The sequence below is a fragment of the Mobula hypostoma genome, chromosome X2, assembly GCF_963921235.1.
Source record: "Mobula hypostoma chromosome X2, sMobHyp1.1, whole genome shotgun sequence".
In the NCBI taxonomy this organism is placed as follows: Eukaryota; Metazoa; Chordata; class Chondrichthyes; order Myliobatiformes; family Myliobatidae; genus Mobula; species Mobula hypostoma.
This window is the reverse complement of record NC_086129.1, coordinates 31,908,794-31,980,882: the sequence shown is the minus strand read 5'-3', so window position 1 is coordinate 31,980,882 and position 72,089 is coordinate 31,908,794. Positions and strand designations below refer to the sequence as shown.

Here is a 72,089-nt window from a genome sequence, read left to right as displayed (position 1 = left end):
CTCGCTGATGTCCACGCGTTTCCGCAGTCATTCTTCGAGCAAATTGCTGAAGAAAAATCTGTCTTCTTTTAAACTCTTCATGTCAGTCTAACTTGCTGATGTCCACGCACTTGTACAGTTGTCCCTTAATCAGTTCAGTATCTTTAAGTGCCATTGAAGCTCATTTTGTGGAACGACTGAAACAGCTGAGCCAGCATACGATTCCACTTTAATTAATTTGCCATTCACTTCTGATGTAAGCCATATTGCTATCAGATTTATCATCAATGGCATGCAGACTAGTGCTCTTTGAAACTGCAACTTGACTTTTTATCTTTACCTCTTCCCTGTGCTGTCCATTTATTTTTTCTGCCCAACATGCTCTTTGTAGTGTCCTACTTTGTTGCATTTTCTGCAAGTTTCACCTTTAAACCTGCATTGGTCCGGTGTATGAGTGCCCTGTCACAACTGTAACATAATTTATTCAGCCAGGCAGGTTTCTGTTTAAACATTGTAATTTTGTTCACACTAACTTTCATTCCTGACAGCAACTCAACTGCATCTTCTGCCGTTGTTTCCATTGATACAGTGATTTAAATTGCTCTCTTAAATGTGAGTTGTGCTTCAGTTCAGAGTTGTTTTTGAATGCTTTCTTGAAATACCCCTCAAACTAAACAAACTTTCAATGCATTATCAAGCCCATCACTGAACTCACAATTCTCAGACAATTTCTTCAATTCTGCCACGTATGCTGAAACGGACTTCCTTTCCTTTTGATTCCATTTACGAAATCTAAAGCGTGAGATGTGGGACCTTCGAGAGACTTTGAACTTTTTCACCGTGCTCACGGCCTGTTCTTCATCAAGTTATGGTATCATTTGCACTGTTGTAATTATATGTTATAATTATGTGGTTTTTGTCAGTTTTTCAGTCTTGGTCTGTCCTGTGTTTCTGTGATATCACACCGAAGGAACATTGTATCATTTCTTAATGCATGCATTACTAAATGACAATAAAAGAGGACTGCGTGTCCTCATAATCTAATCTAATCTAATCTAAAGTGTTGTGCAACCTACAATGGCTTTGGTTCTAAATGTTCCTGAATTTCTTTCACATTGGCAACAAATCTCATTTCTGCTGGTTTGATTGCAACAGTCAAACTCCTAAGCTAACTGTATGCTCTTTCACCAACTAGCATTCACTTCTCATTGACTATTCCATTTGCTTTAATATATTGCTCAATTCATTCAGTATATATCACCCAAATAAGTGTTGTGCAGTAGAACATGCCTATTTTTCTAATATCACCAGCCATTTTCCCTATTTGTTTATTTATTATTGTTATCAACCAGCACTCACTGTTTATAAACCCGTGAATTTTGTCTGTTTCTGCCTTATTTTTAACTTGAACATCTCACTGCAATTCCAAAGAGCAAACAGTTGTGCTGCACTTTATTTTTAACTTGATAGTCTCTCTCTTCCCCATTGCGTAAGGAAATGTGTTGCACTTCAAAAGGCAGGTTCATTTTAAAACTGATATATTTTTTAACTCCAAAACTTAAAATTAATTGAAAGAAAAACACGGAGTCCAGGATAATATGTCTCTAAAACTTCATTTTACTTTAGTAAGGTGCACATGTATGACATGGTGGTATAATGACATATGCCATTCATGTACTTTTTACAGATAACCCATAGTGAGTTATGAAAACAACAAAGAATACTTAATCAAACAATATATTTACAATATTACTTAAATATTACTGATATATTAAATACACAGACATCCATTTTTTTACTTTTATGTTCTCTTTGACTTCCCTTGTCAGCCATGTTTGCCCCATCCTCCCTTTAGAATACTTCATATTTGGGATATATCTTTCTTGCGCCTTCCAGATTGCTCCCAGAAATTCCAGCCATTGCTGCTCTGTCATCATAGCTGCTAGTGTCCCCTTCCAATCAGTTTTGACCAGCTCCTCTCTCATGCCTCTCTAATTTTCTTTACTCCACAGTAATACAGATCCATCTGACTTTAGCTTCTCCTACTCAAACTCAGCGTGAATTCCACAATATTATGATCACTGCCTCCTAAATTTACCTTAAACTCCCTAATCCCAATCAGGGTCACTACATTACACCCAATCCAGAATTTCCAATCCCCTCGTGGGCCCAACCACAAGCTGCTCTAAAAAGCCATCTCATAGACATTCTACAGATTCCCACTCTTAGGATCCAGCACCAACCTGATTTTCCCAATCTACTTGGATATTGAAATTCCCTATGATTAATTGCAATATTGCTCTTTTGACATTGGTTTTCTATCTCCCATTGTAATCTGTGGCTCACATCCTGGTTACTGTTTGGAGGCCTGTATATACTCCCATCAAGGTCTTTTTACCCTTGCAGTTTTTTAACTCTACCCACAAAGATCCTGCATCTTCTGATCCTATGTCACTTCCTTCTTAGGATTTGATTTCATTTTTTACCAACAGAGCCACTCCACCCCTCTGCCTCCCTGCCTGTTCTTTCAATACAATGTGTATCCTTGGATGTTAAGCTCCCAACTATGATCTTCGTTCAACCACGACTCAGTGATACCTGTAATCATACCTGTCAATCTCTAACTGTGCTACAAGATTATCTACCTTATTTCGTATACTACAGTATGTGCATTCAAGTATAATACTTTCAGTCCTGTATTCATTACCCTTTTCAATTTTGTCCTCCTGTTCCACTTTAATTCTACTCATCCCACTGACTGCAATTTTGCCCTAACATCTGCTTATTGTTCCTCGCAGTCTCACTGCACACTGCATCTACTTGTATACCAACTGCCCCATCCTCAGCCCTATCACTCTGGGACCCATCCCCCTGCCAATCTAGATTAAGCCCCCCCCCAACAGCTCTAGCAAACCTGCTCACAAAGATATTGGTGCCACTCGGGTTCAGGTGTAACCCTCCTTTTTGTACAGGTCATACCTTCCCCAGAAAAGATCCCAATGATCCAGTAATCTGAAACCTGACCCCCTACACCAATCCTCAGCTATGCATTCATCTGCCAAATCATGCTATTCTTACCCTCACTGGCACGTGGCACAGGCAGCAGTCCTGAGATTACTACCCTGGAGGTCCTGCTTTTCAGTTTTCTACCTAGCTCTCTGAATTCTCTCTTCCGGACTTCCTCGCTTTTCCTACCTATGTCATTGGTGTCACTATGTATTAAGACTCCTGCCTGCTCACCACCCCCCAACCTCTAGAATGCTGCGGACCCGATCTGAGATATTCCTGACCTTGACACCTGGGAGACAACATACCATCTGGGTGTCTTTTTCATGTCCATAGAATTTGCTGTCTGCTCTTCTAATTATGGAATCCCCTAACGCTACACCGCTCCTCTACTCCCTTCTTCCCTTCTGAACCTCGGAGACAGACTTAGTGCCAGAGATCAGGTCGCTGTGGCTTCCGCCTTGCAGGTTGTCCCTCCCACCAGTTTCGAAAGTGGTATATTGATTATTGAGGGGAATGAGCGGTCACAGGGGTACTCTGCACTGGCTGCCTGCTTCCTTTCTCTCTCCTGACAGTCAACCAAGTACTTGTCTCCTGCAAATTAAGGGTGACTATCCCCCTGTAGCTGCTATCTATCAGCTCCTCATCTTCCCGTATGAGCTGAGAGTCATCTAGTCGCAGCTCCAGTTCCTTAACTTGGTCTCTAAGGAGCTGCAGCTTAGTGAACTTTGTGCAGATGTAGTTATCAGGGAGACTGTAGCTCCCAATATTCCCACATCTCATACAAGGAACATACCACCAGCTCTGGACCCATTCTCAGCCCACTAGCTATGTCCTAACAAGAAAAAAATACTTACTAGAAACTTACTTAGAACCTCTGCCTGTGCTTGCCCAAGCCGATTCTCGCCTAAATCCGTTGAGCTAAAGCCTGACTACTTGAACACTGTCCACTCCCACAATGACCGCTCCTCTTACACCTTGCTTCTTTTTGTTGTTCCCTGCCAAATGCCTAATAGATTGTTATGATTGCAGTCCGCTGAAAAGTCCCGAAAGCACCTGAACTCTTTTTAAACCTTGCACTGCCTCACCAACGAACAACCTCTCGCAGTGATTGCAGCCTTCCAAAACCCCGGATGACGATTTTTCCAGGCTGATAAAGAAAAGATCAAGAGAGCCTTTGACCATAATTTTCCAAATTTTCCTTGCTACAAGAAAGCAGGCAGAGGATTGGAACAATACTAATATTATGCCACTGCTTAAAAAGGTGAGGAAACAATTTTAGTTATTTATTTTGAGATACAGCACTGAACAGGTTATTCCAACCTAAATAGCTGTGCCACATAGCAACCCATCTATTTAACCCTAGTTTAACCACAGGACAAGGTAATGACCAGGTACTGTACAAACTGGTGCAATCTGTGAGAGCAATCCGGAGCACCCAGAGGAAACCCACATAGTCATGGGGAGAACGTACAAACCCCTTACAGATGGTGCCGGAATTGAACTCCACACTCCAATGCCCCGAGCTGCAATAGCGTTGTGCTAACTGCTATGCTACCACGGCACCCCAATGACCTGAGCAGTTATAGATTAACTTCAGTGTGTCATGTGTCCAGCAACAATGGATATTAAATTGAGTCAGGTTATACAAACAAACAACGATATTTATTAACCTCTACTCAAAACATAGGAAAGTAAACAAACTAGCTTAACCGGAAGTTAACCATTATGCGGCTATCTCGAACAAACAGTCAAACTTAGAAATAGTTCTTAACAAGTTCTCATTCACGCACAGTCTTAAAGTAGTAAGTTGAAAAGTCCAAGAGATTTCGTTACAGTCTTTACGGAGAGACTTTACTACAGCTACAATTCCTCCGAAATAAACGACGAATCTGCCAATCACATTCGAGCGATGCCTTGTTGAGCAGTCACGAAGAAATAAAGGAACTGACCTATCGGCTGGAGGGTGGACACTGCACAAAACCGTCCTGACCTTGCAGGGGTTTTAACTCAAACGTGCCTGCCACAATTTCCCGAACAAAGATTAATAAGGTTGTCACGCTTTGACGGCTTCCTTAAATACCGTAGGGAACATGCCCTCACGAGATGTAACATCACCCCACGGTCATGAGACAGTTACATCATCCCACTCACAAGACCACTCACTTGTTACGTGTCCACTGTCCCATGATCAAACTGTGGGCATGTAACAAGTGGCAAATTACTGGAATAAATTCTGAGAGGCAATGTAATCTTCATTTAGACAGGCAAAAATTAATCATGAAATGTCCTCATCTATTTGTTAAAAGAAGATCGTGTCTGAATGTACGTTTTGAGGAAGCAGATGAGAAGGTCAATGAGGACAATATATTTTATATATGCAAAGTGGATTTGAGCAGGGCCATTGACAAAGTCACACTTGGCAAGTTAGTCACAATACTAAGAACACATGGAATCTAAAAGATAATTGGATCCAGAACAGAAACAGGAAGATAGGGCAGCTTTAGCAGTTTTTTTTTAAAAACACGAAGTGGGGTCCTAGGTCTTGTTACTTTCTTTTTGTCATAAATATAGATTAGTGAATATGAAACTATGACAGAGCTTTTGTCCAGAATCCAGCAGATGTTGGCCTGGAAGTCCATGATTCCCAAAGCTGGTGTTGGCCTAGACTGGTGGTAACATCTTCTGGCCTACCACTACTGATTGTGCCTTCCTCAGCAGGAAGTAGATTAAACCAGGTTAAAGCTGGCACAATCACCGCTGTCTCCATTCAAAGAAGGGGTGAGGAGGCAGAGAGGAAATTAGCTATTGGGAGAAAGGAAGTAAATTTTCTTTTTAAGTTCATTTGTTCATTATCTTCAATAATTTTAGTGCTTATAGTATATTAAATGCTATTAATCAGTACTCTATTTTGCATACTCTTTTGTCTTCTGTTTCTGGATGTTTGTGACTATAAAGCAGGGGTTCTCAACCTCTTTATATGTCGTGGAGCCTTACCATTAACCGAGGGGTCCATGGACCCCAGGTTGGGCGCTCCTGATTTAAAAACATTCAGAGAATCAGTAAATTTGACTGCTCATTTTATGGTTGTTGGTTCAGGCTACAAGATAGATATGTGTCAAATACAAAGTCAAGTTTATTGTCATACGTACACATATGCACAGGTGCAATGAAAAACTTACTTGTGGCAGTATCAGTGGCACATAGTATCAGATAAGCATCATTCACAAGAAAAACATCAATTAAACAGCAGTTATAAATAACTTTTATAAGACAGATCACAGTTAGAAGCAAAAAGTAGTCCACTGCAGTGCAAAGTGTTGCTACACTGAAGTAGTGATTGGGATTGTGCAAGTTGTTCCAAAAACCAATTGGCTGAAGAGAAGTAGTTGTTCAAGGACCTGGTGAGTGTTGGACTTCAGACTTCTCTTCTTCCTACTAGATGTTAGCTGGGCGAAGATGACAATGCCTGGATGGGGAGTAGATGTACTGGAATGAGTACACTACTCTCTACAGGTTCTTATGTTCATGTACATTTGAATTGCTCTACCAATGATCCAGCCTCTCAGGACACTTTCAAAACTACATTTGTAGAGGTTTGTTAGAGTGCTTGGTGACAACCTGATCTTCCTTAACATTCTAAGGAAGTAAAGAGGCTGGCATACATTCCTTATGATTGCATTTACGTCATGTTTGCCCTCCTTCATAGAAACATAGAAAATAGGTGCAGGAGTAGGCCATTCAGCCCTTTGAGCCTGCACCGCCATTTATTATGATCATAGCTGATCATCCAACTCAGAACCCAGCCTTCCCTCCATACCCCCTGATCCCTGTAGCCACAAGGGCCATATCTAACTCCCTCTTAAATATAGCCAATGAACTGGCCTCAACTGTTTCCTGTGGCAGAGAATTCCACAGATTCACCACTCTCTGTGTGAAGAAGTTTTTCCTAATCTCGGTCCTAAAAGGCTTCCCCTTTATCCTCAAACTATGACCCCTCGTTCTGGACTTCCCCAACATCGGGAACAATCTTCCTGCATCTAGCCTGTCCAATCCCTTTAGAATTTTATACGTTTCAATCAGATCCCCCCTCAATCTTCTAAATTCCAACGAGTACAAGCCCAGTTCATCCAGTCTTTCTTCATATGAAAGTCCTGCCATCCCAGGAATCATGAAAAGAAAAATTGGCTCTTAAGTTTCGCTGACACTGAGCAAGAAGTGTTTGAAGTATCAGCGTTCAACCAGATGCCCTTTCTCGCTCCTGAACTTTGACCCGTCACTGTGATTCTGTGATTTGTCCAACAACTGTGGTGTCATTGGCAAATTTATATATTTCATTGGAGTTGTGCTTAACTACACAATCATGTATGTATGGGGAGTAGAGCAGGGGGCTAACCATGCAGCCTTCAGGAGCACCTGCGTTGATGGTCAGCGAGGGGGAGATGTTACCAGCTATTACTGTTACATACCCCGTGGGTATCTTGTGAATGTCTTATGAGCATGATGTAATGGTCTTGTGGAGGTCACATGATGTAATTTTCCCGCCAGTGTGAGGTCACATGATGACCTATTTTCAACAGGTATATAAAGGGAAACCCTGTTGTGACACAGTTGGTTTCAGTTTAGTTTGTGTTAGTTTGTCAGTTACTCCATTATGCTGCGTAATTGTCTCATGACACAGTTTCACTTTAAAACGGATTTTTCATTTCTATTTTAAGGTGCAAAGATTGGTGCTGGCAGTTTCGCCAATTGTGGCCAGGATTGTGTTTTGTATCTATAATTTTTCCTTTACAGTAGTATTGGAGAGTGAAGACCTTACTAAAGGACGGGAACCTGAAGGATCGGAATAAAGTTGGAGTCGTTCGGCGGTTTAATGAAGGATCGACCTTATTGAAGATTCATTCAGAATATAGTGGCCTGTATCTGAGATAACTCCTGCAAGAGCAGGGAAGTTTGTGCAGTGTTCACTCACCAGGAAAAGGTCAGTTGCTTTAAGCCGTTTTATTTCCTTCATCGTGAATCCTTTGGAGAATCAGCAGTAATGTCATATCTTCGAAGAAATCTGTTTCCAGAGAAGTCTCTCCTTATTCACTGTGTAAATCACTTGGACTTTCGAATTTACCACTTTAAGAACTGCTCCAGAGTTGGCGTATAGCGGTTAACTTCCGGTTAAGTTAGTCATTGGAATACTTTTTTCTATTGTTGAGCAGAGTTTAATAAATATTTGTTTTTTATAAAACCTGCCTCAATTGATAATTCATTGCTGCCGGTCACGTGACATCACTAACTGGGGTCTGCCAATGAGGGGGTCGAGGATCCAGTGGCAGAGGGAGGTACAGAGGCCCAGGTCTTGAACCTTGATGATGAATTTGGATGGACTGATTGTGTTGAATGCTGAGATGTATCCAACAAACAGTCAAATGGGAAAGGAAGAGTGGAGATGGCAACAGAGGGGAGCAGCAGAGACAAATAACTGCAGATTGCAGAATCTGATAAGAAAGGAATGTGAAAAAGAACTAAGTAAGTGTTCTTTAAGTGACTTACCACAAGTACAATGTATCAAGTGGCTTCCTTCTGCTCTGTACTTTCAGAGAGTTATAAGATATGGGACCTCTTTTAGGGATTACAAAAAAAAGGCGGATTAGGCATTAACAAGTCTTCAAAAAAAACAGTTCAAGTTCTAAGTTTAAAGCACATTTATTATTAAAGTACATATATGTCATCATATTCAAACTTGAGATTCATTTTCTTGCGGGCATACTCAATAAATCCAATAACCATAGTAGAAACCATAATGAAAGGCCGTACCAACAGAGCAGACAACCAATGTGCAAAAGTCAACAAACCGTGCAAATACAAGAAGAAAGAAAAAATGGAAGTAATAAGTAAAGAACTAGATAGATAGATAGATAAATAAATAAATAAATGAGCAATAAATATCGAGAACATGAGATGAAGAGTCCTAAAAAGTGAGTCCATAGGTTGTGGGAACAGTTCAGTGAGAGGGAAGTGAAGTTATCCCCTTTGGTTCAAGAGCCTGATGGTTGAGGGATAGTAACTGTTATCGAACTTGGTGGAGTAAGTCCTGAGTTTCCTGTCCATTCAAATCAGTTTGAAATTGAAACAACAGTTATATAAGCAAACTATTCTGTGTACAGAGCACAGGCTACCAACCCACAGGAGAAGGCAAGTTTCTCAAGAGCTGTGGCTTGTAAAGTGGCATGATCATGTATCAGGCACTGGGCCTATTGTTAATTGCACTACCTCAAAACAAACACCAGCTGAGTTACTTTGTCACTTATTTTGCTGGCTTCTCTTATTGCTGGTTGGGTTAAGACCTGCCCATACAAACACTAGCAATGGTGTAAAAGGGAATCAAAGAGGAAGGGAGATGACGTGGCAGTCATTTTGCGTCAAGTGTACTTGCAGGAGAAAACGAAGGATCAGGAGTCACATGGTGTATAAATCGTAGAGCTAGAGAAAGAAAGACATGAAGAGCAAGAGTGGAACAGTGCGCAAGTAGAGCTAGACAGACTGGAGGATCAGCTGGAAGAGAGAAAGAAAGAGAGAGAGAGAAACGCAGAATAATTAGAACAACTCAGACCCGGGCAGACCAAGAGGTAAATGAGACAAGGACCTGTGGTTAGGTCGATAGCAGCCATCCATGGGAATGGCTGAAGAGGAGGTTGGTGGGGAAAGCGCTGGACTGCAAAGCTGGCATGTGGGTAAATGCCGACAAAGAGGAGAGGTTGTATTCAGCACTGCCTGTCAGAATGGCACACATAGAGACCAAGCAAGGCAGGCTCAGAACCCTAACAACACCAGCCAACCGCTCACACTCATCACCACCATTCACAACACCATCACCCCGGGGGAGAAGCAGAGCACTCTATCCAAGCCGCCCTCACTTTGTGGCATTGCAGAATTCTGATGTATCTTGGAAGAAGTGATTAAAATCCACCAGATGCACCCTAAAGACATGCACAATTTCTCTAAAGCTAAGTGAAATATGTGAGACAGTATGACCCCAGTAGTGCAGGATGGCAAATGAGCAACCAATGGGAATGCCAGTAATGAGGAGAGTATAGCCACTTTAAGGGGGAAGTGTGGAGAGGTGTTAATCACGCCATGGAGCGGAGGTGTCAGGACCGTGAAGAATACTTGGAGGGCAGGCAGTCTAGAGTGGGATATCCTGTGTTCATGAAAATGTTTAAGGAGGGTCTGAGTTCAACCCATCAGGAGGTGTTAGACTTTGGTATAGGTGTATGGGGTGTCAAGGGAGGGGTAGCACCTCTGGTGGGGGGCCTTCCGTGCCCTTTTTCAGGGCAGCTCGTCCACCTTTGGTCCTCAACTGGCGCTCAGCTCTCACCTGTGGCTCCAAGTAGTTGTAGCATGCGCAGCGGCCACACCCCGGTAAACCGCCTCGGCAGACGGGCCAGAACAGGTGAAGGTAGCGTTCTTTTACTTTAAATTCTCTAATCAACTCTGGTTCATTGCACAACACCCAATCCAGAATAGCTTATCCCCTAGTGGGCTCAACTACGAGCTGCTCTAAAAAGACATCTCGTAGGCAATCAAGAAATCCCCCCTCTTGGAACCCAGCACCAACCCGATTTTCCCAATCTACCTGCATATTGAAATTCCCAATGACTATTGTAATATTGCCTGTTTGGCATGCATTTTCTATCTCCCATTGTAATTTGTAGGCCACATTCTTGCTACTGTTTGGGGGTCTGTATATAACTCCTATCAGGGATCTTTCACCCTTGCAGTTCCTTAGCTCTATCAACAATGATTCATTACTTCCCGACCCTATGTCACCTCCTTCTAAAGGTTTGATTTAATTTCTTACCAACAGAGCAACGCCACCCTCTCTGCCTTCCTGCCTGTCCTTTCAATACAAAGTGTATACTTGGACATAAAGCTCCCAGCTATAATCCTCTTTCAGGCCATGATTCAGTGATGCCTACAACATCATACATGCCAATCTGTAACTGTACTACAAGTTCATCTACCTAATTCTGTATACTGTACGTATTCAAATATAACACCTTCAATCCTGTATTCACCCTTTTCGATTTTGTCTACCTTTTATGATCCTGTTAACTGCAATTTTGCCCTATCAACAGCCTCTCCTCACTACACATTGCCTTTGTTTGTAAACCAGCTACCTCACCTTCAGCACTATCATCCGCCTTTCCTACGATACTTCTTGCATTGAAATATATGCAGCTCAGGACACTAGTCACACCGTGCTCAACCTTTTGATTCCTGACCTTGGCTGAGGGCTTATCAACATCTGCCTCCACAACCTCTCCACTAAGTGTTCTGGCATTCTGGTTCCCATCGCCCTGCAACTCTAGTTTAAATCCCACTGTGCAGCATTAACAAACCTTCCTGCCAGGATATTAGTCCCCCTCCAGTTCAGGTGCAAACCACCCCTTCTGTATAGCCCAATGATTGTAAAATCTTATGCCCTTTCTCCTACGCCAACTCCTTAGCCACGTATTAAACTGTATAATCTTCCTAGTTCTGGACTCACTAGCACGTGACACGTGTAGCAATCCTGAGATCACAACCTGGGATGTCCTGCCCTTTAACTTAGCACCTAACTCCCTGAACTCCCTTTGCAGAACTTCATCACTCGTTCTACCCATGTCATTGATACCTGCGTGGACCATAACCTCTGGTATTCACCCTTGCACTTAAGAATGCCGCGGACTCGATCTGAGATATCCTGAGCCCTGGTACCCAGGACGCGACATACCATCTGGGAATCTAGTTCTCGCCCTCAGAACCTGCTGTCCGTTCCCCTAACCAATGAATCCCCTATCACCGCAATGTGCCTCTTCGGCCACCCCCCCCCCCCACTCCCCGACTTCCCCTCTGAGTCAGTGCCAGAGACGTGACCACTGTGACTTTCCTCTGTTAGGTTAACCATCTCTCCACAAACAATACCCAAAGTGATATGCCTGTTGTTGAGGGGGATGGCCACAGGGGTAGGTGCACTGCACTGGCTCCTTCACCCTTTCCCCTTCCTGACTGTCACCCGGTGTCCTGTGTCCTGCACCTTGGGTATAACTACCTCTCTATATGTCCTATCTATCACCCCCCTCAGCCTCCCGAATGATCCAGAGTTCATCCAGTTCCAGCTACAATTCCTTAATGTGGACCGTTAGACACTGCAGCTGGATGCACTTCTCACAGTTGTAGTCACCAGAGAGACTGGACATCTCCCTGCCTTCCCACATTCCACAAGAGGAGCTTTCCACTATCATGCCTGGACTCTACTGTCCAGGCTGAGCAGATATGAAGAAGGGAAGGGAAAAAAAACCTAGAGCGTTTCTTTTCTTTTGATATCTCTGATAGAAGCCTCTCGTTGCTGAAACCTTGAAGAACTAAAGCCTCAAGAGCACCACTCAGACAACGCTCGCTGCTGCGAGGACGGCAGCTTATATTCTGTCTGGGTAGCCTCCAACCTGATGGCATCAATTGTTCCTTCTGGTAGACAAATTGACCCCCCCCACTTCTCTATTCCCCACCCTGACCTTTTATCTTTTCTCACTTCCCTATTACTTCCCCCTGGATCCCCTCCTCCTTCCTGCTCTCCTATGATCCACTCTCCTCTCCTATCAGATTCCTTCCTCTCCAGCCCTTGCCCTTTCCCACACACCTGGCTTCACCGATCACCTTCCAGCTAGTCTCTTTTCCCTCCCCCACCTTTTTATTTTGGCATCTCCCCCCCGCCCCCCACTTCCTTCTCAGTCCTGAAGAAGGGTCTCAACCCGGAACATTGACGATCTATTCATCTCCATAGATGCTGCCTGACCTGCTGGGTTCCTTCAGCTTTTTGCGTGTGTCGCTCTGTGTCTGCAGAACACAGGCTATTGATCCGCAGCAGGAGTCGGTCTGCTCAAGAGGTGTGGTTTGTAAACTGACATGATCATGTGGTGCTCTTGTATGTACAGTATCAGCTAAACTGGGGTTATACTAATTGCCCTACATCAGACCAGACATCAGCTAACTTACTTTGCAGCTTAGCACATCAACAAAGTCACAGGCAAACAGTACTGTGCAAAAGTCTTAGGCACATTTATATATATATATATATACAGCTAGGGTGCCTAAGACTTTTGCACAGTACTGTAGTATTTTTATGTATTGCATTGTACTGCTGTGACAAAAAAAACAACAAAATTAGTAACATATGTGAGTGAAGATAAACCTTATTCTATTGTGGACTGAGAGTGGGAAGGGGGTAGGGAGAGGGGAATCATGGTTGGGAAAAGGGGAAAGGGGGATGGGGAGAGAATGGGACGCACCAGACAGACATTCTGTAACCATCAATAAGGCAATTGTTTGGAGTCAAGTGACCTTGCCTGGTGTCTCAGGGCTGGGTGTGTCTGCACCCGCCACACTCCCCACCCCTGGCACACCTGTCCAACACTCCTCCCATGGCGCTCTACCCTCGCCATTCCTAACATCCTTTTTTTCCCACCAGAGTTACAAAATTGCTCTCCATCCAACGTTGAGAAATTCCGTACTGTGGAGACGTCTTCGGCACCCTAGTTTGAGTTTGGAGAGATTCCACTGAGAGTGTGTAAGAGAATGTCTGCTTGTCATGATGAATAAAGACCTTCTACTACTACCACTTTCTTCAGCGTCTCCAGTGACTTAGCCATAGTCACAACATGCACTATGATTCTATTGGATTAGTCAACAATGTTTAATTACCTGGATCTTTATTTATTTATTCCACATATCGTTGGCAGAATTTCAGTTGGTGACAAGAGGGCGCACAGGAGCAAGATATATCAGCTAGTTGAGTGATGTCACAGCAACAACCTTTCACTCAATGTCAGTAAGACCAAAGAACTGACTGTGGACTTCAGAAGTGTCTCTCTCCATTCTGTCAATAGTGATTGGTTCTGCATTGATACAGTCATTAAAAACTACAGCATAGAAACAGACCCTTCAGCCCATCTAGTCCATGCCAAACCATTTAAACTTCCTAGTCCCATCAACCAGGACCCAGACCATAGCCATTCATAGCCCTGCCATCCACATACCTATCCAAACTTCTCTTAAACATTGAACAAGCTCACATCCACCACTTGCACTGGCAGCTCATTCCACACTCTCACCACTCTCAGAGCAAAGTAGTTCCCCTCATATTCCCCTTAAACATTTCATCTTTCACCCTTATCCCATGACTTCTAGTTGTAATCTCACCCAACCTCAGTGGAAAAAGCCTGCTTGCATTTACCCTATCTCTACCCATAATAATTCTGTATACATCTATCAAATCTCCTCTCAATTTTCTAGCTTCTGAGGAATAAAGTCCTGAAGTTTAGGACCTAACCTATTCAATTTTTCCTTATAACTCAGGTCCTCCAGTCCCAGCAACATCTTTGTAAATTTTCTCTGTACTCTTTCAACCTTACTTATATTTTTCCTCTAGGTAGGTGGTCAAAACTGAAGGCAATACTCCAAATTAGGCTTCACCAACCCCTTATATAACTTCAACATAACATCCCATCTCCTCCACTCAATACTATGATTTATGAAGGCCAATATGCCCTTGGGATTCTCCTTCATCTTGTCTGCTAGAGCAACCTCTTGCCTTCTTTTAACCCTCCTGATTTCTTTCTTAAGTGTTCTCTTGTATTTCTTGTACCCCTCAAGTACCTCATTTACTCCTATAATTGGTATGCATCTCCTTTTTCCTTAACTAGGGCCTCAATATCTCTTGAAAACCAAGTTTTCTTAAAACTGGTATCCTTGTATTTTATTCATACTCTCAAAATTGCATTTCTGAAGGCTTTCCACTTATGAAGCACACCTTTGTCAAAAAACAGCCTGTTCCAATTTAGTTCCCAGATCCTTTATGATGCCATCAGTATTGGCTTTTCTCCAATTTAGAATCTCAACCTGCAGACCAGATCTTTATTTTCCATGCAACACACATAAAAGTTGCTGGTGAACGCAGCAGGCCAGGCAGCATCTCTAGGAAGAGGTGCAGTCGACGTTTCAGGCCGAGACCCTTCGTCAGGACTAACTGAAGGAAGAGTGAGTAAGGGATTTGAAAGTTGGAGGGGGAGGGGGAGATGCAAAATGATAGGAGAAGACAGGAGGGGGAGGGATGGAGCCAAAAGCTGGACAGGTGATAGGCAAAAGGGGATACGAGAGGATCATGGGACAGGAGGTCCAGGAAGAAAGACAAGGGCAGGGGGGTGGGGGAGAACCCAGAGGATGGGCAAGGGGTATATTCAGAGGGACAGAGGGAGAAAAAGCAGAGTGAGGGAAAGAATGTGTGTATAAAAATAAGTAGCAGATGGGGTACGAGGGGGAGGTGGGGCATTAGCGGAAGTTAGAGAAGTCGATGTTCATGCCATCAGGTTGGAGGCTATCCAGACGGAATATAAGGTGTTGTTCCTCCAACCTGAGTGTGGCTTCATCTTTACAGTAGAGGAGGTCGTGGATAGACATGTCAGAATGGGAATGGGATGAGGAATTAAAATGTGTGGCCACTGGGAGATCCTGCTTTCTCTGGCGGACAGAGCGTAGGTGTTCAGCGAAGCGGTCTCCCAGTCTGCGTCGGGTCTCGCCAATATATAAAAGGCCACATCGGGAGCACCGGACGCAGTATATCACCCCAGCCGACTCACAGGTGAAGTGTTGCCTTTATTTTCCATATCTCCTTTGAAACTAATGGCATTATGATCACTTGATTAAAATGTTTCCCTTCAGAAATTTCTGTCACCTGTCCTGTCTCATCCCCTCACAGGAGATCAATTATTGCACACTCTCTTGGGACTTCTATGTACTGATTAAGGAAACTTTCTTGAATACATTTGACAAACTCTATCCCATCTAGTTCTTTTACAGTATGGGGTGAATATGTGGAAAGTTAAAAACACTTACTATCACACCTTATGTTTCTTGGAACAGTCTGTGATCTCTCTACAAATTTGATCCTCTAAATCCCACTGACTGTTGGGAGGTCTGTCATATAGCTCCATTAACATGGCTATACCTTTCTTATTCCTCAGCTCCATCCAGACTGGACAAGTTCTCCGGTCTGTCCTAACTGAGCACTGCCGTGACACTTTCACTGACTAGAAACGCCACCTCTCCCCCTTTAATCCCCTCCTCTCTATCACATCTAAGACTTTTACAAAAGACTTCCAGATAAATCTGTAACTGTAATGTGCTGCTCAATATTTATATTAACTGATGATGGCTGATTCTTCACTTGCGAAGATCAGGAGGGAAGAAGAGTCCTCAAGAGCAACAGCACGATTGTTAGCGACTGTAGCGGGCAATTCTGGATCTGCAGACTCTGGAGCAGTAGGGAGACTGCGACTTCCAGTGCTATCTAACACGTGTTGTTTCGCCCCCTTCTCCATCACTGTAGGACTTTGCTTTCCAGCTGTGCTGCGCCGGTTTATAGCGAGGTTCGGTGCACGCAGACCGATTCCACTCTTGAGGCTGGGGGGACGTTCCAGAATGGCACAGCAAGCTGTGGCAACCACAAGGCTGTGGGTTGAGTATCGGGGTTTTTCTTCTTCTAGACAGACTGCCTGGCGAGGCTAACGAGTCCCATCTACCCGGGTTTGGAATCGGAGTTGTCCTCCTAGGCAGGCTACCAACCAAGGCTGATGAGCCCAGCCTGCCCGCCCAGTTATACTGCTGGATGCTCGGTCGTGCCTTGACATAGAAAACACGGTAAGAACAGGGATGCCTGTAAAGGCGTTACCATGGGCACAGCAGTGTAGAAGAAGTCATATTCAAGTGACCTCCTGCATGGCAAGCCAAACAGAGGTTCTGCAGCGATCACTATACCTGGAAAGGAGAGGCTATGTGAGACGCTTCACCTTCCTTAGGTGAGCAAGACTCACCCGTCTACAGTTACGTTAATCACAGGTTTAATTTGTTGATACCCTGTCATCTATTCTTGTTCTCCAGGCGAAAATAGAACATAGAATAGTACAGCACAGAAGCAGACGTTGTTGTGCCGAACCAATTAAATTATTAGTCGATGCTGGAAAGATTTCAGCTTGTTTCAATGTTGAGTTGGGTACACCTTCAGTAGCAGCTGAATTAAGCTTACACATCTTCAGTTTAATTTTAAAATTCCTCCCTTTTAAGAAAGATGTTGTTCACTTTCAGTATTTTTACTTGTACATTGAAAGGCAGGTCGTGAGTATATAAAGTTCAATTAAATGGTATGCGTAGAGACAGGTCTGCCTACAGCCCAAAACTCAACGTATTGATGCAATCACAAAGAAGGAACATCAGTGGCTATACTTTATTTGGAGATTGAGATTTATTATGTTACCAAAGACTAGCAAATTTCTGCAAATGTATGGCAGCGAATATGCTGGCTGGCCGCATCATTGCCTGGTATGCAGGCTCCAATGCACAGGATCAAAAGAGGCTGCAGAAGGTTGTTGACACAGCCAGCTCCATCATGGGCAAAAGCCTCCCCAGCATTGAGGACATCTTTAAAGGCAGTGCCTCATGAAGAACCTCCACTATCCAGGACATGCGCTCTTGTTATTACTACCATCAAGGAGGAGGTACAGGAGCATGAAGACTCACACTCAAAGTTTTAGGAACAGCTTCTTCCCCTTCGCCATCAGATTTCTGAATGGTCCATGAACTCATGAACACTACCTCACTAAGCCTCTTTTGCGCTGTTCATTTATTTTACGCTTGTAACTTACGGCAATTTTTATGTCTTGCCCTGTACTGTTGTACAAAACAACAAATTTCACAACATATGTCACTGATAATGAACCTGATTTGATGATAGATGGAATAGAAAAGCATCAAGCAACAAAAACAAAAGGATGCTAGTTGAAATAGTCCGAAATAAAAGCTCAAAGACAGCTGATTGTCAATCTCCCATTACTGCTGGACTCTAGCCTCACAGCTTTTCCTAGAGTTCCCTTTAACTCCAAGTTTTTTCCTTCTGATGTATCCTTTACTGGATTTTACAGCTTATCATTATTCCCTGAAAGCCCCTGCCTCTCTGTGATCATGGGCCATCACCACCTTTCTAGATCTCGGGATCTCACAAGTGCACTTTGGGAGCCGAACTGCCACTTCCACACCTTACGTCTTCCACTCCAATTGATCACAGCATGTGAATGGCTGTGGCAGAAACTGAGGGTTGGATTTATAGGTGGTTCTATAAGGGAGAACACAAACTTTCAAAAAGATGAACTTTTACAAGTTGCATCAAATAGTAATTATCCATTGTGAAATACCAGCTAAAATGGTGTTAATTCTTTCCCCATTCCTCTTTTTGGCTCTCCTCTTACCCCTTCTCTTCGCCTCCCCTCTGGTGGCCCTCCTCCTTCCCTTTCTTCTATGGTCCGCTCTCATCTCCTGTCAGATTCCTTCTTCTTCAGTCCCTTACCTTTTCCACCTATCACCTCTCAGCTTCTCACTTTATCCCCCATCCAACACCTTCCCCCCTTATCTGGTCTCACCTATCACCTGCCAGATGTACTCCTTCCCCTCCCCCCACCTTCTCATTCAAGTTGCTTCTCCATTCCTTTCCAGTCCTGATGAAGGGTCCTGGCCCAAAATGTCAACTGTTTATTCCTCTCCACAGATATTGCTGACCTGTTGTGTTTATGCAGCATTTTGTGTGTATTAATTCTTTTTACTGTATTTCTGACTTTATACAGCATTTTCAGTCTAATGTTTGTCTACTTATAATGTGAGAGTATTGGAAAAGGAATGGCTAATTTACCCATTCAGCCGTTTTTGCCATTCCATGGCTAATCTAAAATACTCTTCAATATATTTTTCCATACATCCTTATTGGGAAGGGTTTTCTGTTCTTATTTACCAAATGTTAATCATGGACTCAAATGACTTGATAACAAATTATTTATTTATCGAGGTGCAGCGCGGAATAGGCCCTTGGAGCCACCCCAATTTAACTCTAGCATAATCACGGGACAATTTACAATGACTAATTAACCTACCAACTGGCATGTCTTTAGACTGTGGGAGGAAACCCACACAGTCACAGGGAGAACACACAAACTCCTAACAGGCAGTGGCGGGAATCGAACACAGGTCATCTGTATTGTAAAGCATTTTGCTAACCAATATGCTACCGTGCCATCCTAATTAGGCCCTCCTTACTTCCAGCTTTCTGACATTTATAAAAGACTATCTTTTCAAGCATATTTTCTTACACTGAAATCCATTCATCACTGTTTTGACCATACTTAATCTATTAATATTGTTTAGCAGATTACTTTTCCTTCCAGAAAATAAGATGGGTGCATATAAATTTTCTAAGTTTCTGCGTCTTGCAAATTGGTAGAAGAATAATTTTAACACAGAAAGTATTTTCACACAAGGAACTTTAATTGCAACAGCATTAGAGAATCCAGTCTGATTTGGGCTAAGCATTGGAGCAAAATATAAATTTTCACAATGTACACTCCTCAGAGCTAAAGTTCCTCTTCACAATATTTATATACAGATAATCTGGCTGTAGTTTTATGCTTTATTTGTGAATCTCATTCACGTTCACATATTTTCACAAATGTTTAAGTTCTATACTTCCTAACAGTACACTCCATGCAAATAATTTTGCCACTGAATCAGCTGCTTGGCTGTGTTCAAGTCTCTCATTGGCCCGCTGCTGTTACACAGTCCAGCACGGTGCTGAACCGCATGGGTCAAAGTGTTCCGGTACTGACCCTCAATGGGAGGTCATTGACCACTCTTTTTGGATCCGGGACTGGATAGAGTGGAAAAGTCAGATGAGCACCAGATGCCTCATCACATAAACTCCATGGACAATGGGTAAGAACAGTTTGCTGTTGTCTTGCAGTTAATGGAAGATCTGAATTTAGGCTTCTGAGAGGCTGCATTTTAAGATTCTTGCAGAAAATAGTCAATTTGTTGAGTTACTCATGGAGTTGCCAGCACCGAAGGAAGTTCAGCCTGGAAATGATTTCGCCTTTTGCAAGAGAAAAACTGGGGCTAAAAACCACCTTATGAAATTTTTGACTCTTAACAGACTTCCAAGACCTGAAAAAAATGAACAATGGATGCTTAACGTAACACCAGTAACAACTATAAAGTGATCCAGTCTTTTGTTGAATCCTTTCCATCTGGTGTTTGCATTGATCGTAGTTTCTTGCTCCATTAATAAACCATTCTGCCTGTTGCTCTGTGTAACCGCTGGTGGTCACTTTATTCAAGATACTGCAAAATGGCTGAAAGATAATCTCAGGGTTCTGCGGTCATGCAGTTATCAGATCCTGGTGCGGAATTCGTACTGCTGAATATTCAGAGGTATGATCAACTTGATGGTGAGGAGATGAACCATAAAAATATTGGAGCTCCTGTTTGGTATTTTTCTCTGTTACATCAGCAGCTTGCTGGAATTAGCATAAAATTATAAATAATCAGTATCATATCCTTAGGACAAGTACTTTTTTTTTAAGTGGAATAACACTAAAATCACTGATTTTTTTTTTAGGCCAGGCAATAACCGTGAAAAGAGGGAGCTAAAAGAATAAAATATCTGAAAAGGATCATTTTTACTACAGCTTACCAATATGAAACACACAGTGTGGTTGGCACATTGGTGCAGAAATTTCCATTTTATCTGAGACTTTTCTAATGATTCACACTCTGGTGAATCATGCCTGTCTAGATTTTAGTAACGGCTACTGCACTAATGTTATAACATTATGTAGTATGTAATGTTATATAGTATAGTAATATTATAATCTGTAAATTTACTATCTTTCCTAGATTGAAAGAGGATAATAGTTGAGGAGTATATTGCTGACTGGAAGGGAATCGTGCTGGGACCATTGTCGCTTGCTATACATATAAATGAATAGACTGCAGATGCTGGAAACTGGAGGGAAAAATAAAATGCTCGAGGAACTCAGCAGGTTAGGCAGCATCAAGGTGGTGCCAGCGATCGACACAACTAATGGCGATGTCCTGCAGACAGTTCACAAAATTACTTCTTCTTCTCTTTCCTTTTTAAAAATATACTTCTCCTACTAATCTGTGTGCAATTGCAGCCTGTATTTTACATTTTGGTAATGTGTTTTTGGGCCGACTGAGTGACCTGGCGCTTTTGCTGTCTCCAAGGGAATTTGGCATGGTTGCGCGCGAGGTTGACAATGGAGTGTGCAGCCTAATGGCAGAGCATATACCCATGATTGCCTCCATTACTCGCCGATTAAAGGGCCAAGCAAGACTGAAATCAAAGAAGACAAGAGCAGAAGGCGAGCGGGTGTTCAGCGCAGTCTGCCCGCGTTTCACTGGTCTCCCTCTCACTCACTGCTGCCAGAGGGAGGTGCAGGAGACTTGAGTCTTGGGCAAGGATTGATTAGCTAAGTTTGTGGATTGGACTCATTTTTAAGAGGACTCTGCAGCTCATGCTTTATTTCTTTCTGGTTTCTGGTTACTCCCTTTTTTATTGATATTTTGCGCGATTTTGATCGGAGCACTTTTTTTGCCTTTGGCATGATTTGTTTTTTTTTTGCGCGTGGTGTTCTTTTTCATGGTGTTTCCTTAGTTTGTGGCTGCCTGTGGGAAGATTAATCTCATGATGGTATACAAGAACCACACTTGACAAAAAATGTACTTTGAATCTGTGGTAGGAAATAGACAACCAACATTTCAGGTCAAGAACTTTCATCTGCATGAAGGTTCTCAAACCAAAATGTCTACTGTCTAACTCTCTTTCTGCTTGACCTGCTAAGTTCCTCCAGCGTGTTATATCTAAATGACTTTGAAAAGGCATTTGGATAGGTGCTTAAAGGAGAAAGCTTTCCTCCTACATTCCAAACACATATGGATTAATAGACTAAAAGATAAAAATCTTTAAAGATTAGCTCTATTTCTCACATGTACATCAAAACATCGAAACATACAGTGAAATGCATCATTTGCGTCAAATAAAGTCAGTGCGGATTGTGCTGGAGGCAGCCTGCAACTGTTGCCACACTTCTGGTGCCAATGTAACATGCGCACAACTTATTATCCCTAACTGTATGCCTTTGGAACGTGCACCTGGAGGAAACCCATGTGGTCACGGGGAGAACATATAACACCTTACAGCAGTGGTGGGAATCAAATCCCAATCGGTGATCACTGGCGCTGTAAAGTGTTGGCGCTATCCACTACGCTACATTGGTCACATCAAGTAAATAGGCGGCGCAGACTTGTTGAGCTGGAAAGGCTTGTTACTGCCCTCTATCGTACTGCTAAGTAAATAAATAATAAAATGGGATTCATGTTGCCAGGTTTCTATGAAAGTGACTTTTACCTCTAAAGGTTAAGTAAGTCTAAAAACAGCCATTCTAGATAATAGAAATAGGTAATAAGTTGATTTCTAAATTTCAAATGTTAGGAATGTTATGATTATTTTGAGATCATTACACAAAAATCTATATACATCAGGGAAAATGTTATTGAAATATTGATACCAGATTCTGTAGGGAGTGACATCTGTTTCCAATGCTCAAAGCTAAATTTGGAGTAGCAAAGACAAAGTACTGATCAATTAAGAGGGCACAGTGCCACTGTAGTTAGTGCAGTGGTCTCACAGGCCCAGTGACCAGGCTCAATCTGACCTCTGATGCCTGACTGTGTGGAAGCTGCACACACTACCTGTGACCACATGGGCTCCCATGTATGCGCTGGCTTCCTCCTACACTACCAATACTGCTGGTTTTCAGATAAGTTGGCTCCTAAATGCTGCTTCTGGCATGGCTGGGTTGTCAAAGAATTGGGGCTTGGGAGTAGTGTTAGATGTTTATTTATTGGAGAATAGTTAATACATTCTCTATTATTTCTGTTCTTGGATCCTCACTTCCTTTGTCTTTGAGTAAGTTAACTGATAATCTGGTAGTTAAACACACTATGAGGATTTGGATACAAATCTGAAAATATTTTGGCTTATTGAAATTTTCTCTTTCGAGTCCCATTTTATCTAATTATTTTTTAAACCCTCTATGATTGATGTGGTTTTTAAAGACTGGGATAGATTAGGTATAAAATGCTTTCAGGACTTGTTTGTAGAGGGAAGTCTTTTTTCGTTTGAACAATTGTCAACTAAATATAGTTTACCCAAAACTTATTTTTTTCGATATCTACAAATAAGAGTTTTTTTTACGGTCTCAAATAAGTACATTTCCTAAAAGTTCTGATAAGAATCTACTAGATGTAATCTTTAATCTGAAACCATTTTATAATGGATCTATATCTAATATTTATAATATGCTGTTGGGAGTGAGAAGTGTTCCTTTAGATAAAATTAAAAATCTTTGGGAACAAGATCTACAGACTTCAATTTCTGAGGAAACTTGGAATCAAATTTTTTAATTGGTCAACACTTCATCGTTATGTGCCCGTCACTCTCTCCTTCAATTTAAAGTGGTCCATAGGGCCCATATGACTAAGAATAAGTTGTCTCATTTTTACTTAGATATATCTCCGTATTGTGATAAATGTAATAATGGAGAAGCCTCACTCATTCATATGTTTTGGACATGTCCGAGTCTTGGAAAATATTGGAAAGAAGTATTTCAAACCTTTTCGATACTTTTCAAAGTAAATTTCAAGCCTAATCCTTTGACTGCTTTATTTGGTATTGTTGGAGGAAAGGATATTATTTTGGAGCCATCTAATTTGCACATTTTGGCTTTTATGTCTCTTATGGCCAGAAGGATGCTTTTGCTTAAATGGAAAGATGTGGCCCCTCCTATTCATGCCCAATGGTTACGTGATGTGATATCGTGTTTAAATTTAGAGAAGATTCGATGTTCAATCTTTGAATCTAATCAAAACTTTCAAACATTGTGGGGACCCTTTCTGAATTATTTTCAAAACCTTTGACTTGCTGTTAAAGCACAGATGACGACTAACAATCTTTTATCTTTTTTTTCTATTAATCAGCTTCGGTCTTGGTAGTGGGTTAGATTTTTTTTTATATAAAAAAATTATTATTTTTCAATGTTATGAACTAATTGATTTGTACGAATATAGGGTACAGAGTCTTTATATGTGATTTAGTTTAATGTATTGACATATCTATTTTTTCCTGTACTCTGCATTCTTATATATAAATTAATAATAATATTGGAAAGAAATTTATTGGCGAATAGGTTACCGAGTGGGGGAATGGGAATAATGGGAGTGGTCTGACAGCTGGCGCAGACTTGATGGGCTGAGTGGTCCTAAGAAAATGAAAATAATTTTAAAACTTTAAAGGTTCAGCTCCTTTATGCCAAAGAATATGGCTAACGTATGTTAGTACAAACGCAACAGGGCCACATAGCAATCATTCTGGCTGTCTACTTCCACATCTGTTACTTAGAAACACAGGCACTGGAGCAGAGTTAGGCCAATTGGTCCATTGCCTGTCCTGAGACTCACCCACACCTTCACCACCTCTTGTTATAAGTAATTATGCACTCCTGTCTGTTTCCCATATTCTAATCACCATAAACCTGAGGTAACTCAAAACTGCTGTTCATATTTTAACTCACCCCAATTCTTGTTTAACGATCAAACCCATGCCCATGCTTGCAGAATACCAATAATTCTTGGTTATACAACAGCTAAATTTTAAAATCCTCATCTTCATTTTCAAACTATCCAATCACCTCAAGGCCTCTGCTTTTCCTATTGGTTCAAATCTCTGCCAGCCCTACAGCCCACAAAAATCAACAAAAAACCGCAGATGCTGAAAACCTGAAATGAAAACAGGAAACACTGGAAACCCTTAGGAGCAAAAATGTTCTACTTGATAACATTCTTAGGAGCTATCTTAGGACATTTTGCTACATTAAAGGAATTTATAGAAGTGTTATGTGGATTATAAGATAGGATAATGGTGTCTTTAAAACAATGCAATGTGATTCATGCAAGAGGTCTCAGAACTGAAACATTAACTGTTTTTCTTTCTTTGGATGCTGCCTGACCTGTTTGAACCTACAAAGGCTCAGCTCCAATATTAGCCTTGATTTTTTTAAATTATTCCAGCTGTGCTTTCAACTGGTAATGGCCTAAAATCAAACATCTATACTTCCTTATTTCTCTTCCTTCCTTAAAACCTACCACTTTGGGCAAGCTTGGTCATCTGCCCAAGATCTCTCTGATTTTTGGTGCAAGATTCTATTTACTAATATTCCTGTAAACAAACATAGATGTGAATAATACAACAATATCTACATCTACAATAAGAAGCAAAAGGATTATCTCTTTAATTATACCTGACTCACTTTAAGTATGCTAATCATTACACCCAATCAAGAGACACCCCACCCAAATCACAAAACTGGTGAAATTTACTTTAAAGGATACTTATTAGCTTGCTCCTAGTTCATTTTAAGAATTTACAGTCTGTCTGTTTCCTGATGCCAGTGATATGCAGAGCTTGCAGCTACTATGTCTTTCCCATATGGTCTTCGGAGTTATGCATCTGACCTTAAAGTACACACTCCATAGTAGTCCTGGTACAGCAGCATAAAAGCTGCCATTAAGATAAAGGAAAAGAGGCACGGGGGTGGAAAGAGGTGAACACATACACTCAGTGGCCACTTTGTTAGGCGCAGCAGTGGAACTCAGTGTGGTGAGAAAGTTCAAAGAGAGATGGAGTTCAAGGAAAACTTCAGTAACCAAATATAGATTTTTTTTTCTTTTCAAAGTTGTAGAAGTTTTTTTTGCGCATTTATTACTTATCAAAATGGTTGAAAATTTATGAATGCATTAGCCCTAATTTCCTCTAGCATGGTTTGTTACTAGTGGGAGAGCTGTTCCTTCAACCTGCTGTTATTTCTTTCAGAGGAAAGTGTATTTTTAAGTTCTTGTTGTAGCACAGCCTCTTTTGGTGGGGAGTAAATCAGACCACAAGTTCTGTACTTTCATGCTCAATTAGAAGATACTATGTTCCCTTCTCTATGAAGCCTGTCTAGCAACCGTACCCTTTTATTATATCAATATTTTCAAGGCATAACTGTACAAGTATGGAATACGCCACATGGCTTCTGTATGCGCTTCAAATCAAAGCAGCACAGCAAGTTAAAACTGATCAGCCTAGTGAAGGTACCAACATTACTATAATAATTTACACTCAACGGCTTCCTGTACCTAGTAAAGTGGTCACTGAGTGCATTTCATAGCCCATAGTCCATCCACTTCAAGGTTCAACATGTTGTACATTCAGAGATGCTCTCCTGCACACCACTATTGTAATGCATGGTTATTTGAGTTACTGTCACCTTCTAGTCAGCTTGAACCATTGTCCACTCTCCTCTGACCCCTCTCATTTTCACCCACAGAACTGCCGCTCACTAGATATTCCTTTTTGTTTCTCGCACCATTCTATGTAAATTCCAGAGACTGTTGTGTGTGAAAATCCCAAAAGATCAGCAGTTTCTGAGATACTCAGGCCACCCTGTCTGGCAACCGCAACTATGCCATGGTCAAAGTCATTTAGATCACATTTCTTCCCCATTCTGATGTTTGGTGTGAACAACAACTGAACCTCTAGACCATGCCTGCATACTTTATGTACTAAGTTGCTGCCACATGATTGGCTGATTAGGTATTTGCATTAGTGAGCAGGTGTACAGGTGTAACTAATAAAGGGGCCACCAAGTGTATTTCCAGCGTCTGTGGCCACATTTGATCCCAATGGTTTGATTCCCTTACTGTGAGTGGCCTGAGAAATACAGCATTGAACTTTGCAGCAGGAAGCTCCTACATGCTTTCTGTCAATCAGAAATGATCTCCAGAACATCTAATGCAGAGATCAGGCAGTAAGGTATATCAACAAATCAAACCATTGCTGCCTCATTGGGAATATTTAAATTCATGTCTAGTTGGTGACTTGTTGGAGGATTTGCTCTTTGTTGTATTGTGACTGGGAAATGAAGAACATAGGTTGCAATATATTGGCTCGTTGCACCAGTAAACGTGAAATGAGCACTATGCAAATTCATAAATGTCACGAGAAATGACCGGTCTAATTTCTCAGACATTGAGATTTCACTGATGTTAAAACGTTACCAAAACTACTTCATATGAATTTAAATATAAAGACAGTCTCAATTAGGTGAGCTCCCTTTCTATGTGATTGCACTATGACAGAATGTCATACTACAGGCTTTCTGCCTTTGCCTCTCCACCCACTATGAGCCCAAAATTTACAAACGTTTGCAAATGTCACATTTTCAATCTGAAGTCTCAGAGGATGACAAAGAGGCAGCAAATGGAAATGTGTCTGGAACATGTATCATCCACAGAATGAATTCTACCAACACACCTAGTCTCCTTTACCCAACATTGGAGAATAACCATCCTCTTTCAGGTCAGGGGCAGGAGATCGGTCCTCCCTCCCTGTCTCTCTGTGTTTCTATCTCTCTGTTTTGCCACCTTTCCCTCTCTGTAAGCCCAGTTGCATTCAGAGCTTTCCTGTCAAAGAAGCTGTATTCAAAAAATCAAGGGCAGAGTACTTCATTAGACACAATTGTTCAAACAAGAAATTGGCATGACTTATCTGATATATACAGATGCATTTAAGATGCACAAGGGATAGATAAACAGTTGTGTAATATTAGTACCTTGAGCTTTTGGTTATAGACACGTTTTGGACTATGAATAACAATGTCTGCATAGGAGACTTCTTCTTCACTATTACCTTCATCAACAAAGGTAGCTTCTGTAGAGGGAAAATGAAAATGTAAAACATTTATTGGAATATGTGGAAGAAGTTTAAGTCCTTGAACTTTATTTTACCTGTTGGATGCTGTCTGTTGGTTGGCTGGCTCTTCTTCCTGACTACTGCATATACTGTATCTGCCAAATGAATCAGAATGTACGGATATCAGAGATAATAATAAACTCATTTAACATTCTAACACATTGGATTGGAGAGGCCTTGTGTGGAGAATAAATTACACCAAAGATCAAAGACGCTCTGTCCGCCAGAGAAAGCAGGATCTCCCAGTGGCCACACATTTTAATTCCACATCCCATTCCCATTCTGACATGTCTATCCACGGCCTCCTCTACTGTAAAGATGAAGCCACACTCAGGTTGGAGAAACAATACCTTATATTCCATCTGGGTAGCCTCCAACCTGATGGCATGAACATTGACTTCTCTAACTTCCGCTAATGCCCCACCTCCCCCTCGTACCCCATCTGTTATTTATTTATATACACACATTCTTTCTCTCACTCTCCTTTTTCTCCCTCTGTCCCTCTGACTATACCCCTTGCCCATCCTCTGGTTCACACCCCCCCCCGGCTTGTCTTTCTCCCCGGATCTCCTGTCCCATGATCCTCTCATATCCCTTTTGCCAATCACCTGTCCAGCTCTTGGCTCCATCCCTCCCCCTCCTGTCTTCTCCTATCATTTTGGATCTCCCCCTCCCCCTCCCACTTTCAAATCTCTTACTAGCTTTTCTTTCAGTTAGTCCTGACGAAGGGTCTCGGCCTGAAACGTCAACTGTACCTCTTCCTAGAGATGCTACCTGGCCTGCTGCGTTCACCAGCAACTTTGATGCGTGTTGCTCAAAGACCAGTTGGGCTGTTTTAGTTCTGTAAACTCCACGCAATCCTTTGCATGACTTATGGGCTGTCTAGAAATTCATCTTTAGTCAGAAGCATGATTTGGCCCAGTTTTGTAGGAGTAACACTGTCAAATGTGCAATTGTTTCCATGTGCTATGTGTCATTGTATCTGATTTTCCCAAACTTATGTTAATTTTTGATCTTACTGCCAAAAATAACTGAGCAAATACTAGTACATGGGGACGAGTATAAATATATAAGTGGTAAGAACAGATATTGTAGGACGAAGAGACTGTTTCTGTGTGGTACGACTAAGTTAGGAGCAAAATCTCTGCGTATTAAACTTTGTCTGTCCTAGATCAACACTGTTATGAGCTGATCTGCACTTTGCCTCGCTCAGCTGTGAAAAGTCAGCATCAACCACGAAGCTTTCCTGTCATACCCCTCTTGCTCCTAAAGCTGCATGATTTAGTATGATTTCTTAGCAGGCGGTGGCATACGTTTTGTTAACAGCAAATGATATTGAAAATTGATTGTAGCTCCAGCGTAACTTATTTATAACCATCGTGCCTTAATCTTGCTTGTTATCGTGCCTGAGAGCTTAACTTCCTGATTTTCTGACTGAAGTCTCACCTGCCCTGTTTACATTACTTTAGGGCTGATATTTGAAAAAAACAGGTGGTTGCAAGTTTGGTGCCTTGTAAAGAAAGTATTTTTAGAAATGAAGGTAATTTATTTCATTATAAAGCACTCTAGTTTTCTTAGCAAAGAGACCCTGGCATTTACATGAATAAATTTTAATTACTTGTTCTAAGGGAGCTGTAAAAAATACAAGGGCTAGTAACTGCTCTGGGCATCAAAACAAACACATGTTTTGTGGATGTAAATATTCCATTGCTGATGAGACAATGTACAATCAGAATTTGTCTGAAAACATTTTGTTCACAAAAGCTTAACTCTGGAATTTCATGGTTAATTGAGAAAATTGGGTCAATTTGTATTGCAGGTCAGAGAGGTAAGTTGAGAAAGAGACACACCAAAGGTTGCTGGGGTTGTGAGGGAAGATGAGGGACAGAAGTGTGCCCATTAGCTTTTAAGTTTCAAGGATCTTCCCAAGCTGGAGTAGGAACAAACATTACTTTCTTGAATTATATTTGTTTAAGCTGGCCATAGACTGCGTAATTTGTCTCATTCTACCTAGGCAGAAAGTACTGGCCAGCAGGAGTTTTCATCCTTATAATGATTTGAGCTTCATATATAGTTGCCTTTGACTGCACTCAATGTGAATTCGAGGCAAGTTCATAATATAATGAATATTTCAGACCACATGACACATTGAACTGTTGCAAAATAAAAACAAGTATCCATTGACTATTCTTGTGCTTTAACTATTTTCGCTTTGACTGTCAGAACATGAAGAAAAATTTACAAACTCCCACAGCCCCTGACAGCCCTGTGATTTCAGCTTCTGAAGCCGACCTGACAGCATCCTTCAGAACTTGCTGGGCAAGTTAAGCATCTGGCCCAGACAGTGTACCTGGCTGAGAACTGAAGACCTGTGCTAATTAACTGGCTGGACTGTTCTCTGACATCTTTATCCTCTCTCTTCAGCAGTATGAAGTACCCACCTGCTTCAAGGAGGCTTTAATCATACTGTTGCCCAAGAAGAATGTAGTAACCTGCCTCAGTGATTATTCTCCAGTAGCACTTACATACATTGTGATGAAGTGCTTTGAGAGTTTGGTCATGAAACATATCAACTCCTGCCTGAGGAGTCACTTGGATCTGCTCCAATTTGCTTACCGTCACAACAGGTCACCAGCAGATGCCATTTCACTCAGCCCTGGAACATCAGGACAGTGAAGCTGCATACATCAGGATGCTCTTCATTGATATTCATACCTTTTACAAAACTACCTTTTACAGCGATCTTGACTATACTTCTTCCCACCCTGTCTCCTGTAAAAATCCCATTCCCTTTTCTCAGTTCCATCATCTCTGCCACATCTGTTCCTGGGATGAGGCTTTCCTTTCTAGAAGATCAGAGACGTCTTCTTTTTTCAAAAAAAAAACAGGGTTTCCCTTCCTCCACCATTGACGCTGCCCTCACCCCATCTTCCTTCCACCTGAACAGAGATAGAGTTGCTTTTGTCCTCACCTACCATCCCATGAGCCTCCCCATCTAACACATCATGCTCCACAATTTCTGCGATCTTCAACATGATCCTCCTACCAAATACATCTTTACTCCCCACCTCCCGCCACCACCACTCCACCCACCACCGCACTATCCAATTTCCGCAGAGATCACTCCCTCCAAGATCCTATTGTCTGTTCATCCCTCCCCACTTATCCACTAATCTCCCTCTTGGCACTTACCCCTGCAAGCAAGAAGAAGTGGCCATTCAACTCCTTCCTTACCGCCATGCAGGGCCTCAAACAGTCCTTCCAGCTGATGCAACACTTCACCTTTGAATCTGTTGGGGTCTTCTACTGTACCTGGTGCTCCTGATTTGGCCTCCTCTACGTTGGTGAGACCCAACATAGATTGGGGAACCGCTTTGTCAAGCGCCTCACTCCATCCACAAGAAGCAAGATTTCCTGGTGGCTAACCATTTAAAATCCAGTCCCATTCCCATTCTAACATGTCCGTCTATTGCATCCTCTACTGCCACAATGAGGCCACACTCAGATTGGAGGAGCATCACCTCATATTCCATCTGTGTAGCCTCCAACTTGATGTCATGAACATCAACTACTTTAGCTTCAGGTAATTTTCCCTTCCCCTTCCCTCTTCTTCAATTCCCCACTCTGGCTCCCCTCTTACCTCTTCTCTTTTTCTCACCGGCCCATCACCTCCCTGATGCCCCTCCTCCTTTCCTATAGCCTATGCTCCATTCTCCTCTCTTATCAGATTCCTTCATCTCCAGCTATTCACCTTTTCCACCGATCACCTCCCAGCTTCTTACTTCATCGCCCCTCCCCCATCCACCTGGCTTCACCTGTCACCTTCTTGTCTGTACTCTTTCCCCTCCCCACCTTCTTATTTTGGCTCCTTTCTCCTTCCTTTTAAGTCCTTATGAAGTGTTTTGGCCCAAAATATCGACTGTTTATTCATTTACATAGATGCTGCCTGACCTGCTGATATTCTCCAGCATTTTGTATGTGTTGCTCTTCATTGACTACAGTCCTGCATTCAACACTATCATTCCGTCAAAACTATTCAATACGCTCCAAGACCTAGGCCTCGATATCTCCTTGTGCAACTGGATCCTCGATTTCCTCACTTGTAGACCCCAGTCCATTCGGATTTGCAACAACATCTACTCCACGATCTCCATCAGCACAGGGGCACCACAAGGCTGTGTGCTTAGCCCCCCTGCTCTACTCATTTTATACTTCTGACTGTGAGGCTAAGTACGGCTGAGAACACCACTGACGTTGCCTGGATAAAAAGTGGTGATGGATCAGCATAAAGGAAGGAGATTGAATGATGCCACAACAACAACCTCTCTCTCAATGTCAACAAAATCAAAGAGCTAATTATTGACTACAGGATGAGGAAACTGGATATCCATGAGCCAGTCTTCATCAGGGAATTAGAGGGAGATAGAGAGGGTCAGCAACTTTAAATTCTTTGGTGTCCTGGACTAGCATACAGGTGCCATTACAAAGAAGGCATGGCAGAGCCTCTGTTTCCTTAGAAGTTTGAAAAGTCGGCATGCCATCAACAACTTGGAGAAACTCCTATAGATGCATAGTGCAGAGTATCATGACTGGTTGCATAAGGCCTGATATGGAAAAACCAATGCCCAAGAACAGAACAGCCTGCAAAAAGTGGAGGATACATCCCAGTTCATCACAGTAGAGGGGAGGAACCAATGCCCAGTTCTACTGAGCCCCAAGGAGCTCTGCCACAAGAAAGCAACATCCATCATCAAAGAACATCCATTATCCAGGCCATGCTCTCTTCTCACTGCTGCCATAGGGAAGGAGGTGCAGGAGCCTCAGGACCTGGTGACATATATATACTTGGATAATAAATTCACTTTAAATTTTGAACTTCGTGCATCCCCTATATGTCTATTTTCCTCTTGCCTTTGCTTGTCTAAATACTCCAGCATGTCCTCCCCTGAGTCTGTAGCATGAGTAGCGAAAGGCTGCTGACCCAACAATGAATGTTGCAGATAGCCTTGCAGAGTAACCTCAAGCAGCTCTGTGGCTTTAAGGTGTTGCTTCAAAATTCAGTGACTCGATAAGCAGTAACCGGGAAGCAAGCTAGGTGTTGGTGCTGGTTTCACAGCTCTTCAGACAAGGGTGGGAGATACGTCAGTGAATATTGCTCAATGTCAATACCTACCGTGACTGACATACTAGCAATGTGTGCAAGCCGTGATCTTTGCATTCAAGAACTGGCATAATGGTAACGTGTGTGGTCTATATGAAGATTACACTTGAGAGCTGATAATTGAAGCTGATGGTGCATGCAGCTGTGTTAAAACCCAGCCATGCAACTGGTTAGTTAGTGAGCTCTTGATTTAACGATGATTTCAACTGACCTTGGTCGAACATATGAGTTCAAAGAATTTTCTACAATGTACTGCATTCAGGCCCTTGGAGCCTAACTCCTTCCAATCACATCCATATTGCTTCCCTCCAAGATTACTGCCACATTACTGTGTGATTGGAAGATCCCCTCACCTCCAAATGACAGAGGTCCCAATATGTTTTCATCACTTTGTCAACCAAGGCATTCAGTATTGTCCTGATCAATCTGTTCTTTGCCTTCATCCTTTTCCTGCAATTTCTTTCAATAAACTGCAGTGGCCATCAGAATAATTTCCATCACTGGCTCCACTTACAGCACATCTTCCCTTTAAGGGATGTAGGCTGATTTTAATCACTGAGGTAATGGTATAAAACAGAAAAAGGTGTAAACAGTCAGTGAGCCAGGTGGCATCTATGGGGAGGGAAAGTTAATGTGTCAGGGCAAACACCCACCTGAAGCATTCCACTCTGCAAAAACACAGATGCTCTGGACATGTAATCTTTGAAGTGATACACAGCATTCCGGACTGAAGTTTCAACATGATGAACTGTGGAGAGTCCAATTTTCCTGAAGAACATTCAGCACCCCTTTAGCCATGACTAGCTGTTACACTGCACCAGTGGTTCTCAAACTTTCTCTGCTCATGGTCCACTTGTGTCTTTCATTTACCTCTGTGGACTTTGACCCCCATTGTCTCCATTAGTTGCTCAAGTTATTTTTTTGCTCAACTGTACTAATTATTCTAATATATAGTCAATATTTGTTTTAACAGGTTATATGCATTATATGTTAAATATACAGTAATGTTACAGATGTATATGAAATATAAAACTGTTCCAAAGCACTCTATTTATTATATAATATTCTTCCAATCAGCAACGAAAAAGCAGTTAATTTTGTTACTTTGGGTACTTAGTGAGATCTTTGGAATTGATCCTTACCATAATAGGTCTACAGTGGATATGTTCTCGTTGGCTCTCCACACGGCCTTGAATCACCTGGACAATACTTATACTCATGTCAGGCTGCTGTTCATTGCCTACAACTCAGTGTTTAACACAATTATTTCTGTAGTCCTGATCAAAAAGCTCCAAAACCTGGGTCTCTGTACCTCCCTCTGCAACTGGAACTTTGACTTCCTCACCGGGAGACCACAGTCTGTGCAGAACATAAATAACATCTCCATCTTCCTGATAACCAACACTGGTGCACCTCAGGGATGCATGCTTAGCCCACTGCCCTATCCTTTCTACACCCGTGACTGTGTGACTAGGCACAGCTCAGATGCCACCTACAAATTTGCTGATATAACAACTATTGTTGACAGAGTTTCAGATGGTGACAATAAGGCAAGATAGATCAGCCGGTTGAGTGGTGTCACAGCAACAACCTTGCACGTAACATCAGTAAGACAACTGAATTATTATAGACTTCAGAAAGGTAAGACAAGGGAAGACATACCAGTCCTAATACAGGGATCAGAAGTGGAAAGAGGGAGCAATTTCAAGTTTCTGGGTGTCAACATCATTGAGGATCTACCCTGGACCCAGCACATCGATGCAGGTACAAAAGTGGCTATATTTCATTAGGACTTTGAGGAGGTTTGGTATGTCACAAAAGAAACTGGCAAATTTCACCAAATATACCACGGAGAACATTCTGACTGTCTTCATCACTGTCTGGTATAGCATGGCCACTGCACAGGATCAGAATAAGCTGCAGAACGCTATGAACTCAGTCAGCTCCATCATGGGCACCAGCCTCCCCAGCATCCAGGACATCTTCAAGGAATGATGCCTCAAAAAAGGCGAACCCCCATCACCTAGGATGTACATCCTCTCATTGCTACTAATAGGGAGGAGGTACAGGAGCCTGAAGGCACATACTCAACAATTCAGGAATAACTTCTGCCCCCCTGCCATCGATTTCTGAATGGACACTGAGCCCATGTACACTACCTCACTACTATTTTTTCTCTCTTTTTGCACTATTTATTTAATTTAACATTTTTAAAGAAATATATGTAGATATATATACATACACACACACTGTATATATACTTAGTATAATTTACAGTTCTTTTATTTTTATGTATTGTACTGCCACCACACAACAACCAATTTCATGACATATGCCGGTGATATTAATTCTGTCTGATTCTGATGCAAATTAGCGAGTTTTTGAATATCTAGTTGCAACTTGGTTGAAGATAATCAAAGACCACCTCTTTTCACAACATCAAGACGGTTGCAAGCTTTTGATAGCAGGTGAAGAGCATGACAAAAATCACATTCAACTGGACTCAGATCGCCGGCAGGTGGTAAGAATGGGCTCCCTCACCTCTGTCCCTCAGACTCTCAACACAGGTGCCCCTCAGGGCTGTGTCCTAAGCCCCCTCCTTTACTCTCTGTATACCCATGACTATGTCACCACCCACAGCTCCAATCTGCTAATTAAATTTGCTGATGATACTACAGTGATTGGCCTTATCTCAAATAATAACAAGGCAGCCTAGAGAGAAGTCATCACCCTGACACAGTGGTGTCAAGAAAACAACCTTTCCCTCAATGTCGCAAAAACAAAGTAGCTGGTTGTGGACTACAGGAGGAATGGAGACAGGCCAACCCCTATTGACATCAATGGATCTGGGGTTGAGAGGGTGAACAGATCCTTGGCATCCACATCACCAAGGATCTCACGTGGTTTGTACATACCAGCTGTGTGGTGAAAAAAGCACAACAGCGCCTCTTTCACCTCAGACGGTTGAAGAAGTTTGGTATGGGCCCCTAAATCCTAAGAACTTTCTACAGGGGCACAATTGAGAGCATCCTGACTGGCTGCGTCACTGCCTGGAATGGGTACTGTACTTCCCTCAATTGCAGGACGCCGCAGAGAGTGGTGCGGACAGCCCAGTGCATCTGTAGTTGTGAACTTCCCACTATTCAGGACATTTACATAGACAAGTGTGTAAAAAGGGCCCAAGGGATCATTGGGGACCCGAGTCACCCCAACCACAAACTGCTCCAGCTGCTACTATCCGGGAAACGGTACCGCAGCATAAAAGCCAGGACCAACAGGCTTGGGGACAGCTTCTTCCACAGGCCATCAGACTGATGAACTCACACTGATTTGAGTGTACTCTATATTACATTGACTGTTCTATTTATTATAAATTACAATGATTGTACATTGCACATTTAGACAAAAACATAACGTAAAGATTTTTACTCATGTTTGTGAAGGATGTAAGAAATAAAGGCAATTCAATTCACATGATTTCCCTTTTAACAACTGCACTTGCCTGATACAATGTTATTGATCAATCAGAGAAATAAATCCTGTCACAAGTACAGAAAAGTCTGTGGAAAGCCACTATACTGGAATGCAAGACTGACTATATGTCCACAGTCACCCACTCTCTCTCAATAATTCTGCACCTACCATGAGTATCTTTTAAACTTATTCTTGTATTGTACAGATTATATGCCAATATATCATGCTGTTGATTTAGTTGGATAGTGCAGGGGTGGCACTGGGATGTGGCGGGGGAAAAGTTTCTGGGCTAATGATTAGGATGCGATGGTTTTTGAAGACATTGGCAGAAGAGGTGGGCACAGAGGTCAGGAGAAATTGGTATGATGGAAAATTAAAAAAGGCATCTACCTGGGGGATATTGGATGCCTTAGACTTTTGGATAACGATTCATATACAGTTAAATCCTTTGGTAGTGCCAATAAACTGATTCATTAATATCTAATTCAGTGCTCTTATGGATCTCATAGGTAAAGTCGAACTTTGCACAAATAGGTGGTGCACTCTATCTGATACCACTGCGTGCCTAACATGTGCCAGCACTTTCTGGTCATGACATGCCAGCAGCAGTTTCCCATGACAATCTTCAGCTTGGAATTAAAACTGGTCCACCAAGCACAAACATCTGGCCGTAGCTAGAGTACATGAATGTTAATGTCCTACAACGTGGCATTTTCAAAGTTCTACAGAAACACCTAAATAGTGGTAGCATACGATTGACTTACCTATCTCATGGCTGCAACTTGCACTCCAGTCCATGGTTCTTGAACTTTGAGCCGATAGAAATAAAACAAAATCAATACAAAGTACAAAGTATTTCAGAAGAAAACATTATCAGCCTCACTTCATTCTTCATTCATGATAATGGACGGAAACAGTCACTATCTTAAGTACTATTTAATGACTTACATAATAGTACACTAAAACTCTGTATGCTTTATGCCTTGTATTAACTTATCTCCCAATATTACGATGTGTAGAACAATTATCTATCCAAATTTCCATTCCACACAGAGCCATTCAAACAATCCTTTGAAATAAGTATTCAATTAAATTGATAGTGCTTGTTATGATTATATCATTCACCTTCTGAACTTGTAAATGCTGTAAAACCAACAGCTATTGAAGAATAATATTGTGGCACTCCGGGTGGGGGCGCGGGGGGCAAGGTCGACAGCCCGCCCCAGCATTCCCAGTTGCCAGTGATATTTATTGATTTTGTTTTACAATGCTTTCGTGGGATGTTCAGGTTCATTTATTATTACATTTTAGCTTGGGTTATACAGTTATTCACTTGCGTGTTTGTGGGTCACCCATCCAGGGTGTGTAACAAAGGCGGGAGGAGAAGATGGCCGCACGACGCAGCTCACAGCGACCACTCCGGTGGTGATGTCTGTTATCTGTCAAGTAGGGTGCCGTGCACAATCCTGATTTGATGGAGACAGACGTGAGAGCACGGAGGAACATCTGCTGAAACTTCTGAAATGCCTGCTTCGCTGCTGCTGCTACTGTGTGATCCAGAATCTCCGGAGGGGAAGGCCCCGAGTCCTCGGCTTTGCTTGTTGCTCGGCGGCCGGGGTGGGGTCGAAGCGCTCGGCAGAAGATGGTGCTCAGTGCTCGGTGTCGGAGGGCTGGTCGGAGGCTCGAAGTTTTCGGATGGACTCAGAGTCCGCTGTGGTTGGGTGCTTCCAGGGTGCTGCATCGGCAAGTTTGCAGCGCTTGGAGGTTCATGGCAGGGAGAGTTTCTCCCTTCTACCGTCTGCGTGAGATGATGGGGCTATCGGGATTTTGAGACTTTTTTACTGTGCCCATGGTCTGTTCTTTATCAAATTATGGTATTGCTTTGCACTGTTGTAACTATATGTTATAATTATGGGGTTTTGTCAGTTTTAGTCTTGGTTTGTCCTGTGTTTCTGTGATATCATTCTGGAGGAACATTGTATCATCTTTTAATGCATACATTTCAGTAAATGAGGACTGAGTGTACTCATAATCTAATCTAATCTAATAGTCCTCTCCCCCGTCTGTATGTGACTGAATGGGTTCTCTCCCTGGGTCACAGCACCTGGTCTGTATTTGTGCTTATCACAATAAAAAAGTCTGTTGAGTTAAACGAGCTTTTCTCGTCTGTCATCATGGACCGAATGCTTGCCACAATATTTTATCCTATGCGAATTGAACATAAATATTTTCCTTTAACAAAGGAGTTGCATTCCATAATTTTAGCAAATCAGCACTCTTAAAATCAGTAATGAAAAAGATACAAATAGCTGGTGAGCTGACTGGATGTTAATGTTACTGTTAGTTCAACAGAAATTTCACAAGGCACAATTTATTGCCATCATTAATTAATGCAATCAAAAGTACTGGTGGTGATCTGGAATTCCACATCAAGGTGCATCCTAATTTTTTTGTGCTCTGGTGCAAAAGAACTATATGCCCAGGGATTAAAGTTTATAAAGATGCAAGAAAGCTGCTGATCACTTAAGGGAAATTATGCAGTGCTGCATATGGAAAATAGTGAAGGTACAGCAAACGTTCTGGGATACTGTGCACACGAAGCTGGTGATGGTAATGGCTTCATGGTGTTCTGTTACAGGAGGCTTGGTGGAGTAAGATGCATTGATGTTGCCGAGTTTGGAGTTAGAACACAAACACAGAACATAGAACAGTACAGTATGGGAACAGACCCTTCGGCACTCAATGTTTTGCCAGACTAATTAAATTAGTAATGAAATGTCCATCTCTGCTAATCTCTTCTGCCTGCACAATGTCCATATCCTTCCATAGAGAGAAATAAAGAGTCAACATTTCAGGCTGAGATCCTTATCGGAAGAAGCCTTTCCAGTCCTGATGAAGGGTTTCACCCCAAAACATAGAAACATAGAAATATAGAAACCCTACAGCACAACACAGGCCCTTTGGCCCACGGTGCTGTGCCGAACATGTACTTACTTTAGAAATTACCTAGGGTTACCCATAGTCCTCTATTTTTCTAAGCTCCAGGAGTCTCTTAAAAGAACTTATCGTATCTGCCTCCACCACTGTCGCCGGCAGCCCATTCCATGCACTCACCACTCTCTGCGTAAAAAAAACTTACCCCTGACATTCCCTCTGTACCTACTTCCAAGCACCTTAAAACTGTGCCCTCTCGTGTTAGCCATTTCAGCCCTGGAGCAAAAGCCTCTGACTATACACACATTGACTTTTTATTCCTCTCCATCGTTCCTCTGGCATTTCCTGTGTGTTACTCTAGATTTTCAGCACCTACAGAATCTCTTGTGCTCATATCCTTCCATATTCTGCACAATCACATGCCTATCCAAGAGCTTCTTTAATGCCTCTATCATATTTACCTTCACCAGTATGCTAGGCAGCAGATTCCAGGCACTTACATAGTCATAGTCATAGTCATACTTTACTGATCCCGGGGGAAATTGGTTTTCGTTACAGTTGCCCCATAAATAATAAATAGTAATAGAACTATAAATAGTTAAATAGTAATATGTAAATTATGCCAGTAAATTATGAAATAAGTCCAGGACCAGCCTATCGGCTCAGGGTGTCTGACCCTCCAAGGGAGGAGTTGTAAAGTTTGATGGCCACAGGCAGGAATGACTTCCTATGATGCTCTGTGCTGCATCTCGGTGGAATGAGTCTCTGGCTGAATGTACTCCTGTGCCCACCCAGTACATTATGTAGTGGATGGGAGACATTGACCAAGATGGCATGCAACTTAGACAGCATCCTCTTTTCAGACACCACCGTGAGAGAGTCCAGTTCCATCCCTACAACATCACTGGCCTTACGAATGAGTTTGTTGATTCTGTTGGTGTCTGCTACCCTCAGCCTGCTGCCCCAGCACACAACAGCAAGCATGATAGCACTGGCCACCACAGACTCGTAGAACATCCTCAGCATTGTCCGACAGATGTTAAAGGACCTCAGTCTCCTCAGGAAATAGAGACGGCTCTGACCCTTCTTGTAGACAGCCTCAGTGTTCTTAGACCAGTCCGGTTTATTGTCAATTCGTATCCCCAGATATTTGTAATCCTCCACCATGTCCACACTGACCCCCTGCATGGAAACAGGGGTCACCGGTACCTTAGCTCTCCTCAGGTCTACCACCAGCTCCTTAGTCTTTTTCACATTAAGCTGCAGATAATTCTGCTCACACCATGTGACAAAGTTTCCTACCGTAGCCCTGTACTCAACCTCATCTCCCTTGCTGATGCCTCCAACTATGGCAGAGTCATCCGAAAACTTCTGAAGATGACAAGACTCTGTGCAGTAGTTGAAGTCCGAGGTGTAAATGGTGAAGAGAAAGGGAGACAAGACAGTCCCCTGTGGAGCCCCAGTGCTGCTGATCACTCTGTCGGACACACAGTGTTGCAAGCACACGTACTGTGGTCTGCCAGTCAGGTAATCGAGAATTCATGATACCAGGGAAGCATCCACCTGCATCGCTGTCAGCTTCTCCCCCAGCAGAGCAGGGCGGATGGTGTTGAACGCACTGGAGAAGTCAAAAAACATGACCCTCACAGTGCTCACTGGCTTGTCCAGGTGGGCGTAGACACGGTTCAGCAGGTAGACGATGGCATCCTCAACTCCTAGTCGAGGCTGGTAGGCGAACTGGAGGGGATCTAAGTGTGGCCTGACTATAGGCCGGAGCAGCTCCAAAACAAGTCTCTCCAGGGTCTTCATGATGTGGGAGGTCAATGCCATCAGTCTGTAGTCATTGAGGCCGCTGGGGCGTGGCGTCTTCGGCACAGGGATGAGGCAGGACGTCCTCCATAGCATAGGAACCCTCTGGAGCCTCAGGCTCATGTTGAATGCATGGCGAAGTACTCCATATAGCTGAGGGGCACAGGCTTTGAGCACCCTGGTACTGACACCATCCGGTCCTGCAGCCTTGCTTGGGTTGAGACATTTCAGCTGTCTTCTCACCTGTTCTCACCCTTACCACTCTGTATCAAAACTTGCCCCGCACATCTCCTCTGATCGGACTTCCTCTCACCTTAAATGCATGTCATCTGGCTAACGTTACTGATTCCTATAATGCTTCTCTTGCAATGATCAGATAGTGACACCATTTCAAGACTCTTGTTAGTCAAATGACGCACTGAAGTTCTATGATCTACTGCAAAAAACAATCTGCTGGAAGAAATGATCAGGTCCTGATGTCGGATCTTGATCCGAAATGTCAACAATTTCTTCCCCTCCACCCTCCCTCCCAGATTCTGCTCAATCTGCTGAGATCCTCCAGCAGATTGTTTGTTGCTCCAGATTCTAGCATCTGCCATTTCTTGTGGCTCTACGATCTAGTTCTATGTTCTGCTTGTGTAGTTTACAATCTACGGCACGAATAATGCATTTTCCAGTCTCAGGTAACTTACACCCCTGATATGCTCTTCCCACACACAGCGCTCCACCTCTCCACCTAGTTTTCTTCTCCATTTGTTCATCCCTCCCCACCTGGTTCCATCTACCCAACATTCTCTCCCCATCTGGCTTAATGTATCATCAAAGAGCTTCAACCTCCACACTGGCAATTCTTCGGTTCCCTTTCAGTCCCAATGCAGCATTTCGACAGTCCAGGGGTTGCAATTTCCAAGGAAACCTTTTTATAAATCCTCTATGAAGATTAGCTTTATGTACATGTACATCAAACACATCAAAACATACAGTGAAATACGTTTTTTCGCATCAGCAACCAAGACAGTTCAAGGATGTGCTGGGAGCAGCCCGCAAATGACACTGTGCTTCCAGTACCAACATAGCATGCCTACAACTCACTAACCCCATAAGTCTTTGGACTGTGGGAGAAAACTGAAGCACCCGGAGGAAACCCACACAGTCACGGGGAGAACGTGCAAACTCCTTACAGACAGTGGTGGAATTGAACACTGATTGCTGGTGCTGTAAGGTATTCCACTAACTGCTACACAAATGTGCCGCCACTTTCTCCTCCTTGAGCTTCTTTTCCTCATCCTTTTTCATCTTCTGAAGGTCCATTCATGTTAAAGTGTTAAAATATGAAGCAAACATGTTGATGTTCTTTTTCCCCTTCCAGGAATGCACAGCAGCAACCCTCCCTCTGGTCCAAACAACAATTCTTAAATTGGTAACCATGGAGATGGCATAAAGCTCACTAAAGGAAAGCTTTGTTACTTTGTTGGAGTTTTCTTGCTGGACAACACACTTACCATTGGACAACTGCAGCCTTGTCAGCATCTTTCTGTTCTCAAACATGCTGGGGTTATTTCTGGAGCCCACAAGACTATCTGACTGTCATTTACATTTCTCAGCACTGCTGGGAATTTTGCCAGTTGGAATAATGTGCCCATCTGATCACTGAACGTATTGTAATGAGAAGTCATGAAGATTATCCCTGCTGAATGGCAAGTTTCCCCAGCCAAACTTTTTGTGTGTCAATTTGGAAGGAATCCTCTCCCAAATATCTCAAATCCTATCTTAAGCCTAAAAGATATATTTTAAAAAATCTGTAGGTTGTGGAAATCTGAAATAAAACCAAAAGTGCTGGAAAAACTCAGGGAAACTAGTAAAAGAATATCAATCTGGAAAATTGACTCCACAGATGCCGCCTGACCAGCTGAATATTTTCAGTATCTATTAATTTGCCTGCAATTACACTTACTAAGCTGATACTCTAGGTAATCTGCAAACATTATTTTTGTTATTGTTGTAGAATATAAGTTTAAAAGTTAGATAAACTGAGATTAACAAAACAAGGGTTCCTCTCCTAATTCAGGCAATGCAACAAACTGGAAGAAAGTTACTAACATAAAGCAAATTTATGAACATGAAGCTGTGAGATGTATAAATCCATTCTCAATGGTTAGCTGTTGAACTCTCTACAGACAGGAACATGCTGTAACTTTTGTCAGGGTTGGTAAAGAAAGAGAGCATGATAACTTAGATCAAGGCCAAGATGATTTGCCCCTTGACTTTTCCCCACCCACAGGGTTTCACTTATCACCTTCTAGCTTGTCCACCTTCCCCTCCCCCCACTTTTTTATTTGGGTGTCTTTTCCCCTTCCTTTCCAGTCCTGAAGGAGGATCCCGGCCCAAAGTGTTGACTGTTTATTCATTATCATAGATGCTGCCTGGCGTGCTGAGTTCCTCCAACATTGTGTGTGTGTTGCTCAAGATGAAAGAAGATTGGTTAAACAACGGTGGTAATAACCACATTGTTAACACTATGCCAAGTTATATATATTTATGCAATCCAATTGTGTTTGTTGGTACACTTGAAAATGTCATTAATTATATCAGCTATTCTGAAAGTGTGATTTGAATGAAAAATGATCTGCTAGTAATTATGTGACTTTGTTACTGGATTTTTATTGAACGAGGCTACAAAATATCAAAGGATTAACGCAGCAGGACCTTCTATTCTGCTTATATGCCCTTTGCAATTTGTCAGTACATGTTAATAACATGATGATATTTCAATTCAAGAATCCATATAATTCTCTAGCTCTTCTGTTTAATTTTTACAATAAGAAATGAAGATAGCAGCTCTGAAGTTATAGAATCACCCAAAGCTTTTAACTACAGTATTTTTTTCATCAATAATTTTAATTGGCTGAAAATAAGCTTAGTTTTAGAAACTAAATCTCACTGACTACTACACTCCAACTCTATCTTCTTTTAGAAATTGTTCTTTCTTTGTCAGTGTTACATGACTTTATGCAATACGTTACAATACTGCGGAGGTAGTTACCATATCAAGTGATTTTTGTATATTTTCTGACTAATGGACAAATCGACTTAAGGACTTCTATAGAAACGGACCACGTTCATTACCCAGGGATGGCGTGTATTCATACTTTTTCTCAATAATGTGCATACATATTTGACGTCTCTTTTGTGCATCCTACTTGGAGAATGTATGTGGTTCAAGTTTGAGGTTTTTTTTTCTCAGAGCTCAATTTGTTATAAATGAGCTTTTATTTACCTCAGAAATACGCTGACACCAGTTTCAGGAAGTTTTGCAGTAATTCTCAGACACAATGATTAGGATCAACTCCTCAGTTACAATTAGAATTTTAGATCTCGGAAAAGACATAAATTAGCATTTGAGAGATTTGGTGGATGTGAAATGCATTAATCAAATTGGATACACATTACAAATATATTAGTCAAAATGTACTTTTCTAATATATTTTCATCTCATGTTAAAATTTCAGTCAGCATGAAATATGTTGTGTAAAAATACAATGACCACATTAAATAATAATTCATACCTCAGCTCAGCCGATACATTTACTGGATCTGGAGAAAGAAACATACATATAATTTAGAATCTCTTAATTTCCAGCAAACTCAGATTTCGATACATATCTTAACAGTTATAACTATTAGACCATTCATTCCTGACATACCATCAATAGACATTGTTTGCTCCCTCAGCAGAGAGCATCAGCATGGCATGGTTTGTAATACTCTGAATCAGAAGATTGTGGGTTTGCAGCACTTTCCAGAAACCTTTGCACAGAAGGGTAGGCAGACATTTTAGTGCAATGCTAAAACCGTGCACAACTCTATGAGGTGCCTTCTTTCAGATGAGGCATTACATTAGGCCCTTGTTTTTATTGACTTATATGGACTTACCATTCTTTTATGTAGAAGGAAAGGTATCCTTGGTCTCTTGACCGTGTTTATTCTTCATTCAGCATATTCAAATATAAACTAACTGGCCATTATCACTTTGCTGCTTTTTGGTGAAAAATCACTTATCTCTGTTTCCCTCCTCACAGACGCAGCCTGCCATGTTGAGTATCCTCTGCATTTTATGTCCTTATATCACTTTGCTGTTTGGGCGATCCTGTAGTGAATAAGTTAGCCGCCACGTCCTGTGACTACATTTCTCAAGTACCCCACTGGTTCTAAAGCAGTTCGAGATTTTGTTAGGCAACACTTCCTATACTTCTATATAATTAAACAATATCACTTGGTTTCCCTTACAGCACCCAGCGGAAAAATTCCACTTTCTGCTAAAGTCAAAGCACTTCAAATTCTGTTCTGGATCAGTATTCCAAAAGAGAATGCAATCATCAAATCCTTCAGATTTAGGAGTTGCGAGTACCTTGAATGAAGCCAGCATAACTGTTCTGAAAATATTGTTCCTCCCTATAATAAGCAATGCTAAAATTAAGTTCTCTTTTAACACTTCTTCCATTCCGACCTCTTGAACAGGACAGAATAGTTTAATTATCTCATCAATGACAGGCATGCCTTTAGGTCACCCTAAGTCCCTCAATTCTGAATGTCCCGTCCTAAATCTCTCTACGTGGTTGTGTCTCTCTCTTAAGCCATTTAATAACAACTACCTCTTTGCCATTGATTTTATGTGTCTGTCCAAATGTACCTTCGTGCCAAATTTTATTTTATGCATATTTTATGCATTTAGCGATACAGCGTGGTGTAGGCCTACCGGGCCATCATGTCGTGCTATTCCAGCAACCCCAATTAATCCTAACCTAATCACAGGACAATGTACAATGACCAATTAACTTACTCGAGCTGACCGGTGGTATAGTGGCATCAGCGCCAGACTTGGAGGCGAGTGGTCGCGGGTTCGAATCTGCTGCTGGCTCGAGCCAGCAACTCAGCCTCATAAAAAACAGACAAAATGATAAAGAAATGGCGAGATTGCCACCTGATGCGCCACAAGGCATGGAGAGGAATAACATAACAATTAACCTACTCAGTATATCTTGGAATGTGAGAGGAAACTGGAGCATCTGGGAAAACCCATGCATTCCACGGGGAGGACGTACAGAGACTCCTTACAAAACGGCGCCGGAATTGAACTCCAAACTCCGGAATGCCCCGAGCTGTAATAGCATCGTTTGATAACATCCCTGAGAAGTGGTTTGGAATATTTTCTGGATATTAAGTTTGTGAATAAAATATAGATAATGTGTACTATTTTAGAAGCTTAGCCCTACATAAAGCACGCCTGAAGGCAATTCCATCATAATGACAGATTCAAAGTATTATGGAGATAATCAAAATTTTTGTTGAAACATCTTTTATAAATAAGCATTTCAAAAAAACAATGAATCAATCAATACGAATGGCATCAAGAGTTTAAACTATACACTTCGTGTAACTCCTTGAGTGGCAGCAACACGTTACTTTTAATCTCTTCTTTGAGTTTTGCATCATACCTTAAGAACCAAAATCAATTCGAAGCCTTCACAATTTCAGTAAACGCAATACTTGTTATGATTAATCTCCTCTTATAATTTAAACCTAGGGGTCTAGATGCCATTCTGATAAAGTTGCATGTCATTTCATCTAATGTTGTAACGTGCATGTCTTTGATCATGAGCAATACATGTTGTTTTAATATTACTAAATTTTATAGCATGTGACCAACAGCTCTCTGGATTGTACTGGTAACTATATTAAGTTCCAGAGAGAAACTCTTGCGGAATCCTTGAATAAAAGTCAAACCTTGATCTCTATATGTACCATGGGCATTTATCTGCATGTTTGCAAATGGACTTGGTTGGACGTTAAGAATCTATAGAGAACTCATACTACACAAAGGGAATTTAGGAGTGTTTCCAGAGTGCTCCTGGTATCTAATCACATCTTTATATAGTTGAGGCATAACGTCTACCCCACTGGACTCTGCATATAAAAAAATTGCATCCAATCAGCTTTCTGATTACTTTCTGTACCTGATTGTGACACTTTACTGAACATAAAGCCCCAACTTTCTTCTTCATCGGAAGTTCTCCATTTGAGGTCATTCAGGTACAAAACAATAGCTTTATCTCAGTGTAAATTGAAATCCATTTGCCACATTTATAAAATACAATCTCCAACATGGATGTAGACCCAGCATGGTTGAACATTGGGATTCAGACTTACTAAAATAAAAAAATGAAGCCAAAAAGTGAAAAAAAAATCAGTAGGTACCTGTTTACCATCTAAGCATATTTACATTTTAGACTTTTAGATGCCATTATACAAATGCTAGTTTCAATCTTCCAAAGTGTACTTTAATTACCATAAAATACTTATTATCTTTGTAGTCTGTTCGGATTTATTCAGGACTTATGTGAATATAGGAGTTATTAATTCAAATGAGAACCAGTCCTCAGGAAATGCAATCTGTCCACAAGCCTCCATTGATATTTTGTGGCCCATGGCACCAACTATGGGGTTAGGGTCATGGTCATAGGGATATTTTAATTCTGTCCCGTTTAAAACTATGCAGGGGAAGACAACAAATGAACTGGTGATCATGGAAAACTTCAGAATGAGATCAGGAAGGCATTAAGGTCCATGTATAGGATTTTCAAGCAATGTCTGCAATAATCTATGTTTTTCTCTTTAAGATATTAATTATGGTACATAAGGACATGAATCATAATTGTATGTTTAACACATGAAAAGGCTATTTGATGAAATTATTTCTCTTTCAGCACACTGCCACAAATACTGTATGTAAGATTACTCATTCCATTATGGAATTTTGAAGGGTACTTCACAGTATCAAGAAGCAATCAGTCCAACGGGCTTGGAGAGTGGGCAAAGCTTCCACCATCTGCTACAGTTAACTAGAGCATGGAGGGATGTTCTGCTCAAAGATATCTTGATAACTGTCTGACAGCATCGGCACTGGCTTAGCTGCCTTCTGACTCTAGTTTCTGCCATTTTTAATGTACTGTATCCCAGATTTGTTGCAAGAGCGCACCAGTCAAACCAAAAAATTCAGTCAATAACAATTTTACTGTGAATGATGATGAAAGACTGTGCAGAGCTTCCAGACAACACCCATGAGCACTTTAAAATATTACTACTGAATCTTTAATACTGCCTGTATTTGTGGAATAGACAAACCAAGTGTTCTTTTATAGTCTCTCTAGCAACACTATGCATACTGCCCTACTTATTAATTGTAAGTTAAAATTGGCCTGGTTAGTATTAATCTCAGCCCTATAGCAATAAGAGAGATCTGATATAAATATACCCTGATGCATTTGTGGTAAAGCAATGTGCAGAACTGAATACAAGCACAAATATGTTTTCAAACCACAAGCAAGAGAAAATCTGCAGATGCTGGAAATCCGAGCAACACACACAAAATGCTGAAAGAACTCAGCAGGCCAGGCAGTATCTATGGAAAAAAGTACAGTCGCCGTTTCAGGCCGAAACCCTGCACCTCAGTGAGACTCGCCATAGATTAGGAGACCGCTTTGCCGAGCATCTATGCCAGAACAAGCAGGATTTCCCAGTAGCCAACCATTTCAATTCGACTTCACATTCCCATTCTGATATGCCCATCCATGGCCTCCTCCACTGTCATGATGACAGTCCTGACGAAGGGTTCCGGCCCGAAACGTCGACCGATCTTTTCCATGGATGCTGCCCGACCTGCTGAGTTCCTCCAGCGCGTTGTGAGTGTTGCTTTGACCCCAGCATCTGCAGATTATTTTGTGTGATGAAGCTAAATATAGGTTGGTGGAACAACACCTTATATTCTGTTTGGGTATATAACATCTTGGTGGAACAACACCTTATATTCCGTTTGGGTATATACTCCATTTTCCATCCCTTTTTTCCCTATCTCACCTCATCTCACCAATCAACTTCCCAGCTCTTTACTTCATTCCACCCCACCCCAATCCAGGTTTCACCTATCACCTGGCATTTCTCTCTCCCATCCCCCCACCTTTTAAAACTACTCATCTTTTTTTTTCTCCAGTCCTGCCGAAGGGTTTCGGTCCAAAGCGTCAACTGTACTTTTTTCTATAGATGCTGCCTGGCCTGCTGAGTTCCTCCAGCAGTTTGTGTGTTTTGCTACAACAAATGTTTCGTTACCCAGAGACACATTTTCTCCATCTTGCTGAATTTTTGAAAAAGTCTCCAAATATCCATGGCTTATACTTCAATGTCATTCTGTGTGTGCTGCTTTGTTGCCTCATGGATGTGTGCTTAGCCCACTGCTCTACTCTCTACACTCATGACTGTGGGGCTAAGGACAGTTCAAGTACCACCTACAAATTTGCTGATGGCACCACCATTATGGGTGGAATCTCAGTTCATGATGAAAAATTGTATAGAAGAGATCTCTCTGGTTGAATAGATCAGCTGGTTGAATGATGTTGGAACAACAACTTCTCACTCAACAACAGAAAGACCAAAAAATTGATTGTGGACCTCAGTAAGGGTCAGTTAGAAGAACACACACCAGTCCTCATTGAGGGGTCAGTGCTGGGAAGGATGAGCAGCTACAAGTTCCTGGGTGTCAACATCTCCAAGAATCTATCCTGGGCTCAGCACATTCAGGCAATCATGGACAAGGCACACCAATGGCTTTACCTCATAGATTTTGTATATCATTGAAGACTTTTACAAATTACTAAAGATATACAGTGGAGAGCATTCTGACTGGTTGTATCACAGCTTGGTACAGAAACACCAATGCACAGGATTGCAAGAGGGGTATATCACGGGCAGAACCTCCCCCACCATCGTGGAGACCTTCAAGAGGCAGTACCTCAAGAGGCTGAATCCATCATTAAGGACCTTCAACATTTGGGACATGTCCTCATCTTGTTTCTACCATCAGGATGGAGGAAACAGCCTGAAGATCCACAACCAAGAATTAGGAACAGCTTCTGCCCCTTCCACTCAGATTTCTAAATAGTCCATGAGCGTTACTTAATTACTTCCTTTTTCTTACTTTTTTTTAATTGATAGTAATTTAAAGCTTTGCACTGTACTGCTGCCACAAAAATTACACGTGTCAGTGATAAGAAACCTGAATCTGATGCTGAAGTACAGGAAGCATTACATGATCACAAATACAAAAGATTCTGCAGATGCTGGAAATCCAAAGCAACACACGCAAAATGCTGGAGGAACTCAGCACCTATAGAAATGAATAAACAGTCAACCTTTCAGACCGAGACCCTTCTTCAGGACTGAAAATGAAGGGGAAGATCCCAGAATAAAAAGATGCGGGGGTAGGGAAAGGAGGTGACAGGAGAAGCCAGGTGGGTGGATTACACAACATGACATCTTCCTGTTGTGATAACCACAGAAAATTATGTGGTACCACTGAGCTAACAGAAAGGTATTTTACAATGGTTGTAGCCAAAGTTTCCTCATTCAATCATCATGAGCAAAATCAGATAATGCAGTCATTCTTTAGTTGACTATCTTGCTAAATGCTAATTATCTGTCCTATTTCCATGGTGAATAAGTGTAACAGTATATATGGGGAAAAATACCCATTGTAAAATGCTGCGAAATATTCTGAGAATGCCATGAGGGCTTTTTAAGTGCTTGCCTGAAGTGTTTTGAGCTCACTGATATCTGACTTAAATAATTACTGATAAATGATTCTGATTGATACTTAAGTTTTTGATTTGAAAATGAGTTGTTTGTTACTCACTACAAGGTTATTTTCCAGAGCCAGTGCTATGCTTTTATCAATCTAGCAGAAAATGGCTGAAATGGCTCCTTTCGGTTCTTAGAAAATACAACTAAAGTACCTCAGTTAGAAAGATAGCCCACAACCCAACTTTTGCTCAAGTTTAGATCACAACTCTTGGACAAGTTATTTATTTCTTTCACTGGGTACAAGTGACAATTGTACCTCTTTAATTTTGTGCTTCTTTTAATGATTTATTAAACTTATGCCTTATGATGAATTTACTGAAATTTACGTGCTCTAAATTCATCAGCTTTTGGACAAATGTTGAGCAATGCATTACATCACATAAAGCACCAAGCATTTGGAGTGTCACTCAAAAATTTGAAGAAATGGACAAAAGCATGTCCCTGTGTAACAAAGGATTTGCTCAATTTGTGATTGTTACTCAGTTCAGGATGTCGATTTACTGCAAATGCACCAGGGTACATTTATATCTGCTATAAATTTCATTTATATCTTCCAAACATTGACAATTGATTAAATGGTCAAATGAAATGTTTCATAGTACGGTTTATAGTAATCTTTATATGAAAGATATTCTGCATTCATTTAATGCAAACTTTAACTTTTTTAAAAAAGGGATCCGTATGCTCCACAACCGCTGGACTAAGTGTGTAAATGTAGGAAAAATAACTGTGCTAGATTTTCTAAAATTGACTCCTTCTGCCCTAGGCCACGAACTTATCAATCACCCCTCGTATAAATCAACATTGGTAAGAATCATGATGAGCACACATAAAGAAAATGTGTTCTTTTAAGTGTTAAGAACGTAATAGTGTAGATGTTTGAAAGTGGCAATGTGGCCATACTGATAATAAGAACACAATCAAAATTAAGCACATGAAATGGATATTTTCTCTAAGGGAAATATTTAAAAACAACTAACTTCTTCAAGAAACGAATAAATAAAATCTGCAAATCTGCAAATGAAAAGGCTTTTTTGTTAAGGCTAAGCATGAGGAATACGTGCATAATGGCTCGAACAGATAAAGATAAAGAACCGTTAAGTTATCAGCAGAAATAATACATATACTGTCATATTTTTTACTACATAATCCAAAATCATGCATTCATAATGAGATCAGCAGCGTAGTTTACCAATTTAAATAGAAAGTGCTTTTGGTCAGTTAATTGACAATAATTACATTAATATATTAAAACGTGAATATGTCCATTTATGAATTGATCACAATAATCAATTGTTGATGGGTTTATTATTGTCTCATGTACTGAGATACAGTAAAAAATTGGTCTTTCGTACATTCACTCGGATGAAATTATTGCAACAGTGCATTAAGGTAGGACAAGGTAACACAATGCAGAATAGTGTATTACAATTACAGAGAAAGTGCAGCACAGGTAGGCAATAAGGTACAAGATCATAAAGAGGTAGATTATGAGGTCAAGAATCCATCTTGTTGAAATAAGGATCCATTCAATAGATCAATAGTGGGATAGAAGCTGTCCTTGAGCTTGGTGGTATGTGCTTTCAGGATTCCACGGAGGGGAGATGGGGAAAACACATGTTCACACAACTATATTTATTTAAAGTGGTTTCACAAAATCTAATGTTAGAAATGATAGACAACAATAAAATATTATCAGATAAGGGTTAGAAAGTCTGTCTGATGTAGTCTGATGAAAGATCTTGAGCCAATACATCAGCGGTATATTTTGCTCTATTTTTGCTTCCTGACCTGTTGAGTTCCTCCAGCACTTTGCGTGTGTTGCTCATGATTTCTAGCATCTGCAGAATCTCTTGTGTTTAGAAAATGAACTTTCAATTGGAAGATTAAGTAATAAATTGGGGTAGGAGGAACTACAAAAGCTTTAAATAGAGCATTAAAATATCAGAGAACAGAAATAAATTAAGTAAGAATTAAGAAATTATTTCAAAAACCAAGGATTTAAGAGTGAACATCAAATAAAAACATTGGACATTACGAACTAAAATTTAAGAAAACATTAGACCTTGATGTTATGATTAGAAATCTTAGTCAGTATAGGCTGGGGATGGAACTGTTTAATATGTTCAGATTGATATGTTGACACATTTGGCAACATTCCTAATATATGATTATTCAGGTTAATGAACAGAAATATTTTTGAGCAACACACACAAAATGTTGGAGGAACTCAGCAGGTCAGGCAACATCTATGGAAAGGAGTATAGTCAATATTTCAGGCCAAGAACCTTCATCAGATCTCAATTTTTTTTGAGATGGAAGGAAGGGAAAATATATTTAATGAAATAGGACAATTTCTCTAAGGGGCGCTTTTGGTAGGACACATACAATGGAGCTGGGCCAGTTTAGGAGATGACTTCCTTGTGAAACTCATTGGAGTCAAGCAATTTAAAGAGATAAAGATTAAAGATTAGATTTATTTGTCACATGAACATTGAAGCATCGAAACATACAGTGAAATGCATCTTTTGCATCAATGACCAACAGGGTCATAAGACGTGCTGGGGGCAGCCCACTGGTGTTGCCATCCTTCCAAGACTAATATCGCATGGCCATAGCATAACTTAGTAACCACAAGCCATACATCTTTGGAATGTGGAAGGAAACCAGAGCTGCTGGAGGAAACCTATGCAGTCACAGGCAGAACATGCAAACTCCTTAAACCCCAATCTTGAAGGTGGAGGTATAAAGCACTACGGTAATCATTACACTGCCATCCTACAATTTATAAGCATACACAATCCACATTTCAAAAATGGCACTGCACAGGATCCAATATCAGTTATTTCCTATGTGTCCTCATTCCTGTTTTGGAAAGAGTATGATTGTTGACAAAAATTCAACAATCTCAACAAATTCAGTTATTTACATAACCGGCTTGAGGACTGTGAAATTATATATGCACTAATAATTTTTAGTTCCTAAAGCCACCGCTATAAATTCACCATTTCCATTAAAAATGTACTTGAAAATTTGTGATATTGCACACAGTAAATTGTCCTTGTTTTCAAATAGCGACAATAAAAATTGCACAATACCAGCAGCCTTCATACAGTCAATCAGATTTGTGACTACTTGAACTGGACCATAACCTGAACCAACCAAAAATAATCTTTGCAAAGACTGGAACAGATAACATCTTCATTGTAACATCTTATCTTTCCCAGTTTAATTAAAGATTTTTTAATAATATGGTTTGATTGATTATAAACTGATTTTTGTAACGATGCATTTCTTAGATATTACTGATCTGTAATAATAGGTGACATGTTGCGATAAACAAAGGAATTTTTGGAATGGAATATTACCTCCCAAGCTATCTTAATTAAAAACATAACTTGCACACTATATGCTATCAATTTCTACGATTGTAGATCTCAAGCCAGACATTCCTCTAATCTTCACATTTACAGGCTTGGTGAACTTTTGTTAACCTCTATTTGTAATCAAAATAAAAATAATAAAAATGTGATAATTTGACAAACTTTCATTGCACAGATGTTGCTTGACCCAGTGAGTTCCTCCAGCAGATTGATTTTTGTTCCATATTCCAACATCTGCAGTCTCTTGTGGCTCCGAAGCGTAGCAATTGACAGCTTGACAATTAATTGATAGCGATGTACTATTTTCTACTGCGGTCACCAAAGCCTATGCTAAAGGCATATCCAGCTGCATACCACACACTGTTCTCACTTACAATTGCTGCAGTTAACCACACTTCTTAAAGTCATAGAACTGTGGCTCCAAACCAGAGCAAGCAGAAATGCAAATGCAAAGCTACCACCCTTTCCAGTTATTGCAAGGTTTTTTTCTATGGTTTCTTGTAACAGGAGCAAAATGTGATTTAATATATGAAGGCTGCGATTGTACTATGGACTTCTTATCTCTACTGTTCTTTCACAAGGGCGATTTAACGTATAGAACACCAGATCTTTTCAAATACTGTCCTATTATCCCATCAAAACTCTTTAAGCGGAAAAGACTGTATCAAGGGGCTGGATACATTACTATTAAGATTAAAAAGCCTACTTCATTTGCTTCAGTAATTAACAATGAAGGGGAAAACATTTCTGGCGTTCAGTGTCCATTATCCTGAATCTAAGTTAGGATGATTACTCTGATGATAAATTAATCAGTTACTTTGTAGGTGTATTTTGTTAATTTAGAAGAGTAATCAAATATGTAAGTTGTTTGATTCATTTTTAATTGTTACATAATTTTCTTCAATTTTAATTTGGCCTTGTTACATGTAGGATAATAATACTTAGCTTATCTTCCCTGAGTATGATAATCATTGGAGCAGATATTCTTCTTGTCTTCCAGTGAAAAATGGGTGGAATGTCTTCATTTCTGACCAAGATAATCCTAGTCAATATTCCGTCCATGTGTGTCTGTCATATTGGTTGTCATTTACTGTCGCTGCTGCATGTAAATTTCTACCTTTTCATTAAGTCGTGCCTTAAAACCTGTTGTGGCCACTGACCAGCAGTCTACCAGCCCCCAAATAAACTATAAGACAAGCCATGCAAAATGGAAAGGACAACCCTTTGGCATAGAATACAACTTGTCACCAAATCCTAATGTAGTGTCAGGGGACTCATCCAGTATGGAATTCACAGCAGAAAGATATAAACCGGAGTCAAGAAAGCAACACAATTTTCAGAGAGAACCTTGAAAACCCAAATTTTGGAATATCCTGCCAAAGAGTGGAGAAGAAATCTGTTTCAAATTCAGTCCAGGAAACCAGAGAAAGGCCACTTAGATGCAGGATATCCTCTGATTTTGCTTAAAACATTTATTAAAATTAATTTCTATTCTCTTTTGGTAGGGATGTGTATGGCAATATTAGTATAAAATGGAAACACTACAATTGAGTAAGCTGTATCTATTAGACATCTTTATATATAAAGATATATATTCCCAGCATACGTTCTAAATATCTTCTCATGGGCTGCACAATGTTTCTAATGGATTAACACCACCGTAGATGTAATTCAGATAAATTTCCTCTAACCTTGGTCCTGCTTATACAAGACACAGAGCAGGATATCTTTCTTTAAGAAATCCATGGCAAAGAGTAGTACATCATGGAAACTGGCCTACCAGCCAAACCGCTCCAACCAAAATGTCCAACTAAAGACTGTATGCATTCACTTTGTCTATGGCCCAAATTTATGAAATGTATTTAAATGCATTTAAATTTTAGATGCTGAGATAGCACCATACCTGAGTTGAGAAAATGCTGTATATTAATTTTGAAAAGACCATAGGTGACGATGAGAAACCCAAAAACTAGTGGTCAGATCACATCACGCTTTGGTTACAAAATCCTGTAAACTGCACTCAATCTGCATTGCAGAGGGAGGAAAATGTTTCCTCCGTCATGAGGATTTTTGGTGATCTCATTGCACCCTTAGAGCTTAGAACAGGAAATACATGGGTGATGGGGGACCTGGGGCCCAAGAGGAGCAAGGGGAGAAAATTCAGCACGCTGATGATGAAACATTAGTCATTATGAGAACATAAATTTAAATCACTCTCTATGCACAGTGGAAAAATACACCAATGTCATCTAGTTAACTTAAGCTTGAATTTCACATATAGATATAACATTCTGAGTGACACTCAGTATGTTCTTCTATATCAAGAATAATAATATTACTATTTAGAAAAGTCTGTGGTGTTCCTCCATCTAATCTGCTCCTACTCTGCTGCAGAAACATAGAAAACCTACAGCACAATACCGGCCCTTCAGCCCACAAAGCTGTGCCAACCATGTCCTTACCTTAGAAATACATAGGCTTACCCATAGCCCTCTATTTTTTTAAGCTCCACGTATCCATCCAGGAGTCTCTTAAAAGACCCTATCGTTTCTTCCTCCATCACCGCCAATGGCAGCCCATTCCATGCACTCACCACTCTCTATAAAAAACTTACCCCTGACATCTCCTCTGTATCTACTTCCAAGCACTTTAAAACTATGCCCTCTTGTGCAAGCCATTTCAGCCCCGGGGAAAAGCCTCTGACTATCCATACGATCAATGCCTCTCATTATCTTGTACACCTCTATCAGGTCACCTCTCATCCTCCGTCGCTCCAAGGAGAAAAGGCCAAGTTCATCAATCTATAGGGCATGCTCCCCAATCCAGGCAACATCCTTGTAAATCTCCTCTGAACCCTTTCTATGGTTTCCGCAGCCTTCCTGTAGTGAGGCGAATAGAATTGAACACAATACTCCAAGTGCGGTCTGACCAGGGTCCTACATAGCTGCAACATTACCTCTCAGCTCTTAAACTCAATCCTACAATTGATGAAGGCCAATGCACTGTATGCCTTCTTAACCACAGAGTCAACCTGCTTGGCAGCTTTGAGTGTTCTATGGACTCAGACCCCAAGATCTCTCTGATCCTCCACACTGCCAAGAATCTTACCATTAATGCTATATTCTGCCATCATATTTGACCCACCAAAATAAACCACCTCACACTTATCTGGGTTGAACTCCATCTGTCACTTTTCAGCCCAGTTTTACATCCTATAGATGTCCCGCTGTAACCTCTGACAGCCCTCCACACTATCCACAACACCCCCAACCTTTGTGTTACCAACAAACTTACTAACCCATTCCACCACTTCCTCATGCAGGTCCTTTATAAAAATCACAAACAAAGAGTAGGGGTCCCAGAACAGATCCCTGAGGCACACCACTGGTCACTGGCCTCCATGCAGAATATGACCCATCTACAACCACTCTTTGCCTTCTGTGGGCAAGCCAGTTCTGGATTCTCAAAGCAATGTCCCCTTGGATCCCATCCCTCCTTACTTTCTCAATAAGCCTTGCATGTGGTACTTTACCAAATGCCTTGCTAAAATCCATATACACTACGTCAACAGCTCTACCTTCATCATTGTGTTTAGTCACATCCTCACAAAATTCAATTAGGCTTGTAAGGCACGAACTGCCTTTGACAAAGCCATGCTGACCATTCCTAATCATATTATGCCTCTCCAAATGTTCATAAATCCTGCATCTCATGATCTTCTCCATCAACTTACCAACCACTGAAGTAAGCCTCACTGGTCTATAATTTCCTGGGCTATCCTTACTCCCTTTCTTGAATAAAGGAACAACATCTGCAACCCTCCAATCCTCTGGAACCTCTCCCATCCCCATCGATGATGCAAAGATCATCGCCAGAGGCTCAGCAATCTCCTCCCTTGCTTCCCACAGTAGCCTGGAGTACATCCCGTCTGGTCCCAGTGACTTATCCAGCTTGATGCTTTCCAAAAGCTTCTGCACATCTTCTTTCTTAATATCTACATGCTCAAGCTTTTCAGTCCGCTGTAAGTCATCTCTACGATCACCAAGATCCTTATCCGTAGTGAATATGAAGCAAAGTATTCATTAAGTACCTCTGCTATCTCCTCCAGTTGAATACACACTTTTCCACTATCACACTTGATTGGTCCTATTCTCTCACATCCTATCCTCTTGCTCTTCACATACTTGTAGAATACCTTGGGGCTTTCCTTAATCCTGTCCGCCAAGGTCTTCTCGTGGCCACTTCTGGCTCTCCTAATTTCATTCTTATGCTCCTTCCTGCTAGCCTTATAGTCTTCTAGATCTCTATCATTACCTAGTTTTTTGAACCTTTCGTAAGCTCTTCTTTTCTTCTTGACTAGATTTACAACAGCCTTTGTACACCACGATTCCTGTACCCTACCATCCTTTCCCTGTCTCATTGGAACATACCTACGCAGAACCCCACGCAAATATCTCCTGAACATTTGCCGCATTTCTTCCGTACGTTTCCCTGAGAACATCTGTTTCCAATTTATGCTTCCAAGTTCCTGCCTGATGGCTTCATATTTCCCCTTACTCCAATTAAGCGTTTCCCAAACTTGTCTTTTGCTATCCCTCTCCAATGCTATGGTAAAGGAGATAGAATTGTGATCATTATCTCCAAAATGCTCTCCCACTGAGAGACCTGACCCTGACCAGGTTCATTTCCCAGTAGCAGATCAAGTAGAGCCTTTCCTCTTGTAGGCTTATCTACATATTGTGTCAAGAAACCTTCCTGAACACACCTAACAAACTCCACTCCATCTAAACCCCTCACTCTATGGAGATGCCAATCAATATTTGGGAAATTAAAATCTCCCACCACAACAACCCTGTTATTATTACTCCTTTCCAGAATCTGCCTCCCTATCTGCTCTTCGATGTCCCTGTTACTATTGGGTGTTCTATAAAAAACATCCAGTAGAGTTATTGACCCCTTCCTGTTCCTAACTTCCACCCACAGAGACTCAGTAGACAACCCCTCCATGACCTCCTCCTTTTCTGCAGCTGTGACACTATCCCTGAGCAACAGTGCCATGCCCCCACCTCTTCCCTCCTTCCCTGCCCGTTCTGAAACACCTAAAGCCAGGCACTTGAAGTAGCCATTCCTGCCCCTGCACCATCCAATTCTCTGTAATGGCCACAACATTATAGCTCCAAGTGCTGATCCACACTCTATGCTCGTCCACTTTGTTCATAATACTCCTTGCATTAAAATAGACACATCTCAAACCATCGGTCTGAGCGCCTCCCTTCTCTATCACCTGCCTATGCTCCCTTTCGCCCTGTCTCCAAGCTTTCTCTATTTGTGAGCCAACCTCCCTTTTCCTCTGTCACTTCAGTTTTGTTCCCGCCCCCCAGCAATTCCAGTTTAAACTCTCCCCAATAGCCTGAGCAAACATCCCCGCCAGGATATTGGTCCCCCTGGGATTCAAGTCCTTTTTCTACAGGTCATTCTGATGGAATGAAGGGATAGGTAAATAGGGGGAAAAACAGTGGACAATGATTAACTTATAATCAATCACATTGCAAGCACCTTAGCTTACCGCTTTGGACAAGTTTGGACAGTCAAAAAGAAGTTTCACTCTGCAACCGGTGACATACTAGTCATTGTTCTCTAAAGACAGGCAAAGACTCAAATAAGGAACTATCTGATCTTGCAGAAGCAGCTCAAGATATAGCTAAATATGGGGAGTATAGTGTAGGGGCTAGAATGTTCTGGAGAAAAGGGGAAGGGTCCGAATGAGGAACTGATGGGATAGCTTTGGCTTAAAATAATTATAACTAACTGACCAATGACTATTTTACATCTAATTGTATCTTAGCATGTGACTGAAATGATTCTAACATTATCTAAACTTGTAATCGTAAGATTTCCTGCTACATGATCAATGTTATAAATTGTGGAGAACCGTGTAATTCGGGGGCAGTCTCCGGACTGGCTCCTTTGGGAGATCAGTCTGTAACTTCCCCCATAGCATGCTATGAGTAGAGAATAAAGGTTTGAAAAAAATTACGTATGTCAGTGTATTTGTTGTACAATTGTTATTGCATCGGGTCCGATCGAGTAAAGACAATTCCTGCCCCAAAAGAGTTCTCAATGATCCAGAAATCTGAATCCCTGCCCTGTGCTCCAATCCCTCAGCCACGCATTCATCCTCCACCTCATTCTATTCCTATACTCACTGTCCTGTGGCACAAGCAGTAATCCCAAGATTACTACCTGTAAGGTCCTGCTTCTCATCTTCCTTCCTAACTCCCTGTGCTTTGTTTTCCTCCCTTTTCCTACCTATATCGTTGGTACCAATATGTTCCACAACCTCTGGCTGTTCTCCTTCCCACTTCAAAATATCGTGGACGCGATTAGAAACATCCTGGACCCTGGCACCTGGGAGGCAAACTACCATCCACGTTTCTTTCCTGCGCCCACAGAATCGCATCTCTGACTCCTTAACTATAGAGTCCCCTATCACTGCTGCTATCCTCTTCCTTTTCCTAACCTTCTGAGCCACAGGGCCCGACTCTGTGCCAGAGGCACGACCACTGTTGCTTCCCCCAGGTAGGCCGTCTCCCCTAACAGTACTCAAGCAGGAGTACTTATTGTTAAGGGGAACAGCCACAGGGGTACTCTCTAGCACCTGCTTCTTGTCCTTCCCTCTCCTGACTGTTATCTACTTATCTGTCTCCCCAGTTCCCGAAGTGACTACCAGCCTATAGCTCCTCTCTATCACTTCCTCACTCTCCCTGACCAGACGAAGGTCATCAAGCTGCATCTCCAGTTCCCTGAGGCAGTCCCTAAAGAGCTGCAGCTCGACGCACCTGCTGCAGATGTGGCCGTCCGGGAGGCTGGGAGTCTTCAGGACCTCCCACAACTGACACCGAGCACAGAAAACTGGCCTCACACACATTCTTTCTGTCTGTATTCTAATCAGATAACCCACCTCGCCTCGACCCTTTATCGCTGAAGCCCCATGGAGCCATAGCCTTCCTTCTCTGTCTCCCTCTACTCTATCAGCCGCTCTGTAAAGCTGTCTTCTATTCAAACTCTTCCCTCTGTTCTCACTGGCTGACCTCCGTGCACTTGCGCAGTCGTGCCCCTTCAAACTGCTGAAGAAATAACCGTCACCTTTTCAACTCTGCCCGCTTTAAAACTCTTCCCACTGTTCTCACCAGCCGACCTGTATTTTAAGGCTTCACTTCTTCAAACAGCTAATTATTTCTCAAAGATAACATAAACTATTCTAACATCAACCTGAGAATCATAGTTTTTTTCCGAAGTTTGCTTCAAATTATTTTCATTTCAAAAACTTCGTGAGAGATTGTAGTAATTTCTCATTAGTCATATTGCCCATAAATCCTGTTAGACAACTTTTGACCTCTGCAGCAGAACTAAATAAAACCCATTTTCTTTTAATCCTCTTAATGAGTAACTCCACATCCTGATAGCCTTCTGGAGAATCCATGTTGCAATTTTCCATTACTGAATTTCCTCTGCATATAATGCTCTAACTTCAGCAAGTAAAATAAGTTCAAAATCATTCCCTTTTCTTTTACAAAGGTCAACAAGTGTCAGGGGCTCCTACATCATGTGAATTAATGAAAAACATTTATGTCTCCACAGGCAATACTGAAGAGTTCCATCCTTTGGCCTAATTTACTCATGGATTAAACTACAGATTAAAGCCACCCAATCTAAACATTTCCCATAAAATGTCTTCCTTTTATTTTCCAAAGTTTGAAAAATTTCTTAGAATTTTCCACGTTGCTAGTCATATTATTTCTTATGCCCTCATAATGTAGATCCTGATTCCAATTTTGCAAATCTTCCAATTCCATATGGTTAGCCATTTTTATATTATTTCATGAATTGCCAAATGCTTTATTTAAGTCTGCATTTATTGCCCTTTCCAAGCTGTCCTGGAGAAGGTGATGAGCCACAGCAGTTCTTCTTAGAGGGTATTCACACAGTGTTGTTAGCTAGCGAGTTCCACTAGTTAGATGTAGTGATAATAAAGGTCTGACTATATACTTCCAGGATGGTGTGTGACTTGGAGATGAACCAGTAGATGGTAGCATTCCAATCTTACTATTTATCAATAAAGAGTAAATAAAATTACCCAATACAAATAGGAGCATTGTATTAGTACAATATTGGTAAATGAGAAGTCATCCACTTTAGAAGTCAAAATGGAAGATCAGATTATTATTTAAATAAAAGATTGCAACATGCTGCTGTGCAGAGGGACTTGGGAGTGCCTGTGCATGAATCGCAGAGGGTTGGTTTACAGGTGCAGCAGGCTATCAAGAAGGCAAATGGAAAGTTGGTTTTCATTGCTAGAGGATTGAATTTAAGGGCAGGGAGGTTATGCTGCAACTATACAGGGTACTGGTGAGGCCGCACCTGGAGTACTGTGTGCAGTTCTGGTTTCCTTACTTGAGGAAGGATACACTGGCTTTGGAGGCGGTGCAGAGGAGGTTTACCGGGTTGATTCCGGAGATGAAGGCGTTAGACTATGAGCAGAGATTGAGTTGCCTGGTATGGTACTCGCTGGAATTCAGAAGAATGAGAGGAGATCTTATAGAAATGTATGAAATTATGAAAGGGATAGATAAGTTAGAGGCAGGAAAGTTGTTTCTACTGGTAGGTGAAACTAGAGCTAGGGAACATAGCCTCAAGATTCGGGGGACTAAATTTAGGACGGAGATGAGGAGGAACTGCTTTTCCCAAAACATGGTGAATCTGTGGAATTCTCTGCCCAATGATGTAGTAGAGGCTAACGCAGTAAATATATTTAAGACAAGGTTGGATAGATTTTTGCATAGTAGGGGAATTAAGGGGTATGCAGAAAAGGCGGGTAGGTAGAGATGAGTTTATGGCCAGAGCAGTTATGATCTGATTGAATGGCGGAGCAGGCTCAATGGGCCAGATAACCATCTCCTGCTCCTATTTCTTATGTTCACATTAGTCACTGAGCCATTTCACTCTGAAGAAATTACATTTTAATATTATACCTTATTTATGCTCTGTTGCCAAAGACGTGTGCTATCTGTTTACCATAAAGCTCCAACTTAAAAATCTTTTCCCAAAAACATATTTAAACTTACAATCACTGCAGCTTCTCTCTGGTGTAAAAAAATACTGTAACCTGCTCAACTTGCCTTTGAAAATAGTAAATCTTACTAATTCCTGTTGGTAATTTCATTCCAAATTTTATGCTAACATCAGAACCAAATTAAATTGAAATCTAGTTTATCTTCTTTTTTGCAGAAAATCAGTTTTGCAAATTTCATCATCTAGCATGTTTCTTTACCAAAGACTTCTGGAAAATAATGGTCACAGCCTGTTTTATCATTTATAAACCTTCATTTCCCTCTGACTTGCTGAATCAGCTCTTCAGTATCATTTCCAGTCAAATGCTGAACAATATTACAGAAATCAAAATTTATATCACCTTTCATTCACTTCCTTCAACTTAATCCAATTAGGACTTTTAAACATTTAGTATCTAACAGAAAATGAGAGCATAATTTCTGTGAAGTCTAAAATAACAGTTTTTATCTTTATCAAGGAAAATGTTACTCATTTTAGCATAAATTTTACGATGACATCAAGAGTACAAGTAATAAAATTTCAAACATTGAACAAGCTCTTCCACAATCCTCTAACTTCAAATGATTTGCTTATTTAACAGAGGGAGGTTAGGTCATGCAAATAACCCAAAAATTGAACACACAAAATTGAAAAGCAATGTATAATCATGCAGTCTGTTGAAAACCACATCGTTTTCAGCTCACTATTGATGTCAATAGTAAGGTTAACACCTACAACCAATGATTTATTTTAAGATTTACCTTTCCGTTGCCTCTTGCAGATCAGCCAAGAAAACATTATTGTCATAATGATGACTGTAGTTATGGGGAGCACAGCATAAAGTTGATAATCTGTGAAAAATATAATAAATAACAGAATAAAAATTCAAGATGTCAACATTTTCACAAAATAAAATGTTTGGAGACATAAAAATAAAATAATACAAATGCAGTTGCTTTATTCAATTTGAAAGCAGGTTAAATATTTCCAACAGTTCTAGAGGATGTACACATTCATTAATAAACAAAATTGCAGCATTTTAATTTTTAGAAGTTATTTGCCCTACAGTGTAAAAGCATTGTAAGCACTTGATGCTTATAGCACTGAATGTGTATTTTAAAATGCAAACAAATATAACAATCATCAACTACTAAGACCAAGAAAGAAGATACAGAATTAATTATTCTGAGCTTTCATTTCCTGAGATTGAGTCAAACTCAATAAGTACTGTAATGTACACACATGCATGCATACTTACAGTTATAATTGGTTTCATGATTTGCTTTAATCCAAATGCTTGTGTTTCTGCTGCCGTAGTCGTTGTATGCCATGCACCAATAGATTCCCTCATCTTCAGATTGAACATGTATCTGTACTTCTGTGCAGTTTAATCCAATATTAGTTTGTAATGTTCCATTTGGACTCTCCCTGACCTTTGTCCACATCACAGTGGAAGCGGGGTTACTCGTCATACAGCAATTCAGTGCCAAGGATGAACCGACAACAGCAATGATTTCACTATGGTTGATAGGAAGATAATTACCCATGGTATTCAACTTGTATGTTATTATTGAATCATGTGGTCCATCTAACAATAAAAGCAATACATACGTTATTGTAGACCGCAGCAATATAGATACAATTGATGCATGAGTAGACAATAAAAGCAGACTGAGCACTTCTGAAAGGTCAGCAGTTCCAAGGGATCTATGTGTTGAAGATCAAACTACTACCAAAACAAAGTTTTGTAACTAAGGTTTAGACAAAGATAATTTTCTTGCCTATGGATGTACAGATGGACGGTGAGTGAATTCAGGAGCTTAGCACACTAATCACATGAAAGAAGTTGAGATTCCGCAAGGTTACAGCTGGAAAAATGTAGAGTTCTTGGGGGGGTTATAGGCTGTGAGGGGTTTACCATGAGGGTAGGTCATGGAGGAATCTGCCCAGAAGTTAATAGTTCAAAAGTAATAAATCGTTGATTTGGAAACAATAAAAGTTTTAATTACAGAAGAAGTGTAAGAGTGAAATCTGTTGTGTCATTACATAATGAAAGAGATTTGGATATTCCTTTATTTACAGTAGCATAAAAGTTAATGCAATCACTTTACAATGCCGGTGATTACTGATTGGGGTTCAATTCCCACCACTGTTTGTAAGGAGTTTGTACGTTTTCATGTCGACCGCAAATGATCCATTTCACTGTATATTTTAAAGTACATGTGAGAATCTTTCTTTAATCTAATACAAGCTAGCCAGAACAGTTGGCAGAAAATCAAGTCTGCATGCAATAAAAGACTGGATGATAGATTAGCAGTTGAGTCAAAGTAAAGGTGGAGAGAGGAAATAAAGAGTGGATATAGGGAGTCTCTGTGATGATGTGATTGAAATTACATCGAAGAGTCAAAAGACTGGTCAGTACATTGAATTAGCTGCGTGAGGCAGTGTACATTAATAATATTATAAAAGTACTTGGGCAGGTACATGGATAAGAAAGACTTGAAGGGATGTAGGGGAAACATGGGAGTATGGGGCAAGCTTAGATGGGAAACATGGACCAGATTGGCCAAATGGCCTTTTCTGTGCTGTATGGATTCAATGACTCTTTGTCACTAGGATAAGATGAAGGGCACTGAACTTTAGCAGCAGTCAAAGACAACGTTTTCCCAAGGTTTAACTATTGCAAATCTTCCAGGGTTGAATCTCGGACAGGCAGTCTCTGAGCAAAGACGTAATGGAGAAATTGTACAAGGTGGTGGTGAAGTAAGTACCCACGTCTGAAGCTTTATATTTTTTGGATAATGTAAGCAATAGGGGAGGTTAGGTGAAAAACAGGAAGGGGTCATGTAATGATACATGACGGTGTGGGGGGTGGGGGTGGAGTAAGTTGATCTGTGGTTAAAACTTAATGGATCAAAGTGGAACCATGTAGAGACAGCCACACTCACTAGAATGTATTGCAATGTTGGAATTGACCCTTCATAAAAGAGGTAGTAATGAGTGGGTCAAGAGTCACAGAAAGGATCAACTTTGTGTCCTAGAGATTGGGAAATTTAATGGAGAGCTCTGAAGTATACAACAAGGAAAGGTGCAAAAGGAAAAAGTGTTGTGAAAAGTGGATGAGTGATCAAAGTAGTGGAATTGGGTCCACAAGCATCAAAAGCACACGTAGGGAATTCAGTTGCACTATCACAGACAGCAATATACATCTCAGTTATAACAGGGAATAATGTCGATATAATAAAAGTTTGAAGATTAGCATACACAATGAAGATTATACTTACACATAACATTTAGCTTGATATGGATTTTAATTGGTTGTCTGAAGGTGGCATGATCAATCTGACAGCTGCAAACAGACCCATGGTCTTCCACTCTTGGGACAAGCTTAAGCTGGCTGGTGACAACAGAAGTGCCATTATTATTCTTCCACAGAGTTGGTCCAGCAACTTCCGTAAAATTGTTTGTTCCTGAGCATGCCCATGTAAAGGAGATATCCTCAGCTAACAACCCGTTGCCTGAGCAGTTGAGGACGGATTCATTATCAGCAACCAAAGGACCATCCAGAACAGAAATTTCAGGAGGTTCTAAAAGAGAACAAAGCACAATATACTGTATTAAACTATATTGACTGTATCTTACTCTGTCAACAAACTTCACTAATGTATTTTTATGTTAGTGAAGCTTACTCACAGAGTAAATTTGCTTTAGCTTGATACAGAATATATTAATTTAAAAGAGTTATATCAAATGATTACCATATAACCATATAACAATTACAGCACGGAAACAGGCCATCTCGGCCCTTCTAGTCCGTGCTGAACTCTTACTCTCACCTAGTCCCACCGACCTGCACAGCCCATAACCCTCCATTCCTTTCCTGTCCATATAGCTGTCCAATTTAACTTTAAACGACAACATCGAACCTGCCTCAGCCGCTTCTGCTGGAAGCTCGTTCCACACAGCTACCACTCTCTGAGTAAAGAAGTTCCCCCTCATGTTACCCCTAAACTTTTGCCCTTTAACTCACAACTCATGTCCTCTTGTTTGAATCTCCCCCACTCTCAATGGAAAAAGCCTATCCACATCAACTCTGTCTATCCCCCTCATAATTTTAAACACCTCAATCAAGTCCCCCCTCAGCCTTCTACGTTCCAAAGAATAAAGACCCAACTTGTTCAACCTTTCTCTGTATCTTAGGTGATGAAACCCAGGTAACATTCTAGTAAATCTTCAAGTAAAACAGCCTATTCTTTAGGTGAGAAGCATCAAGGAACAAACATATGTTGGAGAAGTATAATATTACTCCATGTTTATGCTTAAATTGGATTATATAATAAAATATCGCAAGAGCAATTGTTGGATCAAACTCACATGCAGCAGCCCCACGGTCTGTATTAATTACAAGATAATCTTAATGCACAGTAAGTCAATTCAGTGGGAAATTGGTGGGCTTCTGAATTATTCTAGCTGTAAGTGTTAATGCAATCAAAAAATCATGGCATGGATGGAGACCGCTGCCGTACATAGGAGCCAAAATAGATTTTAATCTAATTTCCCAGGTTCAAAGCCCTACAGGTACTTATGAAACATGTTGAGAATTTCACCTCTGATCACCCATTCAGCTGGTGAGCTCCAGACTCTGCCACATAGTCATCTTTTATCAACACTTACTTAATTCTTTTTGGCTCCCAAGTTACTTACATTTCTGCTGGGATAACTAGATCCTTGCTGTTTTCCTTGTTGCAGAAACTCATAAGTTTATACTCTTTATACTACATCCCCATTAAGCTCCAAACTGTGTACAATAGATATTTCTTTACCATTGCCTGGTGTCTATTTATAATAATTATTTTTATTTCATTGGATTGTTAATATATTGGAAATGAAACAACTGTTGGCTATTTGGAATATTAAATAGAGTGATTGGCATTGGCACTTTTTAATTATTCTTAAAAAGGTAAATGAATGTAAAAGTCACATGAACAATTATATAACCATATTATATTTAACAATTACAGCACGGAAACAAGCTATCTCAGCGCTTCTAGTCCGTGCCGAACTCTTACTCTCACCTAGTCCCACCGACCTGCACTCAGCCCTTAACCCTCCATTCCTTTCCTGGCCATATAGCTATCCAATTTTACTTTAAATGACAACATTGAACCTGCCTCAACCACTTCTGCTGGAAGCTCGTTCCACACAGCTACCACTCTCTGAGTAAAGAAGTTCCCCCTCATGTTACCCCTAAACTTTTGCCCTTTAACTCTCAACTCATGTCCTCTTGTTTGAATCTCCCCCACTCTCAATGGAAAAAAAGCCTATCCACGTCAACTCTATCTATCCCCCTCATAATTTTAAATGCCTCTATCAAGTCCCCCCTCAACCTTCTATGCTCCAAAGAATAAAGACCCAACTTGTTCAACCTTTCTCTTTAACTTAGGACATGAAACCCAGGTAACATTCTAGTAAATCTTCTCTATACTCTCTCAATTTTGTTGACATCTGTCCTATAATTAGGTGACCAGAACTGTACACAATACTCCAAATTTGGCCTTACCAATGCCTTGTACAATTTCAACATTACATCCCAACTCCTATACTCAATGCTCTGATTTATAAAGGCCAGCATACCAAAAGCTTTCTTCACCACCCTATCCACATGAGACTCCACCTTCAGGGAACTATGCACCATTATTCCTAGATCCCTCTGTTCCACTGCATTCTTCAATGCCCTACCATTTACCATGTATGTCCTATTTTGATTAGTCCTACCAAAATGTAGCACCTCACATTTATCAGCATTAAACTCCATCTGCCTTCTTTCAGCCCACTCTTCTAACTGGCCTAAATCTCTCTGCAAGCTTTGAAAACCTACTTCATTATCCACAACTCCACCCACCTTAGTATCATCTGCATACTTACTAATCCAATTTACCACCCCATTATCCAGATCTTTAATATATATGACAAACAACATTAGACCCAGTACAGATCCTTGGGACACACCACTAGGCACCGGCCTCCAACCTGACAAACAGTTATCCACCACTACTCTCTGGCGTCTCCCATCCAGCCACTGCTGAATCCATTTTACTACTTCAATATTAAGACCTAAAGATTGAACCTTCCTAACTAACCTTCCATATGGAACCTTGTCAAAGGCCTTACTGAAGTCCATATAGACAACATCTACTGCTTTACCCTCATCTACTTTCCTAGTAACCTCTTCAAAAAATTCAATAAGTTTTGTCAAACATGACCTTCCACACACAAATCCACGTTGACTGTTCCTAACCAGACCCTGTCTATCCAAATAATTATATATACCATCTCTAAGAGTACTTTCCATCAATGTACCAACCACTCACAGGCCGATAATTGCTAGGTTTACTCTTAGAACCCTTTTTAAACAATGGAGCAACATGAGCAATACGCCAATCCTCCAGCACCATCCATGTTTCTAATGACATTTGAAATATTTCTGTCAGAGCCCCTGCTATTTCCACACTAACTTCCCTCAAGGTCCTAGGGAATATCCTGTCAGGACCCGGAGACTTATCCACTTCTATATTCCTTAAAAGTGCCATGGTTCTTTAATCATCATAGTTTCCATAACTACCCTACTTGTTTCCCTTACCTTACACAATTCAATATCCTTCTCCTTAGTGAATACTGAAGAAAAGAAATTGTTCAAAATCTCCGCCATCTCTTTTGGCTCCACACATAGCCGTCCACTCTGATTCTCTAAGGGACCAATTTTATCCCTCACTATCCTTTTGCTATTAATATAACTGTAGAAACCCTTTGGATTTATTTTCACCTTACTTGCCAAAGTAACCTCATATCTTCTTTTAGCTTTTCTAATTTCTTTCTTAAGATTCTTTTCACAATCTTTATATTCCTCGAGCACCTCATTTACTCCAAGCTACCTATATTTATTGTAGATAGCAAAAGAAGAAATACAATATCAATTTCAGATATGATCTTCATAACTGATTTATGATCCTCTATTAAAATGAAACCACATATAACCTATCAGATCTGGCAAAATTCACTCAAAACACCAGCACCGATTTACCCCTATTTGCTGTGGTTGAAACCTAATGCCCATTTCTTAAGCTTTCTCGTTGGTTGTGCTTGTTGTCATGTATATTAATGTTTCAGTATATGGCTTGGTACAAATGTCACCATGTTTTAACATTATTGTATCAAATAAATGTTCAGTGCAAAAATTGCATATTTGCAGAATGATACAAATGTTTAATCATAAACCTACAGCAGTGTTTCTTGGCCTGTTATGAATAATGGCTGCTGCCACAGCACAACAAATTTCACTACACATGTCAGTGATAATAAACCTGATTCTGATACTGATACACATTGCAGAAACTATACTTGTAGAATGACAAAAAAAAGTTTACCATAAACCTGCAGCAGTGTTCCTTGGCCTCTTGCCTCTAATGGTGGGTAGACACTGGGTATCCTCAGGATACAGGTGTAGCGATTACCAGAGTGATCAAAGGAGACATGTTCAACCCTCAGTGATGCATTACAGCGTTTCAATCCATGCAGACAGGCGTCAGGGACACAATGCAGATTATTCACTTTGTAAGGAACATCTCCAGCCCTTGGTGATGTCCTGTGCCAGGAAATGATGACCCAGCCATCCTCAGTTGCATTATGAGTAAAGCTGCAGTTTAACGTGACTGACTCCCCTCTCCAGACACTGACGAGACGCGGCTGGTTCACCTCCAAGACCACTGGAACCCCTGATGGGAAAGAAATAAAGCTTGTCAGATTTGGTCCTAAATTATATGTTAATTTGGGATCCAACATTCTGCCTGAGCTTGGTTTAAATGCACTGAGCGGTTGCAGAGCGGTGTAGCCACGATTAACTTTGATTCAAGTTCAATGATGGTGCTATACTAACCAAATGTTACCTCAAATACAATTTTAAATTATCGAATCAGCGTCTGGATTCGCATTCAACGAATACGCAAAACATATTTCAACCCAAATAAATATAGATTTAATTGAGGCGAAACCTTATGAAGGTGTTCTAGACCTCTGAGTAGAAATTTTAATCGATTAGCTATCTCAATAATAGACTCGTTCCGTAATGACATTTAAATGCAGAAATGGGTAAAATTATGATCCTCATCACAGGTTTTTGTTAGTGCATACATCGTCAGCTCAAAGTAACTTACCTCGGACTAGTGCCTGTAAGAGGAAAAGAAGTTTCAGGAATAATTGCATCTTTCTCTGATTCCAGCGGTCCCTATACAGTTTAAACTCTCGGCCCCCTTAACCAGCTCGAAGTGTTCGGGCTGCAGTAAAGGATGTGGATGTTTTGCCCGTAAGTAATTTATATGTTCCAGGCGGAGATCAGCAGAGACTGAGAAATGCCAGAGAATGTGCTGAACGGAGGAAGTTACGTTCGAGGTGAAGCTTTTCGCTCTCCCCCCCCCCCTCTTAAATGTTCTGCTTAGTTCAATCAACAGTGAGATGCTACGTAAATGAAGTGTGGGAAAATGGAACCGAATCCAGTCACAACATCTAAGGTAACTTCTGCTCCGTCAGTATCATTTCAATGACCTTTATTGTCAGTTCCGATGGATTATTGTTTTGCATCAAATTGTTTTTATTCACCTTTGAAAATCTCTCACAAAATTTACCTCTCATTTCCTGCAATTCCACTAGCAAAATCAGTGTAAATAGTGTTTTTTTAACCTTACTTAACCTTTCTGTGGTCCTTATGAATAAA

The 72,089-nt window shown here is 41.0% G+C and overlaps 1 protein-coding gene across 1 annotated transcript; it reads right to left on the bottom strand.

Annotated features, from left to right (window-relative positions):
- Nucleotides 1–19,382: 19,382 nt before the first annotated feature.
- On the bottom strand, nt 19,383–71,686 carry LOC134340844 (sialic acid-binding Ig-like lectin 14). Its single transcript, XM_063038407.1, has 10 exons — nt 71,533–71,686; nt 70,747–71,094; nt 66,607–66,909; nt 64,581–64,910; nt 64,084–64,173; nt 44,705–44,732; nt 37,160–37,203; nt 27,796–27,855; nt 27,621–27,718; nt 19,383–20,405 (listed from the first exon to the last, which is right to left on the bottom strand). The coding sequence occupies exons 1-10, from the start codon at nt 71,579–71,581 to the stop codon at nt 20,268–20,270; spliced, it is 1,488 nt and encodes a 495-aa protein (XP_062894477.1). The 5' UTR covers nt 71,582–71,686; the 3' UTR covers nt 19,383–20,267.
- Nucleotides 71,687–72,089: the final 403 nt, after the last annotated feature.

Bases quoted from the DNA above. Each gene is read 5' to 3' on its own strand.
- LOC134340844 (XM_063038407.1), bottom strand. From the start codon at position 71,581: ATGCAATTATTCCTGAAACTTCTTTTCCTCTTACAGGCACTAGTCCGA. The intron at 64,911-66,606 runs GTAAGTATAATC...TTTTATTGTTAG, and splicing joins TATCAAGCTAAATGTTATGT to ATGGACCACATGATTCAATA. The intron at 27,719-27,795 runs GTAAAATAAAGT...TTCCCTCTACAG, and splicing joins CAACAGACAGCATCCAACAG to AAGCTACCTTTGTTGATGAA.